Consider the following 72089-nt stretch of genomic DNA (forward strand, 5'->3'; position numbering starts at 1 on the left):
AGAGAAAGGGAGTGTGTGAGTGCGCTTATTTTAAAATCGACAAATCTTGTGAGCGTTAGTTAGCAGAAGTCACTCATATGTATAGGAATTTATGTACTTTTTTGTTTTGAGAGAGAGAGAGAGAGAGAGAGAGGCAGGCCTTTAAAAAAAAAAAAGAGAGAGACAGGGAGAGCTTATTATTTGTTTTGCTCAAATCTTGTTACACTAAGTGAGTGTAAGTCACTGGAAATAGTATGGTAAAAAGGTTGATGAATCAAGAACGGAACTAAGCAAACGAGATTTGGTAAGACTTTGAATGTAGCATGCAATGACTTCTTCACAATGAAACGGACAGAACTTCTGTGGAGAAGAGGAGGAGGACTAGGTAACAACACATATTAGTGGGAGATTTTGATGCACGAAGTAAGGGCTATATCGGTAAGATGATCTTCAAAGTTGCGCGTGTGACTAACTGGTTGACAGGAAAATAGCATGAAACAAATTTTTTAGCTGAGTGAAGGTGGTTGGGGACCACGTTAGAGTAATTCAATTCTATAGTTTCGACAAGGCCGATGTCGTGCAGCTCCGCTTCCATGATAAGAAAAAGAGCAGAGAAATGCAAGCTAAGCTTCTTTGAAGCAACAAATTAATGTTCAAAGAACGATTGCAAACCATAATGGAACTTTCAACTCAATAAATAAAAAGAGCTTGGTAGTTGAGATAAATTTTCTAGGATCAGTGGAAAAAAGAAATACACATTTCAGAGATGGGACGCAAACATTGTTCGGGGTGCATTTGCAAATGTTCCAGATCTTTATCTAAATCAGCGAGCGTCTTTCTTTCATACTGATTCTCCAAAAGATAGGCATTGTTGATTATATTTTGTATGGCTTCAACCTCTATAGCAGTGCTTGTTTGCATCAAGTCAAGTTTGTAATACACACAAAATTCATTGCAAAAAATACCGAGCTGATTGATGATCCATGCAAGTGCATATACATCGGTTGATTTGCTCCAAGGGCATGTAGATCTGGTATTCAATAGTTCAGCTGCTCACCAAGGCCTCTTGGCATGGTATTTTGGCTTATGAATATTTGTTGTTCTTCTCTCATACGGTGGTCGAAGGGCAAGACCCCAATCTATAATGCCTACTCTTGGTAATCCCTCTCTAGTGAAGTCTAGCATAATGTTCCAAGGGTGAAGGTCATTGTGAATAACTCCATTGTCATGTGCAAATGCCAAAGCTTTTATTAGTGCATGAACCAAAGAAGAAGCATGATTGATGATAAGCCTGCATTGCTGTAACTCTAGTTCAGTTGTTTTTTTTGTGTTTGTGATCACCCATTGCAAGTACAATTTCACTGATGCTTCCAAAAGGTTTCGGCACACACTACATCAAATCGCCAAGGGAAGATCCATTGAAATAAGGAAATATAAGTATCCATGGTGATTGAATTGTATGTGCAAGAGCACGCACAATACCTTAGTGATTGAGGTCAACGCTGCTCTCGATTGCAAATGATTTGAATTGTTGTTTTGCTTGACCTTTGAATTCCTTACAATAGTACACATTGTTGGACGGAAGGAAGAAATCCCTTCGATCTCGCATTCATAAGTGTCTCCATATGACCCAAATCCTAATTTCCTTCTTCATTTTATAGCCTCAAATGGGATGCCCAAGGTGACAGAGCAAAATGAGTTGAATACAATTTTCTGATTATGCAGACTAGACATCGATCCTCTCGTATCTTGAAGGGTCTCCTTCCGAAATTTCTTACTGAAGGTGTTCTGTGTGTCAATATTCCTTGCGCGAGTGGATTTTTCGTTTTCAATCTTCCGGCAGTTATACCAATGTTGTAATTTCTCCATTTGTATGTCCTCTGGTAAGTTAGCTCGCAGGTCACTAGCGCATTTTGGCATGTCTCCAACAATACTAAAAAGAAGATGTTGCACGTCACTAATATGTGCGCCCTCAAACTTTAAGGCTGTTGAGCGGACCACTTCAGAGAGCAAGGCTTGTAAGCGCCGCTCATCTCGCAAGGTTGTTGTTAGCTCGTCTAATGTGAGGGCATCCACTACACGCACTAATTGTGTGCGTAATCTCTTTTTCAATTGCACTGCTTGTTCGGGGAGCATTTTACCTACAACCATTCAAACGACATTATGATGTATTGGCGAGAGCATTTATCACTTCACAGCTCACAAGGGGAGCTAGATTTCTTGCAGCAATGACAAGTATTGTATTGAATAAATTAGTGTATATAAAAGAAGTTTGTAAATGACATCAAATAGTTGATAAACCAGTGCAATATGTATGGGCAAGATCCATGCTTCTGACCTAGGATGGGTCCTCCACGTAGAAACTAATAGAAAGTGCAATTGTTTCACATTGGATGACGTGCTAAGGGTAGCAACTAATGGGAATTGTGCTCCTACAATGGGAACTAGTAGGAAGTGGCTCGGTTAGGCGCAACGACATGGGGGGTTCAAAATGATAGTCAATGTTATAGAACGGGATCGGAGCTTTGTAGTTGACAAGTTAAACAATGGAATTCTATAACTAATTGCAATTTTACAGTTTAAAATGGGGTGTGTACAAAGGACGCAGTCAACACAGTGTGTTCGGATGGGAGATAACGACATTTGCAATCGAGAGGACGATTGCTGTCGAGGTAATCGTGCTTTTGGTGCGTGGTAAATTTTACAGTTGAAGACGGGGGATGTAAACAAATGAAAGATGACGAAATTCACAATCGATAAGATAGTTGATGTCGAAGTGATCAAGCTTTTCGAGTGTCGTATAGGTCTCTATATTTATGCCACAGTAGAACCAAGCTCAATTTTATAGTTTTAAGACGGGGGCGTGCACAAATGAGATGGTGACTATACTGTGTGAATGGGAGAGCACGACATTTGCAATCGAGAGGACGATTGATGTTGAAGTGATCAGGCTTTTGGAGAGTCATACAATCCTTCACATGTACCCAGCAAACAGAAGTAAAATTCAGTTTTCTTCTTAATATCCTAAATTGAATATACACAAAGAAATTGGTATTAGGTAATCAAGGGAAAAAAATTCAGATTTCTTCTTAATACCCTAAATTGATATGTACAGAAAAATGACCTCTAAACTTGGAACGATAAATTGATAATACTAAACAATATACTAGCAATCAATTGATCCCTGGATTTTCAACAACAACATCATAGTATTGCATAATAGATAAGCAAATTTGATCACTAAATCACCAACTAATGAAAGATTGTTAAGGAAATATGGTTTCTGAATTAAAAAGGCAATGCAGAAGTTTTGTGTTAATTGACAGCATGGAATTATTTGTTGTAGTAAACCATACAATACAGCAACATGCACGTGGACGTACACAAATGGGAGATGGCGACATTTGCAATCAATAAGACAATTGATGTCGACGTGATCAGGCTTTTGGAGTTCTCTATATTTATGCCACAACAGAAGTAAATTCAATTTTACAGTTTAAGACGAGGGCGTGCACAAATGAGATGATGCCTATAGTGTGTGAATGGGGGAGCACGACATTTGCAATCGAGAGGATGATTGATGTCGAAGTGATCAGGGTTTTGGAGATTCATACAGTCCTTCACATCTACCCAACAACAGAAATAAAATTCGGTTTTGTTCTTAAGACGCTAAACTGATATGTACAAAAAAAAAAAACTTTTCTTCTTAATACCCTAAATTGATATGTACACAAAATAAACGACCTCTAAACTTGGAACGATAAATTGATGATAGTAAACAATATACTGGAAATCAATTGATCCCTGGATTTTCAGCAACAACATCATAGTACTGCATAATAGATGAGAAACCTTCATCACTAAATCACAAACTAATGACAATGTTAAGGAAATATGGTTTCTTAATAAAAAAAAGGCAATGCAGAAGTTTTGCGTTAATTGACAACATGGAATTATTTGTCGCAGTAAACTGTACAATTCAGCATCATGCACGTCCAAAAGGCTAGTGTTTTTTGTGCAAACATCGTGCACAAAATGCTGGTGTGTTGTGGAAATAAAACCATACATAAGTATGGTGTGGAGTTGGCACAATTCTCCACATTTTTTATAATACCGTAAGGAATGTGCCTTTCCCCCGCCACTTTTATCCCCTCCAGTGTTGAAGGGGGACTTATGCTTTTCCTCTTGTGTTAAAGGGGTTAGATTTTTTAGTGAAATATTTTTTTTTTAAAATGATGATAGTTTGTCAGCTTCGCTTTCGTACATTTGATTCAAGGAACAAGCATGCATGCAGTATTTTTTAAGAAAGGACTAGCATGGCCACTAACAATATCATCGTGCATTACTTCAAAAAAGTAATTGGCAATAGTAAAATCGAAAAGCCTTAGACTAACAATATGATAATGAATTATGCAAGATGCACGCAAACTCCCTCTCTCTCTCTCTCTCTCTCTCTCTCTCTCTCTCGGAGGAAGCTAGAAAATCGAAAAGCCTTCGACTAACAATATCTTCGTGAATTACTTCAAAAAAGTAATTGGCTGCTGCTCAACAGTAGAATCGAAAAGCCTTAAACTAACAATGTCATTGTGAATTTTTTTTGTCTATATTAGCATCTTGCGATTGCAGACAGCACTCTCTCTCTCTCTCTCTCTCTCTCTCTCTCTCTCTCTCTCTCTCTCTCTCTCTCTCTCTCTCTCTCTCTCTCTCTCTCTCTCTCTCTCTCTCTCTCTCTCTCCCCCCCCCCCCCCCCCCCCCCCCCCCCCCCCGTGGCAGTCCGTTAGTGGGCAGCAAGGAATAAACAGTGCAGCAGTTCGTTTCTGCAGCAAGGTGCACGCCCTGCACGACTCTCTCTCTCTTTCTCTCTCCCCAAAAATCAAGACTATAGAAAATATAATGAAGGTAACAAATTACCTCTCCAACCTCTGCTCTGCACTTGCTCCACGTCAATTGCCTTGCTTGCTCTCTCTCTCTCTCTCTCTCTCTCTCTGAGATAGGGAATTGCTTGATCTCTCTCTGCTGGGTGCTATATAAATTGGGTGGCCGCTTCCATGCTTTTCTCTCTAAAAACGACAGGCCTCGCATCCTTTATGCTTTTCTCTCTAATAAAAACGGCACGACTCGCAAGCTTTATGCTGACCTCTCTCTCTATATATATCCTCATTAATTCTTCAAACAAATCAATGGATGCCAAGTGGCACGCCTCCTCTTGCTCCATTCCAGAAATTGGTATTACGTAATCAAGGTAAAGATTTTTCTTCCAAAGCACCATGGATGCTAGCCAAAGGAGAATCAGACAAGGTGAAGGGTATCATTGCCTCTATTCACACACCAATAGGATACATGAGGTCGCTAAAGGGAGCTTTCACAAAAACAAAGAAGGGTGGAAGCGTTCAATTGTATGGGTTGAAGTTCCATGATTGGCACAAGATGCTTCAGGTAGTCTTCATACTCCCTATTCTATCTATAGTTTGTGTGTATGACTTTCACTCACTTTCCCTTCCCCTGATTTACATTGTAGTTCATTCTACTGGTGGTGAGTATGTGTATACGTTGGGACAAGAAAGTCAAGGATGCTATTTTCAAACTAGGAGAGCTAGTAATATACACCACAAGACTTCACTCAACTACACCTTTTTATGTACAAAGTAATTTCAACTAGCACTTAGTGTATCCTTGTGTGTTTTCTTGCAGATTTGTGAGCTCCAAGGAAATTTAAATAGATGCTATCCCTGCTGCTCAAACACTTGCAACAAAAACTGTGTGTGTCATTGAAGATGCAATTTCTTGATCGGTCCTTCTTAGTCAAATTAGCCTCTTGGTTCACGTGGTGGCAGAGATCGTTATATGTGGAGTAGTGCATGCATGATGGATGTTCTTCTTAGAGAGTTTTTTTACGACTCTCAAAGATTTTGTGCGGCTACGGTCTCAACCAGAGGCATGTATGGCCGAAGGGTGGATCATTCAAGAGGCATTTGTTTACATATCAGAGTATTTGGCACAAGTTGATCCTTCAATGCCTCACATGTGGTCACACGAGGAAGATGCAAGGATGACTTCACACTTGCCAAGTGGAAAGGGGAAACTACTTAACATGGATATGAATCTATCCTGAGTCGTCAATAACTTTTGTATTCTCAATGCAAAGATTATGACCAAGTGGGTGGACTTGTGGACAATGGAAAAGGCAAGGTGTTTGCAAGAGAGAGAAGCATGGAAACAATCACAAGGAGGGGCACCGCCAGTACCTAGACACCTTACATGTTTCCCATATCTCATTAGTGCAGAGTGGATTCATGAGAGAATGACCAAGGCAAAATCACACAGAGAAGACATCACCAGCAAAGAATGAGAGTATGCACAAGGTTGCATACCAAAAGGTAGAGTACTCATATACCTGAACCATATTGTTATTTTTTTTTTTGAAATTATCTTTAATATGTATTTGATAAAATATATTTTTCTATTTTGTAGTGCCTTTCCTTTAACTCTATGTGGTCGAAGAGTCGTTACTTTTGTACGTGCCTCATTGACGAGCGTAGAACCACCATGGATTGTGCCATCATGGAAAACTTTCACACAGACAGTGATGAAGCCAGGTACTGTGGAACTATTGAAAGGATACTAAAGTTTAAGTTTAGAACCTTTCATACCTTCATCTTCAAGTGCAAGTGGTTTGCAAATGTGTCTAAACGACATGAGAATAGACTCTACATGGTGGACTCTAGTGTGCATCACACAAGGAGGTATGACAATTTAGTTTTACCGTGCAATTGTGAGTAGGTGAGTGACATGTACCTTTTTTATTCTTATTCACTTGTAGCATTAATTATACCAATGTTACTCACTTTGAGCTTCTCTTCTGTAGGTCATATATATCCCAGCAATCCAACAACCAAAACTTTGGTTCCTAATTCTTGTAACACCTTGGGGGAGAACCATTTTTTCCACTAATGAAGTAGAGACCATCTTCGACCTTCTTCCACCTCCAACTTTGTAGTGAGGTCGATGAATCAAGTTCGGTGGCAGCAAATATATCTTAGCGAGGATGATTTTCATGATGATGAAGATGATGAGATGGAGGATGACGAACTCGAAGATGATGAAGCCAATGCATCCACAAACTACAATTCCGTTTCTTTCTTTATTGATTTAGGAGCCATGGGCTTAGAATTGGATGATGCCTCATGTAGAGATCTTTTGGAAGATGATTCATAAACATTTTGCAGATATGAAGTCTTTTCGTCATGTAATCCATTCATCTCTCTCTGCCCCCTCTTCTTCATCTCGCTAGATTTGGGAACATGCTCAATTATGTTAATCAATTGATAGTGATTATTTTAGTTGTAACCAAGTATCCCCCCCCACCTCCTCTCTCTCTCTCTCTCTCTCTCTCTCTCTCTCTCTCTCTCTCTCTCTCTCTCTCTCTCTCTCTCTCTCTCTCTCTTTCTTTCTCTTCTTTTTTAAAGTTGAAAAGTTTATACAATATTCTTTAATTTTTATTGAGAGGAGGGAAACACCAAAACTTGAAGGGGGAGGGGGGGATGCTTAAGCCAAAATTTGAAAGTTTAGGCGCTAAATTTTGTAGTAAAAAGTAAATGAAGTAATAACAACGGTAATAAACGCGGTAATAAATGCAAAAACAATTGCGACAATATTTTAAACACAAAAAACGCCCCGTCCTCCTCTCTCTTCTTTCTCTACGTGAGTTTTCACCTTCTCTCTACAAAACGCGATAAAACAGCGCAGTAAACACTTGGAGATTTTCACAGTGCAGTGAGATAGAGGTAGCGTCCTTAATCTTTCAGAAAGAGTCTTGTAGGTCTCCGCTATACTCATCTACAACAAAGATCTTCCTGTGTACTTTGAGTAGCAGGGGACTTTTGGATCTTCCCTCAATTACCTTGAAAGGTGCCTTTCCCGTGTAAGTATGTACAATGTTATTGTAAGCATACTCCACTAAGGGTAAGTACTTCTCCTATTGGGACCTTTGATCTACTTCTGTTACATAGGGTTTTAGTACATCAAGAATTGTTAGGTTATCTATTTCACTTTGGCCATACGTTTGTGTGTGATAGACCAAAGAGAAGTTTACCCTTTTCCCTAAATTCTCAAAGAGACCCTTCCAGAAATTACTAGTCATTCTAGGATCTCTATCTGATAGTATGGACATTGGCAAGCCATGGTACTTAAATATTTGTGATATGAAGAGGATTTTCATTTGATGGGCTTTGATAGTCTTTTTGACAGGTATAAAATGAGCTTGTCTATTGAACTTGTCTACTATCATCCATATTCCCTTATTCCCATGGATAGACTTAGCCAATCCAAAGATAAAATCCATGGATATGCTCCCCCATGGTGAATTAGAGATTGGCAAAGGTTGAAGCAATCCATGTTGCTTCCCTCTATCAAACTTCGTCTTTTGGTATACCACACATTTAGAAACATACTCTTGTATGTATACTTTCATGGTAGGCCAATAGAAATATGTTTCAACCCCTTTTAGGGTAGACTGAATCCCTCTATGCCCCACATAAGAAGGAGCATGAGACTCATACATTACTTTCTCACGTAGTGAGCTAGTAATGCATAGTCTATTTCCATAGAGAGGATAACCATCTTGTAAAGTAAATGGTTCCTCTTTCTTCCCTAATGCAAGGGCTGAAATCACATCTCTAAAATTGGGATCAATAGCATACTCATCTATCATCGAAGATAGATCATTATGAGTTGCTATGGAAACCGCATTCACTCTTGGCCGTCTGGAGAGTGCATCGGCTACTTGATTATGCTTGCTAGTAATCTAAGCAATATGAAAATGAAATTGCAAAAGGAAATTTTCCCACCTCATTTGTTTGTTCGAGAGCTTGGTCTGGGTCTTGAAGTACTTAAGGCTTTGGTGATCCGTTTGCAGAATGAAAGGAGTCCCCAATAAATAGTGCTTTTATGAGTCTAAGGCAAGTAGAACTACAAGGAGTTCCTTTTCATATATGCCTAGAGCTTGCTCAACAGGGTCAAGCCTTCGACTTTCATAGGCTTGGCGTGCCCTTCTTGGAGAAAAACAACTCCAAGGCAATCACCACAAGCGTCACATTGGACCTCAAATGGCTTTGAGAGATCCGAAAGTGTAAGCATAGGTTAAGATATAAGCTTTTCAAAAGAATTGTTCTCCTTGGCAGACCATGTATACCTGACATTTTTCTTTGTTAGGTCATGTAATGGTCCTGCTATTAGTGAGAATTTTTCTATGAAGCATCTACAGTATGCACACATACCTATAAAGCTTCTTAGTTCATGAAGATTCCTTGGATTAGGCCTATTACCTCTAACTTTGATGGATCCATTTGGATGCCATCTTGAGAGATAATGTGACCTAAATATTGAATCTCTTGTAAGAAAAACTATCTTTTCTTTTGATTAACATAAAGTTTATTCTCTCTTAAGACCTGAAATATTACTTGGAGGTGTTGCTTGTGTTCGTCTAGTGAATTAGAGTAGATGATAATATCATCAAAGAACACTCCACTAAAGGTTCTGTGAGGCCTGAATATCTTCTCCATCAAGCCGTTGAATGTGTCCGATGCATTGGTCAAGCCAAAAGGCATGAAAATGTATTTGTAAGGACCAAACATAGTGTGAAATGTGGTCTTTACAATGTCTTGATCAAGTATCCTTATTTGATGATAGCCACTTTTTAGGTCAATCCTACTGAAGCAGGTGGACCCTTGTAGCTTATCAAGTAGGTCTTCTACCCGTGGAATAGGAAACCTATACTTGATAGTGATCCTATTTAGTGCTCTATAGTCGACACACATATGATATGTGCCGTCCTTCTTTTGCACTAATAATACAGGTGAGCAAAATGGAGATGAGCTAGGCATAACCATGCCATTCTCAACTAACTCATGCACTTGCTTCATAATCGCCTCTTGTTGAGCTTGAGAAACTCTATAAGGAGGTTTATTAGGCGGTGAACTTCCAGGATGAAGTTCAATTGCATGGTCATCATTGCCTTGTTTAAGAGGTAGTTCACAAGGGATTTCGTTAATAAAAACATCTTGAAACCCCTTGAGAAAAATGTATAACTCTAATTCCTTGAGATTGTTTATGTATTCTTTTGCTAAAGCATTAGGTTCATTTTGAGAATCTTTAACAAAAATCATGTACACGGAAATAGAGATCTTTATTGACTTATTGAAAGCTTGCGTATGTACAATGGGTATGGTGTTACCCATCTCTTTGGCATCCATGTACATGTCTTTTTTCCTGTACTTAAAGTAGATTTTCCTTTGAGGGAATTTAACATTGGCAGCCATGCGATCAAACCATGGTGCCCCTAGGATTACATCCTCGTGCTTGAGAGGAGAGATAAAGAAGTCCTCTTTGTCCACATAGCTTTGGACATGGAGCCTCAATTTCCCAATTAAGGGAGTGACTGAAGCTTCTTGCCCCTTGAAAGCACCATCTGCAGGTAGGACATATCCCATCTCATACGCTTGGATGCCTAGCTTGGTGGCCAACTCTGTGGAAATGAAATTGTGAGTAGAACCAGGGTCAAAGAGAATAAAAGCATCATATTCTCTTACCTTTCCCCAAGCATGGCATAGACGAGATCCTTTGTGGTGATCTTCCTCTTCTTGGATTTCAACCAAGGTAGCTCTAGGAGGCTCATGGTGGGTGTTCTTTTTGGGACAAGCGCAGTACGTATGCCCTCGCTTGTCGCACTTGAAACAGCGGTTATCCTTGCATTAACGCTGAAGCTGTTCAGGAGAGAGTTTGTTTTTGCCTTTGTAAACTCCTTTCTCCTTAGCTTTGTTGTTATTGGAATTGACGTTAGGAGACTTTTGGACATTGTCCTTCCCCTTAGGCTCATTGGAACCCTTGCTTTTTGTGGGGTTAAGATTTCTCTTCGCCCCTGTTTGAAAATTGATTTGAGAAGCCACCATAGTATGGTGTATAACCGCAGATATGGTGCGTGGCCTTTGGGAGTTGATACACTCCACCATTTCTTCAGTTAAGCCTACACAAAATTGTTGTTTTTGCTCTCCAAAATCCATCTTTTTGAAGACAGTGGCTTCCAAAAATTGTCTACATATTTATGAATGGATTTGTAGGGAGAGAGCTTCAAGCTTCGCCATTTGGTGAGTACTTTGTATTTGGCATAGGCGGCCAAAAACCGCTTCATAATGGAAGCTCTTAAAGATTTCCATGTTCGTGGAGCTTCATCGTTGGCTCGTAGGCTAGACCACCATTCCCTGGCGGACTTTTGAAAGTGCATGGCTACATGGTGTAGCCTAGAGGACTCCATGAAGCCCTCATCTCCAAATGCCGCATGCGTCGAATTGTTGGATAAAGGGCAAGACTTTGTCCGTAGCACCAAAGGTGCCATCGTAGGTAAGGAAAGATATGCTCTTTCCTCTCTCTTTGAACCTCTTGAGCTTGGATGACCTCTTCCACGCGGCATAGGATTTCCTACGGAGTCTTCTTTTTGATGGTTTAAAAGTTGCACCATTGCTTTCTTTAGAAGATGAAGAATTTGAGGAAGATGGGGAAGAGGGTGACCTCTTTCTCGACTTTTTCTTTCCTTGATCCTCTTTTTTTGCACCATCACTTTCATAAGAGGAAGAGGATGAAGAAGATGGAGAAGAGGGTGACCTCTTTCTCGCTTTTTTCTTCTCTTGTTTTCTATCATCCCTCTTTGAATTATGGTGTGGAGAAGTGTGCGATAGTCTTCTCCGTTTTGGAGGTGATGGAGAGCGTTTTTCCCGCCTTCTTCGTGGAGCCATCTCCACTGAGGTGGTAGGAGACTCGCTTCATTCTTGTTCCTTTGATGGGGGCTCTTGAGTTCTCCTTTGGGAAGGAGATGCGTCATCAAGAAGAAAATTTTTGAGCCCTTTGTATGGATCCTCTTCTTCTTTCCGAATTGGAGAGAGGCCTCTTTTGGAGTTCTCACAAGGAGGCTTCCTAGGTACTCTCTCATCATGGTGGGGAGCTTGGAGAATCCCATGAGCACGAAGCTACCGTTGCACTTCATTTTGGAGATATGGATTGCCCATGGCTTGTTGAAGACTAGAAACAAGGTAATTAACAAGCATAGGGGAATCATTAGTAGCCTTCTCATTAGCAAAATAAAAGCTATCAGCATTAATTTTACTGTCTTTACTTTTAGTTGTAAACTTTTTTTAGGTGTACTTTGGTAGTTCAAGCCCTAGTCGATACCCCTCTTTACCCCTTTAGAAAAGCACTCAAGCTACTATACCGGTGGCTCGAATACCATTAATTGCAAGGAATAGAAGAGAGGGTCTTTCAACACCAAAACAGCACCAGCTCCTGTCAAGCTTCTAATAGCTAAATAGTGGTTAAGCCGTAGGAAAGCCCGTAGGGTTCCTCTATTAAGACCATAGCTCTCGACGATGATGCCACGTTATCTACACAAAGGCAGGTACACTGCAAGGTTGAAAAATCCCTATTCTACTTACTCAATTGCAATTAATAATACCAACCATTTATACCTAGCTTGAGGACCTCCCTTCTTGAGCAAGAAAAGAGAAACCTTGTGCTCTGATACCAATGCAACATTTAATGGCCTAGTAACTTGTGTGTAGCGATGAACATAGTGAGCATTTCATTGGAATAGATTCCTAATGAGCGTAACAAGAGTGCTTGGGTACTTCAAAAGAGAGAGAAATTAAGCTATTGACAACAATTGAGGACCGGATTTACATGGAGCCGGCGGTCCCCCCTCCAAAAGGCTTTGTATTATAGGTTCCCCCATCAAGGGAGACATTTTACAATATGATTCTTTGTGTTCCTTCAATAACTAGCTAATGCAATGAAGATGGAAACTTCTAGCACTAAGCAAACACTTATAAAACACAACATCAATTCCCTCACGATCTCAGACCCAAGACCTCACACACCTTCGAAGATGGTGAGAGCTAGCGGGATATGAGAGTAGATTGAGAAGAAGAAGGAGTAGTCTTACTAGAAAGATGTACATCCCCTCACATAATTACTCATATTAGCATGGTAGAGGAGATGATCATGCATTGAAGCTTGGCTCTTGGTTGGATTTGCATCACAAAGCCAAGAGTTGTTGGTGTAGGCCTCCCTTCTCCAAGCTTGGAGTAGATGATAACCTTTCCATTAAAGATTGAGAAGGAGAGAGAGAGAGAGAGAGTCTTCTTGCTTCACACATGAGCTAGTGTGAGTGTGTCTGGAATAATGTCTTTGGAAAATCAACCCCCTCTCTCTCTCTTGGTCGACCCCTCTTGCTAATTCCTCTTGCTAGCTTCCCATTGGACCCCTCCAGGCTTAGCCAATAGGATTTAATAAGCATAAGTGATAGTCTTTTGACATGTGACCCCCTTTCCCTTTTTGTGAGAGCTTTAGGTAATTAAATAATGCAACTAAACTCTCATCGGACCTCTTTGTCTTCTGGCCAATAGGAATCAGGCAAGCCATGGGGCTGTTGAATGCTCATTGGACCCCTTGGGAGACTGTCCAATAGTATTATAGAGAGCTTAATTCTTGATGGTTCTTTTATTAAGGGTTTTTCAATTAATTAAACTAGATTTATTGTAGCCTAATTCTCAATGGTCCACCTCCATGGCCATCCAATAGGCTTTGAGTGCACCTTGTGGGAATCTGGGCTAGGGAGTTGACATGTGTCCCTCATTCCCTTTGTGTAAAGGGATCCTGTGAGTGAGTGAGTGTGTGTGTGTGTGTGTCTGTCTCATCCCCTACTTATAGTGCTCGCCCTCTCCTATGTAGGATTCATGAAGACTTTTTTGTACACACACAAAGCATCCAATTCCACTAAACTTGACCATTTGGACTTACCTTTGAACTTTGGAGCCTTAGCATTTTGGAAGTCTTAATGGTATGAACCCTAAGGTCTTTGGAGCCCATTGTTGCACATTTCTCTTTTGTAGATGGCCCCCCCTTTGGATCCCTATTTTCCCTCCTTTGGATCCTAATGTGGTGGCCGGTCTGCCAGCTTAACCAATATTCTAGCTTTTTCTCCCCTGGAACTTCCCCATATTAAAATGATCACTTTAACATGAGAAAATCGTTTAGGAGAACTAGATATTAGTTATTATGACATTCTCTTTTTAATTGTGCACAAATTTAAATAGTATGCATACTTAGAATCATGTTTGTGATGACGACGTCTCTCAAACACCAAGTAGAACTTGTCACTCTACTTTGGGAGAATGAAATGGACTAAAGACCAAAAATGCTTGCGGCAGCTATGTCTCCCAAGCACCAAATGGATTAGTCATTCATCTTGGAAAGATGTCGTAGGGTAAAAAGGGATCCTCTACCCGCTAAGTAAGATTGACTAATGACTAAGGCTTTATCTCTTCTACCTCATAGTCGATGACGACTATGATTTCAAGAGAGAGGTAATGTCATAAAATATAATATCTAACCAACCTAAATAATTTTCTCATATTAAACTGATCATTTAATGTGGGAGAATAAACGAGAACAAGGGTTAAGATACAAAAATGTCCTTATAGATCTATCTCAACACAAGGCCAATGGTAAAGGGGCCCAAATGAGAGACGGTCTATCAAATAGCAAGGCTAACCAATGGAGCATAAGACCTTAGGGTTAGTAGCTTCACTGAAGACCTCCAATAATTAGTGTAAAAGTCCTTTAACCTTAGGTAAATCTAGGGTTGATCTTGAGGTGGGAACTGGGCCCAAGATTAAGGTGCTTGAGGTGCTTGTCATGCTTGATGACTAAGGTGCTTAAGGTGCTTGATGATTGAGATTCTTGAGGTGCTTGATGATTGGGATGCTAGGGTTGTACTTGAGGTGGGAACCCGGCCCAAGCTTGAGGGGCTTAAGGGCCAAGCTTGTGGTGGGAACCAAGCCCAAGGTTGAGTGGATTGAGGTGTGAAAAAGGTCAATGCCAATCCCCACAAGGAGGGGGCTGTTGGATTTAGGGTTGCAGAGAAACGCACACAGCTTGGAGAAGATGAAGGAAGCTCAAGGCACACAAAAGAGAGTGTATTACTTAGTGTGCAATGGAAAGATAGATACCCCTAGAGTGATGGGCGTATATACAATGCACGGGGGAAAAAAACTCCTAAAGAGGGAAAAAATGCCCCGGCAGTCCTAGTGTGTTCACACACATCACTACCACATGTATATGGTAACAGATCCCCCCTAGAGTGATGCGGTGAACGAGAGCTGGCACATGAATTAAGGGAAATTCCATGCCCTGAGGACATGATCAGTCCACAAAGGGGAGTAAGCCCAAAGCTTTGCGGAAAGCTTCAAGCTTCTCACAAGACAATGCCTTTGTGAAAAGATCTACAAGGTTGTCATGTGTTGGCACATAAGCCAAGCTGATCTCTCCTGCTGAGAGCCTCTCCCTGACATAGTGGTAATGCACCTCAATGTGCTTTGTGAGAGCATGAAAACCTGGGTTCCTTGCAATTGCCAATGCACTCTGACTGTCAGTGTAGATAGTGTTGGCAGTGTCCTCTCCAACACCCAAATCATCCATAACGCGTCTGAGCCATACACACTCAACCATTGCTGTGAAGATTGCCCTGTACTCAGCCTCACAACTTGAAGTGGCCACAGTAGGTTGCTTCTTGCTCAACCATGATATACATGAACTTCCAAGCATGAAACAAAAACCACTTGTGGACACTCGCGTGTCAAAACAACCAGCCCAATCTGAGTCCGAAAAAGCATGTAAGTCTGGCGGCAATGATCCCCCCTTGGGATAAAACAATCCATGATGTAAAGTGCCACTAAGGTAGCGGAAAATCCTCTTGACAGCTTGCCAATGCTTAGACCCTGGGCTATGCATAAATCTGCTGATGTGTGAGACTGCAAACTGAAAATCCGACCTCGTGTTGCATACATAAATGATGCAGCCAACGGCAATTTGGTAAAGAGTGACATCAACAGGATCACCAGCATCATATAGACTCAACTTCAAACCTATTTCCATGGGAGTGGCAATAGGTTTGCAATACTCAAGTCCAAACTTACATAGCAATGTCTCTATGTAACTTTTCTGACACAAGGCAATACCACCATCACACTGCTTAAACTATATACCCAAGTAATGATGCAATAGCCCCAAATCTTTCATCTTGAAAGTAGCATTCAAATCAGCCTTAAATTCAGCAATATGTCTCTCATTTGGTCCAGTGATCAGCAAATCATCAACATAAAGAACCACAATGAGAAGTTAATCACCCTCACGCTTTACATACAATGTGCTTTCTATTGGACTATTACGAAAGCCTCATTTAACCAAATGATTGTCATATTTCTCATACCAAGCACGAGGAGATTGATGCAACCCATACAAAGTCTTCTTACATCTGCACACTTTGTCCTCTTGTCCTTTTATAACAAAACCACGAGGCTGCGTTACATAAACTTCCTCAAATATGTCACCATTCAAGAAAGCAGTAACAATGTCTGATTGATGTACATCCCAACCAAAATGAGCTGCCAATGCACATAGAAAACGTACAGTAGTCATACGACAAGTGGGAGCAAAAGTCTCTTCATAATCCATGCCTTTTTGTTGTGCATAACCCTTTGCAACAAGTCAAGCCTTATGGCGATCGATCTCACCATCCGACTTGAGTTTCAACTTGTAAACCCACTTTGTACCAATGGACTTTTTACCAGGAGGCAAATCACATAAAGTCCATGTGTCATTTTCTATAAGTGCATCATATTCTGATTGCATGGCAGCCATCCAATTTTTTGAATTCTGTGCTTCATCAAAAGACAGAGAGAGGCTCCTCAACATCATGTAGGCTAGACACAGCCAAAGCATAACAATCTGATGCATAAGATGCATGGTGAGAGCCTGAACGAGTACAACTAGAGAAAGGTGCATCCAATTTACTGTCACGCAAAGTGTGCACCAGCCATTTTGGCATACCCCTAGCCTGCTCATTTTCAGCCCTTTCCTCATCAAGTACATCATGTACATCTGCATCAGTAATAGGTTGATCTAAAAAAATTTCAGAAACCCCCATAGGCTGTACATTTGCCTCCTTGGAACTTACATTCGTATTTCCACCACTGAAAAGAGGCAACAAAGTGTCATAAATGTCGTGTGATCTTACATTACTGTTTCTAGTACATGATAGCTAGGGTTGAACAGAATCTTCCACAAACACTACATCCCGAGAAACCAAAATACGTTTTGTTTGCGAGTGATATGACTTGTAACCTTTGCTTTCAGCACTATAACCAACAAAACTACATTTGACAGCCTTATCATCCAATTTTTTGCGCTGCAATTGTGGCACGAAAGCATATTCCAAACAGCCAAAAACACGCATATGCTCAATAGAATGCTTTCTATCATGCCATGCTTCATATGGAGTAATAGACTGCAAAGCTTTCATAGGACACCTGTTTAGTACATAAGTGGCATACATGATGGCCTCAAGCTAAAAAGAATGCGGCAAAGCTTGACTTTTGACCATACATCATGCCATTTCCGTAAGTGACCTGTTTTTCCTCTCGGCAACACCATTTTGCTGAGGTGTATAAGGCACTGTACATTGGTGTTTTATCCCACGACTAGCCAAAAATGCATTAAATTCATGAGACATATACTCCCCCCCTCGATCAGAACGGAAGGTGCCCATAGTACATTTCGTGACATTTTCAGCCATAGCCAAAAATTGTTTGAAGCACATAAAAACTTCGCACTTCGCTTTAAGCGTAAATACCCATGCATGCCTGGAGTAATCATCAATGAAAGTCACAAAGTATAGGTAATTGCCCAAGGACGGAGTTTACATGGGCACACAAACATCACTATGCACTAGCTACAACCTGCATGTGGCCCGAACTGAACCATCCTTTGGAAACTTAGAACGCTGCATCTTACCCAAAATACAACCTTCACAAACATATTTGACAGTTGCTTCAAGAGGCGGCAAAGAAGCAACCATATCAGATTTTTGCAAATGCAGCAAACTGGCAAAATTCAAATGACCAAAACGTGCATGCCAAAGTTTTGCATATGAAATAGCCCTTGAATATTCAACAGCATTTGCAAAATTTTGTCCACAATTGTCATACAAAGTGAGCTTATACATCCCACGCCACAAAAGGCCAAATGCAACAATTTCATCACCGAAACTGAGATCATGAACTGTACATCTGTCATCCATAAATTTGACTACAATTCCAAGTCTAGCAAGTGCGGATACAGACAAGAGATTCTTCTTGATCCCAGGTACATAAAGTGCATCAACAAGTGTGAAAGAACTGCCATTAGCAGCAGTAAGCACAATCTTTCCAACTCCCTGAACTTGATAAGAGGCATTGTTGGCACAAGTGACTGAATTCCCATGAGGGACAGACTCGAGAGAGGTAAACAGTTCACGATGTGAGGTAATGTGCTTTGTAGCACCACTGTCGAAATACCACACATGTGAATCTGCAACAACTGACAAGCATGCATCATGGACAACAGGATTGTAAGTGTACTCTGTGCTAAAAGACCATTCTGCATCAATATCAGCATTAAAGTCTCCTTTCACAAAAGACTCAACAATGGCTGCATTTGTAGTGGAACCAGTATTTGCAGTGGAACCACCCTCTTTATTCTTATCCTCTTTGGCCTTCAACTTAGGATACGACTTGATCATGTGATCATTAGATTTACAATAATGGAAACGCATCTTTTTGTTACCCTTATCACCAGAATTTCCAGACGAATTGCTGCCAGCAGAAGCATTAGGAATAGAATTTTTTCCGCTCGCAGCTGAACCATAAGAAGTGGCCTTTCTTTGAGAAGCAATAAAAGCCTGTTCAACCGCATGCTGTCTAGTCCAGTTTTTTCTAGAAAGTGACTCTTGCAATAGCAATGTGCATAATGCATCAAACTTGACAACTTCAGGATTTCCTTGGGTCATCAGTCTCCAAGTACTAGCAAAAGTCTAGTAGGAATCTGGTAAGGCATCAAGAACAGTCTGCACAAGGGAACTATCTGAAATTACTTCTCCTGCAGAAATAAGTTGCTCATTGATATCCTTTACACTAGCAAGGAAAGTGTTCATATCATCTTCCTCATGCATAATCTTCGACTCCAGCTCTTTACGCAGCAAAGCACTTTTAGCCTCATTGCGACTTGCATAAAGACCAGCCAGAATATCCCAAGCCTGTTTTGCTGATTTTGCTGAACGGATGTGAGGAACAATGGTGCGCTTCACAGACAACGCAATCAGTGCATGAGCCTGCGCATCCTTAACATCCCAACGAGCTTGTTCTGCCGTAGGCAAAACAACGTGAACATCAGCCATCCTTGCAACAAGACCTACAACATCCTCAACATCGTCTACATCCTCAGAACCAAGACGTACATCAATGCCCTGCACAATGTTCCACACGCCCTTTGACACAAGAACATGTTGCATCATATAAGCCCACATAGGGTATTTGTCCCCATCCAACCTTTCCTCAACTGCAAACATCTTGAACACATCTGTGTTGTTGTTGTCAGCCATGGTAAATGATGCACCTGATGTGAAAAGTGCCCAAAAATAGGAGAAAAAGAATGGGAACAACACGTGCTATATAGCACATACCGTAGAATACTATAAGGCACATGTTATGCAGAAAACAGAACTAACATAAATTCTACACAAAATAACGAAATAGCCTATGCAGTACTGCCTGTAGTGGAAACGGAGGCCGAAATGAGCCCAAAACAAAAATCTGAGCAGACCAAGCTCTACGAGATTTCCCGAAATATTTGTCGACCTACGAACTCTCGTCAAAGATCATTGAAATCGGACAAAGTGAGCAGGCGTGTACTGGAGCAGCTGGCGACTAAGCTCGGGAGGACGCAACCTGCTCTGATACCAATTGTTGGATTTAGGGTTACAGAGAAACGCACACAGCTTGGAGAAGATGAGGGAAGCTCAAGACACACAACAAATAGTGTATTACTTAGTGTGCAATGGAAAGATAGATAGCCCTAGAGTGATGGACGTATATACAATGCACGGGGGAAAAAACCTCCTAAAGAGGGAAAAATGCCTTGGCGGTCCTAGTGTGTTCACACACAGGCGCAAGCCCTACATGAGGGGGGATGAGAGAGAACACACACACACACACTCACACAAGGCATGCCTAGTACAAAGAAAGAAAAAGGGACATTTGTCAAATTACTCCTCATGTTACCCTTATGGTGTGCCTAAAGCCTATTCATTGGCCACCCAACGGGTCCAATGATAATTTAGGAGATTCAATTAATTGATTTTTCATTTATCAAGTCCTCTCTCTCAAAGGGGAAAGGGGGACACTTGTCCCAAGACCACCCTTGCTGCTTGGTATGACTCCTGCTTATGATTGGTTAGGCCGCAAGCATGAGCTACAAGGGGGGGGTCGACCAAAGCTAGTAGGGGGCTTGCTTAAGGGGTATACTCTCCCATACACTCTCATTGTGCATTGTGAAAAGTGCTAGAGCTTCCTCTCTTTCTCCAAACAAGTAGAGGTTGAGAGCCTACACCAACACTCTTGGCTATGGAGTGCAAATCCAACCAAGAGCCATGCTTCAATGCTTATTACTATGCTATTATGTATTCTAGCAAGAAGAGTGATGATAAGTGAGGACTAATTCTTTCTCCTATGAAATGTTTATTCTTTCTCTTCCCTACCCTCATTCCCTGCTAGCTCTCTCCACCTTCGAAGGTGTTTGAGGTCTTGGGACTGAGGTTTGGGATAGTTAAATCTTTCTTCAAAATTTATGTTATGCTTGTGATGCATGAAGCTTTCCATCTTCATTGCATCACCTAGGTCACAAGGAAGACAAACATTATATTATAACAAGTCTTTCTTAATGGGAGAAATCATAATACAAATGCCTATTGGAGGGGGGACCGGCTCCACATAAATCCGGTCCTCAATTGTTGTCATAATCTCTAAATTCTTTTTCTTGCAAAAGTATTGTTCATGCCAAGTTAATTAATTGCTAGGTTTATGTTGCTATCATCAATTATGTTCACCCGCTATGCTCTCAAAGTAATTTCTCAAAATTATTCTCATTAATTTCTGCTACTCTCAAGTGTATTGGCCAATTCCATTACATTTTCATTTTTGCAGGGGATGGGATTCATCGACTACTGCCGTCTCTCTACGCACTGCTATCATCTCTCTGTGCGTTGCTGCTGCCTCTCAATTTGGCTCTCAAAGTTTGGTTGGTGGGCACCCTAATTTGGGGCTCCGCCACCCAATTAAGGACTGAATCCCACGAACAGAGCTGGCCCAATTATGTTTAACGAGCTTGTGCACGGGAATGACATGTGATGTTTCCAAATTGCAGTTGCTACATATACACAAGAGTTCGAAACTTATAGAATTCTTGTAAGTTCAAAAAACTCAAAAAAATTTGAGAGTACAAGAATCATCATTTGGAACACCAATGGTCGGACAAAACCATGTATAGTCCTACAACAAGCATGTGCAAACTGGGCAGATTTGGCTCATTAATTGAAGAGACTTGAATCAATCACGGATTTCTAAGACCTCAGTGATTGAAAGAAATCGTTGACAAGCAGAAGCTCCAAATCTTCATGACAATGAGATGAGGTATGCATATTTTTTTCACTTTCCTTGTCTGGTTAGTTCCAATTTGCTTGCTCATCTTCTCTGCAACTTTGTTGAAAGTTTGGAAAGACAGAGAGAGAGACTAACTTGACTAATACAAAAAGAATATACAAGAAATATCTACAAAGTGCATGGTTGAGAGGGTGATCACTTTAATCAAGAGAACATCATCAAAGCAATCACCTGCAAATGAGGAAGCACATAATAGAAAAAAAGGAGAGTTTTCGTTTCTTGAATTAGATGTATCGCCACTCTTCAATAGTGAAATAAATCCTTGTGAGTGCAAGAATATTGAGGTGAAAATAATTTTTAAAACAACCATGTGCTAGCTCTAGCACAAGCCCCATCTCTACCATCCATTTGATGAATGCCCTTTGAAGACTCACAACAATAGTACAACTTCACTCGTGTTCCCACTACCAAGTAGTGTTTTGCTATCTTGTTGTTCATATTAGTGAAGTATGGGAAAGAAACATTAATCTTGTCCAACATGTTTGAGAAATGAGCTAAAACTTTCTATCCATATAAATCCATAGCTTCTTGTGTATGCCTTGCAATAGCTTTTAAGTCATTAATGCCAGCCGCAATGCCTACCAACTGATGATCAATGTTCTGGAGTTGATGGATCATGTAGATAAGAATCTTCATGAGCTCTCGATTGATTGTTGTTGAAGCTAGATTGTTGTGCCCTTTTAAAAAAAATCCTCCCATGACTTGACTTTTGTGGTGTTGTAAATCGGGACTACTAATTTGTTGTAATTGTTACTAATGCTTCTCTCCCATTTCTTCACATGGCCTTGCAATTCTCTGGGCATAAGAAGCTCAAACACTTCATTCCTTATGTGCATGTCCCATGTATGAGGGTAGCCCAAACCTTTATCACTTGTAAAGGCACAACCGTTGTCGCTACATCTTGTATGATGTTCTCTTGCACTCTGGACTTGATGTATGTGGGGTTGAGAACATACTCAACGAGTTTGAGAGATGATTGACATTCTTCAGCCACATAGATTTTAATCTTGTTGACCATATCTTCGGCAAGCAGGCACTTCTTGCTTTCCTCAAGTGTCATCACCATAATATCCACCCATTGCCTGTCAACCCAATGGTTTGTGTCGCCTCCAACTCTAACAACAACCCAAACACTATTCTCTTCAAAACACACCCAGCCCTTTCCAAGTTTAAACCTTGGGTTCTTGCACAACTGTCTGAGGCTCACCTAAATCACATTGAACACGCCTACAAACTTTCATCAATTAGGTGCATTAACTATAGAAGCATAAAACCACACTTGAAAGTTTCTTATGTGTTGAAATATCTACAAGTCATTAGATTATACAAGATGCATGCTTTGATGTCAGCTCGCAACATTGCTCTCAACTAATCAAGAGATGAAAGAAAATCATACCTGCTCGTAGCAATGTTCATACTTGATCTTTGCATGCCATTATCCTTTCGTAGTAAATGTATCCATCGGAGCCCCAGTCAGCTCCACAGAACTCATTTTGCATAAAGCAGGCACTATGACTTATTTTGGGTGTGTTCTTGACCAAGTACCATTCCAATTGTCGTCAAACGGTATCACGTAGCCCACTTGATTCGGAGAACAGATCTTCTCTATCAAGGGCACAATACGGATCATACTAACTTTGTGTTGCCTTTGGCTTTGCTATTGTTTGTGTTTCTTTTCATTCCACGACCAATTATCATCTTTGAAAATCTATATAAAGATACCTACCAACTCTTGCACAAACCATTGCATGTCCAAAGTTGCACTATTGACCAAAATCGCGTCATTCTTGTAGTCCACACCAAAGTAGAGGGATTCCCCCATATCGTGTATGCACTCCATTGTGAACATCACAGAGGTAATCCTTGCATCTTTGTTGTCATCCTTACCTAATAGTACCTTCTCTGTGAGCTCCTCGATGGTTACGACCCTTATCTTGATTTGAATGTTGCACTCACCTAAGTGCCATAATTCATTCTTGCTTTTGTCTGATTGAATCCCTAACCCTTTTGCACAAGGAAGGTACTATGGAGACAGCAGCTTAGCACTGTGATGGATTGGCTTAGTGGTTAAGCATGCGTCGTGCGCGCGTGGGTTCAAACCCTTAGGTGTTCATTCACATTTTGGTTTGAGCACCCCCCCTGAATGGCCTTCAAAAATTTCTAAGGCATGGAATTTTATCGGTAACCGGATTGACGGGTTGCTGAGAGATACATGTGGCAGACTCTGGGGTGTTCCACATCCCCTTAGAGTCCGATATTAAGAAGAAGCCGACATTCAGAGCCTGATCATTCAGCACCTAATATAGTCGCAAGGAGCTGAGGTGGCTCTGGTATCTCTTTTGCAAGCTGGCAATGATCAACAAGTCTCCATCCCTGTCTTCCACCAACTCTTGCTCACACTCAAAGCTCTCAGGTTGGAAACTTGCACTCCCTAGAAAATTAGCAAGAGGGGATGCACTGACGTATTTCGCCTTAAGATGGGTAACTTTGCTATGTTGGAGTGCCTCTACAGACTCCCTAGACAGGCCAAGTGGCTCTATTTTAAGATACCGAACCTTGGAGCTCGCTACTCGAAGCAGCCTTGACAACCCATCAACAGTGGAGTGAAAATATTTATAGCTAGAAATTGTTAAGTATGGAGCATGATTTACCCCTTGTAATTTTCTGTGGTAAAAATGCACATTTGTAAGGCCCCCATTATGAGGAGAAGCCATCGTGCGTGAAGAAAAATAACTCGTCGGAAAATAAAATCACTTGCCGAAAACCAAAATTTTCACGGCCAATCTCGAGCAAATATTATGGCCGGAATATTGCTACTCATCGGAATAATATGGTCGGACAGCGACCGAAAAGTGGTCGGAAAATGACTGATCGGTTGGCCGGTTGGCCGGTGGCCGAAATCAAAAGCGGACTTGTCTTCTCAAGGGCAGCCACACATGGGCGGATTGGGGGTCCGATTTGGACTTATCTACACAAGGGCGGCTACATATGGTTGCCTCTCATGAGAGAGGGCAGCCCGTTTGGCCTATAGAAGGAGGCCATTTCTACACACGTTTCATGAAGTTGATGCAACAAGGTGAGTGTGAGGTGGTGGGAGTGAAGCAAGGCGGGAGCTCCATTAAGGGTATAATCCTTTTGTAAACTACTTCTTGTTTTGAAGTACTAAAGCCATTGAGTAGCTGCTTTCTCGTGGACGTATCCCACATTGGGTGAACCACGTATATTGTGTGTACTCTCTCTCTCTACTCTATAATCTCTTGTGTGTAAAATCTATCTCTTTCCATTAAGTAATCTACTCAAATATCTATTTAACTACGTCTTATTTCCTAACAAGTGGTACCAGCACAAGATTTGCTCGTAGCTAAATTATCTCAAGGAAAGGATTTCTTGAGTTGAGTGGGAGTTATGGCGGAGGAAGGGAAACTAAAGATTGAGAAGTTCAACGGCAAAAACTACCAACATTGGAAGATGCAAATTGAAGACTATCTCTACCAAAAGGATGTCTATTTTCCACTAGGCAGTCTTGTAAAGAAGCCTGCAACGATGGTAGATGAAGCATGGATTGTCGTTGATCGGAAGGCACTAGGAACAATCCGGTTAAGCTTGGCGTCAACGGTGGCCTTCAATGTTTCGGAGATGAATGCCATGGAGGACTTGATGAAGTCACTTGGAAACTTGTATGAGAAACCATCGGCATCCAATAAGTTATTTCTTATGAAGCACTTGTTCAATCTAAAGATGGCAAAGATTGATTTAGTTGGAGAACACCTAAATGAATTTAACACAAACATAAGTCAACTTCGATCAGTAAAAATCAATTTTGATGACGAAGTGCGAGCTCTCCTTATACTATCATCTCTACCGGATAGTTGGGACAGCCTTGTGATTGATGGTTGTAAGTAATTCTATCTCTGGCACAAACACTCTTAAGTTTGATGATGTTGTGGGTGTTCTCCTAAGCGAGGAAATGCAAAGGAGAAGCACAGGAGAATCATAAAGTGTTGCACTATCAGTGGACACAAGAGGAAGGCCTAAGGAGAGGTTTAGAAACCAAAAGTGTCGTGATCGCTCAAGGTGGAGCAAGTCACGCACAAACTTAGTTCTTGAATGTTGGAACTGCGGCAAGAAGGGCCACGTCAAGAAAGATTTCTGGTCCAAGAAGAAGAAGGAGACAGAGTCTCAAGACAACAAGCCAACATTGGAGGCCAATGTGGCAGGTAAAGTAGATTTAGATGCTCTAATTCTCTCATTAGACAATGTGTCTAATTCCTGGATAGTAGATTCCGCGGCTTCATTCCATGTGACACCACACAAGCAACATTTCCAAGATTACACCAAAGGTAATTTTGGGTACGTATACTTGGGAGATTGTCGGCAAAGGTACAGTTTCTGTCAAAACTGCTAACAAAAATGAATGGAAGCTTAAAGATGTTAGGCATGTTCCTTCTCTTCGCAAAAATTTAGAGGCATGGATAGGTGGTGGCTGGTGGCCGAATTCAATGGCCGGTGATCGAATTCAGAAGCGGACTTGTCTTCTCAAGGGCGGCCACACATGGGCGGATTGGAGGGTCCGATTTGGACCTATCTACACAAGGATGGCTACACATGGTTGCCTCCCATAAGAGAGGGCATCCCTTTTGGCCTATAAAAGGAGTCCATTTCTACACACATTTCATAGTGTAAAGTTGATGCAACAAGGTGAGTGTGAGGTGAGAGTGAAGCAAGGCGAGAGCTCTATTAAGGGTATATTCCCTTTGTAAACTACTTCTTGTTTTGAAGTACTAAAACCATTGAGTGATTGTTTTCCCGTGGACGTAGCCCACATTGCGTGAACCACGTATATCATGTGTACTCTCTCTCTCTCTCTCTACTCTATAATCTGTTGTGTGTGAAAACTATCTCTCTCCATTAAGTACTCTATTCAAATATCTATTTAGCTACATCTTATTTCCTAATAGCAATTACAAGGGCTTCCAGCTTGCAGGTCACGGGGCTTCCCATTACTTCCCTTGGAATGAACTCACAATTATAAAGACGAAGCATGCGCAGGCGGCTCTTCTCATTTCTCAAAGCATGATCTTCGAACACGTGGGATTGTCTTTGGTATTCAGATATCTGAGCTCGAGCACCAGATCTTGCAATTTGGGCGCATCAGAGCAGCGTTGAGCCTCTCCAGCTCCACATCAGAGTGGAAATTGACGTGCAAAATCTCCAAGTTGCAGCCAGAACTCTCAATTACCCTACTCAACCTCTCCTCCACTTGCGCTCAGACATTCACCATCTAAATGCAGCATCCGCAAGTGGGATTTCGACAGGGCTGTAAACAGATCTCTCAGCTCATCTTCAAGGACTCAAGTTTGGACCATGCACAGTATCCGCAATCCAGTACAACGTCTAGATCATGACATTGAGAGTGCCCTTTCAAAAAAATTGGTGTGTGGTTGTATAAAAGAAAAACCCAGGATCATAGTCATCCTCAATCAGTCGAAGCTCCTTGGCCAGCACTAGAGAGGAAAGCAGCAACTCCAGCGCTTGTGCCATGGCCAAGTTGTGGCAAGCATCAAGGGTTGGTAGGATGTGTGCCATTATAGTTTTAGCCATCGTGTGAGTGATGCCACTTTGCAAATGCCATTGCCACAGTCACAGCTACAAATTGGTGCACAAACCTACTCTTCTTAGCTTCTTTACCACTCCTCTCACCTTCTTCATGGCAGGGTACTCTCTCGAGGATGAGGGTACTTTGTTGAGGACGAGGGTACTTTGTCAAGCGACAGAGGACAGGGGTCACACAAAAGCTGAGCTACAGAAGTGGTGCAGCTGTAGAAGATCCGCAAGCATGCGAGGCTATAGAGATTTTTTTAAAACTTAATATGCATGGCTTTGACATCTGAGAATCACTGTGGTTGTGGTCTACAACAGTTCACAGTTCTCATCGCTCCTGTACGCCCGTGTTCGACTCTCCAACCCATTTTAGAGGCGACCCTCTATTGAGGGTTATGAAGGTAAGGTTGGATTCTGAGGAATCTTGGGACGAGTGAATAAATAGAAGAACCTGCCAGTAGTAGGCACAACGGCCCACATTCCAAGATATCTTGGGGGCTCGTAACTCCCTTGTAACTACCATGCAACTGCATATAACAGATCTCTCGGTACCTAATACAAGCACCCTATTCTCGCATACTCGCCCAAGCCTTTGCCTGTTCTCTCTCTCTCTCTCTCTCTATCTCTATCTCTATCTATCTATCTATCTCTCTCTCACTCACTCTTAGTGAGTCCTCCTTCTTCTCACATGGTATCATTGCAGCAGGCAATCCGGGCTACCCTGTGGGAAACCCCACCATGCAGCCTCCTGCACATACCTTGCTATGGCAAAGAGCCTCATTGTTGCATATAACAGATCTCTCGGTACCTAATACAAGCACCCTATTCTCGCATACTCGCCCATGCCTTTGCCTGTTCTCTCTCTCTCTCTCTCTCCTCTCTCTCTCTCTCTCTCTCTCTCTCTCTCTCTCTCTATCTATCTATCTATCTATCTCTCTCTACCATGCAACTGCATATAACAGATCTCTCGGTACCTAATACAAGCACCCTATTCTCGCATACTCGCCCATGCCTTTGCCTGTTCTCTCTCTCTCTATCTCTCTATCTCTATCTCTATCTATCTATCTATCTCTCTCTCACTCACTCTTAGTGAGTCCTCCTTCTTCTCACATGGTATCATTGCAGCAGGCAATCCTGGCTACCCTGTGCGAAACCCCACCATGCAGCCTCCTGCGCATACCTTGCTATGGCAAAGAGCCTCATTGTTGCGGCACAATAAGTTAATAAATTAAGCCGCCCTACTTTAGTCTCCCAGGAACCTCCTTCGACATTGAGTTTCCCCTTGTAACTGATGGGCAACCACCACTCTGATGTACAATTTAAACTACCCTTGGCAAGCATAATATGAATCTCATTCTTGCCTCTTTCTCATGAGTCGCTCCTTGTGTGCATGCCTGTCTCTCAACATGGTATCACTATAAGCACGCCCAACACCCACCACCCTTCTCTTACACTGCGCAAGCTGTACTTGCATGTGCGTGCTAGTTAATCCGAACAACAAGCATATCTCAGCAAGCGCAACCCCTGCCTCCCTCATTCCCTCCACAGTGAGGAGCTATCACCTAGATAAGTTTATAGGCCCCAATTACATCACATGGGCCACCCGGGTAACCTTGCTGCTCAAACGAGCAGATCTCTGGGATATTGTTAGCGGAGCTACTCCCAAGCCCGATGCAAATTATAGTGTTGATTGGACAGCCAAGGATTTGCAATCCCAGGTTGAACTCATGTTGCACCTCGCTGATCGTCACATCCAAATGGTCAGGCGCTACCAATCTACAACCGAGATTTCCTACCTGCTGCCTACCATCACCAGGATCTCATCACTCGTGTCACGACGCTCAAGAAACTTCTTCTTGATGTGCTTGCTGAACAGCAGGATACCTCCAAGTTTCTTGATGATTGGCGCACATTCTTGGACAATGCCCTCCTTTCTAGCCTTCAATTAGGTGACAGCCTTCAAGCCATGCTACTCCTTGCTGCATTGTCGTCATCTTGGCACCCATTCATCACTACTCAAGCTTCAGTAATAGGCCTCACTGTTGAAACCCTCATCTCTCGCATCTTTCAAGGAGATGCCATGCCAGGCAGTTTGAGTGTAACCACCACAGAATTTGTGCAGCGTCAATCAAACTTCAGAAGAAATCCCTTTCGTCAATTCAACAATTCCAGAAACACAACTAACCCCTTTGCTGTCAAAATCTGTAGCCATTGTGGCCGCCATGGCCCTCTTGTTCATGAATGCCAAACCAAGCAACGCGAACAACAATGGAATGACCGTCATCCTTGACCACAACTACAGAACATTGAAGTCCCTGCCCTCAGCTAGTATGAAATGGAAACCCTCCAACTTTTTACTTCACAAATTAACTCTGTTGGTTTTCTGGCTTCTTCAGTTGCTACAACAGAATGGCTGCTTGACACTGGAGCAACTCACCACATGACGCCACATAGTCATCTTCTTTGTGACTACAAGGACCTTGCATGCTAGGTTCAAGTCTACCTTGGAGACAATCACAGCCTCAATGCAGTGGGGATTGGCAATCTCCATGTCACCTTACCCAGTGGAACTCCTATCATCATTCGCAACATCTACCATATACTTGGCCTCAGCCACAACATCCTTTCAGTAACTGAAGCCACAGCTACATGGTCTTCCATTGAGTTTTTCCATAACTCCTGTGTCATCCACTTCAAACTCCCCAATGGAAAATTTGAAATCCTCCAGCTCCCTCAAAAGAATCGCTTGCATCTGATTCCAATCACCCAATCTGGCCATGATGTTGTGGTAGCTTTGACTTCAGTTGTCTCCCTACACCTAACGAAAGCAGCATCTACTCTCATGTGGCACTACAAGCTTGGACATAACAATGGACCCACACTCCGCCACATAGACAAGAATAGCCTTTGCTCAGGCCTACCACCAAAACTGTCGATCAACTATTGATCTCTGTGAATTAGGCTGCTTCTTGGGTAAAGATGGTCACAAGTCCTTCCCCCAATCTCAGACGCGATCTTCTTAGCTGAGTCAATTGGTCCATAGTGATTTATGTGGACCCATGGAGACAACCTCACTTACAGGTTTAGTGTACTTTATAACATTTATTGATGACTTCAGCAGGTACACAACAGTATATTTCTTGAAGCAAAAGTCACAGGTTCTTTCGAGTTTCAAGGAGTATTGCAGCTTAGTAGTGCGTGAGCGTGATCTACATGTACAAACACTTCGCTCAGTCAATGGAGGGGAGTATGTTACCAATGCATTTAAAAAGTTTTGCATGGATGAAGGCATACAAGAGCAATATACAATACCCTACACGCCTCAGCAAAATGGGGTCTTTGAGCGGAAGAACCGCACCCTGGTTGTAGCTTCCCGTGCCATGCTACTCACAGCGGGACTATCGAAAGCGTACTGGGAGTAAACTATTGCCACTGCTGCCTACCTTCAAAATCGCATCTCACATGTAGTGGATCTCCATTTCACCCCATACTACCACTGGTTTGGTAAAATTCCAAATTTACAGCACCTTCGAGTCTTCAGGTGTTCAGCATCACGCTCTTGCCCAGCGTCACAAACTTGATCCTACCAGCACAAGGATGGTGTTTGTGGGCTATGGTGACCGCTTTCGTGTTAAAGCCTACAGGTTGTTCTCTCAGCAAAAGAAATTTCAATTTTCCCACTGTCTACTTTGATGAATCTGCCATGATTAGTCCCCAACAGGGAGATGCACTACCTCTCATGCTTACACTTCCCTCAGAACCCATCCCCTCAACACCTTCAAGATCAATTGTTCCACGGACTGAATGGAGGAAGCAGATGTTTGGAATCCAATGACATAGTCCCCTGTCCCTCCCATACCACCGGCGCCCTCTTCTCCGATTCCAATTGGCACTCCTCTGCCTCAAAGTGCCCCTCCTTGGTCTCTTGGGAGCAAAACCAATTTGTTCCTATTTCCTAAATCTTCAAACCTCTTGTTCCCTGGTCATAATACCCTAGCTAATGTCACAAGGCACATGCTGATGCCTTCTCCACCTCTCCAACTTCCTCCTCATGTGGTAGACAACCCCGCTTTCTAGGTACCTTTGGCAAATGATACAACTACACCAACTGCCTCTACTCCAAGGATTTCACGTCCTCCATCCAACAGCATGGACTTAAGCCAATTTGTACGAGTGGAAGTTCCAGGGATTTAATATTTATGTAGTTACCAAAAAAATTGTGTGATCACAAGGTCTTGTTGACATATTTACATAATCACAGTTAATATGATCACAAACAATCCGGTTCAGAGCAACCTAGAAACCCACAAAAAGCCCGCCGGACTTTTCCGTTTTTCCGCTGGGCTTATGATTTCCCGTCCGGACCCACCGGGCTTTTTCATTTTCCCTACGGGCCCGGTGGGAAAACCCTAAAGCCCGACGGGCTGCAGCTTAGTATCATAGAGGGCCCTAATCGGGCACGTTGGGTGTTTTTTTTTAGCCCCACACACACACACACACACACACACACACACACACATATATAATATATATATATATAGAGAGAGAGAGAGAGAGAGAGAGAGATGACCATCTTTGTAGGTATATAATATATATATATATATATATATATATATATATAAATATATATATATATATATATATATATATATAGAGAGAGAGAGAGAGAGAGAGAGATAGAATGATATCTATGTATACGTCGAGAGGAAGAGGGGTCAGAGTGTGTTGTGTGTGTGTGGGTGTGTGTGAGAGAGAGAGAGAGAGAGAGAGAGAGAGAGACATCAATCTATCTTTGTTTGGAGCTACCTAGTGTCGCCACAATTATATGACTACTTGCACGCAAAAACCAGACATCATTTGATATACTTACAACCACAAATTATAGCTCGTAGATGCTTAGCACACATGCTCCGGTTTGCAAGGATGGCTTGGCATTGTTTGTAGCTCTCTCCAATCTAATTGTGATGGTGCAGTTGATTATAATGACTACTTGCACGCAAAAAACAGACATCATTTGATATACTTACAACCACAAATTATAGCTCGTAGATGCTTAGCACACATGCTCCGGTTTGCAAGGAATGCTTGGCATTGTTGTGTAGCTCTCTCCAATCTAATTGTGATGGTGCAGTTGAATCTCCAATGCGATGAGGAGGCAAGAAGTAGCGTTAGGATGAAGCTCACACTCTCTCTCTTTCTCTCTCGATCACACACGGTCAATGACAACTTAAAACTTTGATTATGATTAAGTTCTCTTTACAAAATGACCTAGGTACTTTATATACTAAGGCTACCATAGGTAAAATCAAAATTGAGTTCAAGGGGTCAAATGGCTTTGTATTTACAATCTGGAAGTGCCATTGCACCCCGGCTTCTACAACTAGAATAACTACTCATTATAAATGATGTTTTTAACCATAATCCGTATCATATCATAACTATCTAAAAATAAGATTTTGGTATGGAAATTGAGTTATATTGTGTTGTTGACCCATGGGTCAACACTCCCCCCCTCCGAGTTCATGTCCTCTCTGACATGACCTCATTGTCAATGTCAGTGCAGTCTTTGTTGTTGTTTTTCTTTCTTGTGATTTATGTCCTTCACATCCAAACCCCAAGTTGCAACATCTGTTGTTGTCATTATAGGGCTATTGCTAGATCTAAATTAAAAAAGAAGCCAATCTCATTCAGCTTGACTGTTATCATCATGGATAGATAAAGCTACAAATTCATCCATTGGAAGTTGTCTAGTAACTTGATCACAACCTCTTTTTGTTTCCATAAATATGATCACTTTACTTCCATCCATCGTTCGCTTCAGTAAATCTAGCAATTTTGATTATTTCTCATTCTCAAAAACAACTTCTACAATCTTTTTTATTTGAGATTCAAAACCATGTTTGCTAGGGGCTTTTTAATTCTTTGCCTTCTTCGTATCACTTGTGCCGACATTTTTTTCCATTGCTTTCAATTTAATAATGTAGACATAAGAACTAAATGTCCAGTTAAAATAAATAAATAAAATTTTCAATATATATTAAAAAAACAATCACTAAGGAAGCAATCAAATCTACACAATATGAGATTTGCAATGCACTCTAGTCAATTCCACAAATCGATCACATATGTTCTGAGAGAACATACACATTGCAATGCACTATCTACATGGCTTTATGGATACAAAAATAGTATGAAATTGTCAATGCAATTATAAAAATAATGATTAGTTATATATCCTCAGTGATCTGAAAACAATAAAACACAACTATTTTCACATGCTACAAAGAATCATCAACATTTACATTGAAATGATGATAATTATTTGCAAAACACACATGAAAGAAATAATTTCGATGATTGACCATCTCATGCACTAACAATCTTTTAATTATAATACATAATTCACTCCCTATATAAAGCAATGCATAAAACAAAGCAATGAAATCTTCAATACAATTACACAATTAAGGACTCCTTGTACCCAATCAAGGATTGTAGCCCCCTTATCCATCCAATTCAATATATAAAAGCTAATTTCACCCAATTAAGGATTATAGCTCTCATATTGTGCAGTGGAAATGTATATCAATTCAAATCTATGATGGTGAAAAATGCAAGACATCAAAGATCTTTATATACTCAATACAATAGTACAGGGCATCCGACCCTTGACTATCAACTCGTTATTTAAATATACTCATCTTTTAAAACCAACTACAACCCTTTTATGGACCAATGGCTTCGTCACAATGAGCATGACTCTCCAAATTCTCAATTGTTTTGGTTTAGTACCTTTATGTTCGGTCAAGGGTTTAAATATTTTTAGAAGTGGTTACCGAATTAAGAATCACGTTCGGCCCAAACAAAGGACCTGTGACTCTGTAACCTTAGGTCAATTCACAAGGAAATGACTATACCCGACGCTCAGATATACTCCCCAAGGATTTGAATGCCAAAGTAAGAAGAGGTTTACTATATGCTTTTTCATTTTCCCGGCGGGCCCGCCGGAAAAACCCTATAGCCCGGACGGGCCCGCCGGAAAATGAAAAAACACGGCGGGCCTACCGACTCTATTGGTTTTTGCAAGTCACCATCAGGATCACGTTAACAATTAACGTGATCATGTGATTTTCTTTTGTAAATACCAGAGTTATTAACGTAATCACACGATTGTGATTACGTCAATGAAATCCTTGAGTGGAACTCATTCACCAGCACCCCTTGCGCGGCGCAGACCCAATCTCTCGACCTTCCAAGTCTTCGAAGGTTCGATCCCTCAAGGAGACCTATGAAAAGGCAAACCATGCTTTGTTGTTGGATTCCACAGTTCAGCCCACTCAAACCCTTGGTGATTCCATTTGTGGAGCAACCTCTGGTAACATCAATATAGTTGAAGTCCTGTATCTCCAGGTGCTCCATGCTTCCTCAGAAGATCTTGACGCGCTTATTCTGCTTGTTGAATCCATTGATGAAATATCTTTGGATCATGAGGCTTTGTCTGGACTTGAGACCCCATCTTGGTAGCAAGCAATGGAGTGAGAGTACCAATCACATATGGATTATGACACATGGCAACTGGTTCCTCCCCTACCCAGCAGAAAGTTGACGACCTGCAAGTGGTTACTACGCAAGAAGCTTAATGCTGATGGTTCAGGCTCACGCTACAAAGCTCGTCTTGTGGCACGAGAATTTACACAAGTCCTCGCATGGATTTCACACTGAAACCTTCTCTGTTGTGCTTCGCATTACCTTTTTTCGAGTTCTGATTGCCATAGCTGCTCTATTTGGTTTCCATCTCCATCAAATGGATGTACGCACTGCCTTTTTAAAATGGTGATCTATAGGAGGAAATCTACATGGAACAGCCTGATCACTACATCTCAGTGCAACACCCGAATCATGTGTGCAGGCTACTCAAGGCCCTTTATAGACTGAAGCAATCCCCCAGGCAATGGTACCAGCGGCTCCATTAGTGCATGGTCACTCTTGGATATACACGTTTTCAATCTGATGCCAATGTGTATAGCCGTCATGCTGCTGGTGTGTTACTTTCTCTTGCCATCTATGTGGATGATATTTTGATGCTCTCTAACTCTCAGTCTGCCCTTGAGATAGCCAAACGAGAACTCCACTCTTCCTTCTCCATGACTGGCATGGGCCCCCTTCATTACTGCCTTGGGATTCAAGTAATGCAGGATCCTTCAAGTGGCTTCATCTGGATCAGCCAAGAGTCTTACATCCATTCCCTCCTCAAGAAGTTCAACATGTCTCCATGCAAAGGAGTGGAGACCCCTCTCCCAACTTCACTCAAGCTGAAGCAATCTGAATTACCCTTCCTCATTAGCTGCTAATACCAAGTCTTTTCCAGACTCAGACATGCTTGGCGGAGTGCGATACCTAGTAACTTGTACTAGGTCTGACATTTGTTTTGCTGCAAATCTTTTGTCACTCTACATGAAGGCTCCTGGGTTGATTCACATCCAATATCTGAAGCGTCCCATGCGCTATCTGCAGCATACGAAGGATTACGACATCTCCTATTATGTTTTTCAACCTCTGCATACGCCCTTCCTTGTGGGCTATTCTAATGCAGATTGGGGGGGTGATCTAGATACTCTTCAATCCACATCAGGGTATACTTTTCTTTTAACTGGTGGTGCAATCTCTTGGCAAAGTAAGAAACAGGAAAGAGTTACTTTTGTCATCAACAGAAGCTCAATATGTAGCAATAACACTTGCCTTGAAAGAAGGCATCTGGCTCAAACACTTCCTGATGGAGACTACCCTCTTCCCCATCAGCCTCTTGTACTTCATCGTGACAACATGTCCGACATAATGCTTGCAAAGAATCTTAAACACTCAGGGAGCTCATTCAAGAAGGCAGTATCGAGCTCTCCCATGTTCATACAGAACAACGCTGCGCAGATTTTCTAACCAAGTCAATCCCAAAGGGTAAACATCGTCAGATTTTCTAACCAATTCAATCCCAAAGGCTAAACATCGTGAAAGCTGTCAGCAGCTTGGCTTAAAACCACTGTAATGGGAGTTATCAACTTAGCGGGTTGTGTGGTGCAATAAGTTAATAAATTAAGCCGCCCTACTTTAGTTTCCCAAGAACCTCCCTGGACATTCAGTTTCCCCTTGTAACTGATGGGCAACCACCACTCTGATGCACGATTTAAACTGCCCTAATTGGCAAGCGTAATATGAATCTCATTCTTGCCTCTCTCACGAGTCGGTCTGTGTGTGCATGCATGTTTCTCAACAATTGACGCTTCTCCTCGCTGGCTTGCGGCGAGCCCGCCAAGCCTATGCATCCCTCTGTTGTTGTACTAGCCCAGGAGGGCGTCCACTATCAAGAGTGTACATCAGAGATTCTTACATGTTACACACACACAGATTAGGGAGAGAAGAGAGAGTACGCAGAGATGTAGACGAAGGGGTGTGTGTCCACTTCTTGTTATATTCGTGGGTTACAAGAGGTTATAAGTAGGCTTGTGTATGGGGATTTGAAAAGGTATTCGTGCCTCTTGGTTTCTCGAGGCATGACAGCTGGAATTATGTTTATTTAACCCAACATCCCCCCTCAGCTGAATGCCGAGAGAAGATTGTGTATACGTTTATTGAGAATGGGCCTAGATACATGTGCATCAGATAGTGCCTATGTGAAGTGGTTTATGTGCGTTCTTTTTTTGTGGTCGCAAATGCAACCGGTGCAAGACATAATTTGAAATTTGTACAATGGAGATTAAAGCTCATTATCCCGGATCAAACAGGAGTGGAGGGATAAAAAGCAGCTATTGGCAAGGTTTTATCTTGAAATTTGTCTCCAGAATTTCGAACGCACAAGGCTTCACGAGCGAGTGTTGAGATTGAATCATTTCAGCAAGACTTCCCCCCTTTCGACCTTGACACGAGCGTCGTATCTGCATCATCCGCATCAATAGGAGAAAACAGTCCACCAATGCAAGTTCCATCAGGAAATTGAAGGTCAAGCTCAAGACTGATGGGATGCTGAAGAAAAGTGAATCGCCATCATTGGGAGGATCAGGAGGTTTTCGGGACAGAAGTCTTCCACTTCGGCAAGAGGTTGAGATTTGTTGATGAGGACATGAGCAACAAAATGCACACTTGGGAACAGCATGATAAGCATCACTAACATCCAAGTTGTAAGGGTGAGGCACACGTTTGATTATATCCATCAAGGTTGGGGAAGGGTTCATTGCATCAGTGTCTTGATTATCTACTGAGACTCTCAAACGGGAACCATGAAGGCCATCATTGAGAAGAACATGAGCAATAAGTAAAAGAAGGGGCTTGCTGGCTGTAGCAGAATCTTCAATGCCATCAGCACAAAAGGCTACATCAGCATCAGTAGGTGTGGGTTCATTTTCAGAAGCACTGCTTCGCTGATCAGTAAGAGCATGGGTTGTTGCTTCAAGGTTTACATGTGTGGGAGCCTCGAACATATCAAAGAGGCCTTGATTTTCTATGAGGACTGCTGGCTGCTGAAGATCAGTGTATATTTGCAGATTCTTTTCATCATCGTGAGCAGGTCCAAGCTGGAGTGCTCTTGTACAGGTTGTAATCTTAAAGTCCATGTGAATACAATTGGCTCGCTGAGTCTGCTCCTCTGGAGGTTGTTGAAGTTCATTTGCTACAATAAAACATACTGTATCGATTCTTGGGAGGATCAGACCCAAGATTTCGTGAAGACGGAAACCAACCAGCTGGCCATCGTCTATGTAAAAATATTCAAAATCGGATGCGTCTTGAGCCATCATAAAGGCAGCAAAATTGAGGTGAGGCAGTCCCAGTTTTGATTTAGTAAAATGCTCAGAATAGGCTTCGAGGGTGCCGACTGGCAACCTATGCATTGGAGGAAGAACCTCTCCAGAAAACACCTTATGCACAGCTGCGGCTTCATCTGTTTCTTCGGCCATGGAGAGATCGGCTGTCAGGAAGTCCATATCAGCATCTGAAACATTGACTTCTCCAAGAAAAAACGCAGCATTATCATGGTCCTCTTCATCAAGGACAACATTTTCATTAGCAATGCTCTCTTGGTTTGCTTCAGAAGCGCATGCGTGAGTAGCAGCAAGGGGCCGGACTGAGGTTTCATCCACACAGGGGTCAGCGGCGATGTCAGAGTCTTCAGGGTCGTGCAGAGCAGCAAGAAAGGTTGCAATTAGGGTAGCCTCCTCAGCACATAGTGGGAAGGCTTCAGTATGTTCTGGCGCAGCAGGAGAAGGGACTTTGTGGGTTTCATGACCAACCTCAGGGGCTGATCTGACTTGCGCCAAGAGATGGGGTGTGTGGCATGGCAGGTCAGCGGCATCTTCATCAGCAGCAGAAATACTCAGGCAGGGCGGTTTTGCAGGGGCTGCGAGAAAGAACACAACAAGGGCGGCTTCATCTGCTTCAGGGCCTGCATTGGGTGGAGCAGTTAGGGTTTCTTCACGCAGGCAGCAGGGGTATTGTAAAGTACCATCAGAAGAAAGAGGCAGGATCGGCTTCTTTTGGCGAATGATACCATGTTGTTGTACTAGCCCAGGAGGGCGTCCACTATCAAGAGTGTACATCAGAGATTCTTACATGTTACACACACACAGATTAGGGAGAGAAGAGAGAGTACGCAGAGATGTAGACGAAGGGGTGTGTGTCCACTTCTTGTTATATTCGTGGGTTACAAGAGCTTATAAGTAGGCTTGTGTATGGGGATTTGAAAAGGTATTCGTGCCTCTTGGTTTCTCGAGGCATGACAGCTGGAATTATGTTTATTTAACCCAACACCCTCGCCTAGCTCGCGACTACTTCAGGCCTTTCCTCGTGGTCACTGCTCATGACCGCAAGCCTGGAGAAGAAGAGGCTGCTGCAAATGCTCTAGACAGGCCAGCCACGCACCGGCCAACAGCCACCCATCCTGCTGACTTCCACGCTGCAGACGGAGGTGTCGTCGCACCAGTGAATGACGTCCCTGCAACCCAATCGGCCGTTTGCCAACACTACTGCAGAAAAGGTGGCTTGCACTCCTGCTGGAGAAGAAGACGCTGCTCATACTTCTGCTGCACACGACGTTGCAACTCCTGCCGCAGATGTCGCCAACTGCAACACTGCAGCCCTATTTGCAGACAATGCTACTGCAACCCTAGTTGTAGCAGATGTGGCCGCGACCCCTGCAGAAGCCTACCCTACTGCAGCATCCGATGCTACTACTGCCGTTGGTGCTACCACCCCTGCCGAAGTACCTCCCATGATGCATTCCCTGCAGCCAAACATCGTGATGCTTTCAATTCAGTTGTGACTGACGCCAACCTTGCGGCCAAGACAGACGTCCACCTAGCTGCAGACGGAGTTGGTGCTTCACCACCTGCTGTTGGTACCGCCTCCAAGCTTGAGGCCCTCCACTCAATCGGCGCCAACAAGGAGAGTGATTTCCAGCTTGGCGAGCCCTTGTATCCTCAAACAGTGCAGCCCCTTGCTGCCTTCAACTCCCTGGTTTTAGCTAGCAAAGCTTGGCGGCCTCTTGAAGCCAGACATTCAACATGCAATGCCGCACCTCCGATTGTTGGCGCCACTACTAAGGCCCTTCTTGGCAACCTGACTACTCCTCATGTGGTTCAATCCACCAAGGCATGGCATGTTTCAAGCGCTGCCCAGCCCTGCACCTGTTCCCAATCTTGCTAATATTGGTGTAGCAGCCAACTACATGCCTCAAGTTGCCTGAGCCATGCACATGCTGTTGAAGGTCGTCTGAGGCAGGTCCAATCTCAAGTTGTTGAACTTGATCATGAGGCACAATCGTCTGCAGCAATTTCTTGCGAGAATACAGCCTGGCCATCTTTCCAAATATGCAATTCTGCATCATACAACGTCCCTCGTCAGCAAATGGGTCCTGCAGGTTGCCCAAATATGAAGCAAGCTCACAAGTCCTGCCAAAAGCGCAGACCCGCTATGGCGGTAGGTGACCCACCTCGCCAAGGCTAATGCATCAAGCGAGTTAGCTACCCTTCCAAGGATTTGACCAAATCCACACTCTTGCCTCTGTTTGAAACTACCTTGAATACCTCTTCAAACCAAATTTTGAAATTGGATCTACTTGATGCTTACATGGCTGTAGCCCTTCCTCCTGAGCATCAGTCCCATCTTTTACCCATTGGCAGGCCGTTGTGCCTACCAGGATGGATGACGTGGATTATTACTCCCACACGCCTCTGTAAGACACATCCATATAGAGGCATGCATGTGCGTAGTGTATGCTTTGGTTTGTACAATCATGCTCATGCAAACCTACATGAAATGAATTCATGACAAGGCTGGAACTTGAATCAGCCTGGGTCAATGGTTGCCTTCATTAGTAGTGATGTCTTCACCTGAGAACTTCGCTCTACACAAGCTTTGAAAGGCTTTATCTGGTCTGCAACATGTATGCTTTCAAGAGCTTGAATACCACATGTTCGCCCCCTCAAGCGAAATGAAAGCATACATGTTGCGGACCAGATAAAGCCTTTCAAAGCTCGTGTAGAGAGAACATCTGAGCTGAAGAAATCACTACTAATGAAGGCAACCATCAACCCCGGTTGCTTCAATTTCCAGACTTGTCATGAATTCATTTCATGTAGGTTTGCATGAGCATGATTGTACAAACCCAAAGCATACACTACGCACATGCATGCCTCTCTCTGTATGGACAATGTGGCGTGTGGGAATAATAATCCACATCATCGATCCTACTTAGCATCCTAGTAGGCACAATGGCCCGGATCCCAAGATATCTTGCGGGCTCGTAGCTCCCTTGTAACTACCATGCAACTGTATATAACAGATCTCTCGGTACCTAATACAATCAGCCCATTCTCGCATACTTGCCCACGTCTCTACATGCTCTCTCTCTCTCTCTCTCTCTCTCTCTCTCTCTCTCTCTCTCTCAGTGAGTCCTCCTCTTCTCACAGGAATAAGGGAATCAACAACGTTTCTCCGAGAATCTTCAACTAGTTTGATGAATGAGTCCACTAGTCCAACATCCACTAGTCCACTCCACTAGTCTCTCTCTCTCTCTCTCTCTCTCTCTCTCTCTCTCTCTCTCTATATATATATATATATATATATATATATATATATATATATATATATATATATATATATATATATATATATATATATATATATATATATATATATATATATTCCAAATTAACAGGATAAGAAGATATCAATGAAAGACCTCCCTTCATTCCATATTAACATAATAAGACATCAATGAAAGAGCTCCATTTAGTCCGAAGTAACTTGGTATGACATCCGGAGCTTCCTTCAATTCAAAGAAAAGTAGCTTCCGAAGGAAAGCTTTCTTGCCAGCTTCCTTCAATCCAAAGGATACTAAATAGCTCAGCTCCCTTCAATTTAAGGTGAGGTAGCTTCCTACCCTAGGGTAGTTCTCTTCCGTCCAAGGAGAACTCTCTCTCTCTCTCTCTCTCTCTCTCTCTCTCTTACAACCTATGAGGCTCTCACCCCTCAACACTACAGTGGCACATGCATATTCAAATAGGATAAAGGGTGGAGGTGAAAATGTTGAGGTGCTTGCTTTATGGGCCATGCGATCAGAGCGGCCCAAATTTACAAAAGTGCGCGCTATGAATTTACCTACTGGCCCAAATTTACTAGCCAACCCATATTTACATGTGTGGCATTGAAATGCCACATACTTCAGTGAACGTATGCGGGCGTGGTGGCTAGAGCACATGCATCGCATGGGGGAAGTTGTGCGTTCGATGCTGAAGGTGCAGACCCAAATTTACCTACTGGCCTGAATTTACGTACTGCCCCAAACTTACTAGCAAGCCCGAATTTACTTTTCACTCTAAATTTACATGATCGCCTGAGTTTACAATAATGCATATCTGACGGCCCGAATTGTTGAGCTTATATGTGAAGCTACTCAATATATGGCTTCTCTATATATGGCACCCAGGTCCCCTCTATATATACATCATCTCATGTGTGTATTCTACACACTTTGGGGTTCTATTTTTGTGCTCTCTCTATCTCTCTCAACATGGTATCAGAGTAGTACGTTTTTGTTTTCAATTTTTCTCCTAATCCAAAACGATTTTGCAGAAACTACTCTCACCATTCACCGGAATTGATGTGGTCTACAGCTTTGCAGAAGGAAGTTTTTTCAAATTCTGCACCGATTTTGAGTTATCGTTTGCAAACTGCGTACATACCTGAAAAGAAACTTTCACTTTCTGTTTTTTTTTTTTTTTTTGCTAATTGAAAACGATTTTGCAGAAACTACCCATCATGAGAACTAGAATCAATGTGGTCTACAACTTTGCAGAAGGAAGTTTTGTCAAATTCTACACCGATTTTGAGTTATCGTTCGCGGATTGCGTACATACCTGAAAAGCAAGTCTCGTTTTATGTTTTTGATTTTTCTGCTAGTTGAAAACGATTTTGCAGATACTATCCGCTATATGGATTGGAATCGATGTGGTCTACAACTTTGCAGAAGAAAGTTTATTCAAATTTTGCACGGATTTTGAGTTATCATTTGCGGACTGCGTACATGCCTAAAAAGCAACTTCGCTTTTTGTTTTTGATTTTTCTCCTGATTGAAAATGATTTTGCAGAAACTAGGCATTGGAATCGATGAAAAACTATTCGTTTGAGCCATCAAAATCGATGTGGTCTATAACTTTGCAGAAGAAAGTTTCTCTAAATTCTGCACTGATTTTGGGTTATCGTTTCAGATTGTGAATATGTTTGAAAAGAAAAATTTTACTTTTTGCTTTTGATTTTTTTCATAATTGAAAACTTCTCAATTATATTTTTTCTTCATCAATCATATATTTGTTACTGACGTAACTTTGCTGCAGAAGCCATTTACATATCGTTCCGATTAAGTCGAGCCGTTGATGCTCGTCCAAATTCTATCGGGCTACTCTTGGTACATGATCTTTTGTTATATGATATACTCGTTCATTGATTCTTGTATAATTATTCTTTTAGAGATATAGTTTACGTCGTTTTATTGATAATTTCTCGTTGATACCATAGTGATTTTGATGGTACAATGATGATGTTTTGTTAGTACTTTGGTCATGGTGATTTTCGTTGATACCATGATGATATTTCATTGATACCATGGTTATTCTCGGTGATGCCATGATGATATTTCGTTGATACCATGATGATGTTTCGTTGATACCATGGTTATTCTCGGTGATACCATGATATTGTTTCGTTGATACCATGGTTTTTCTCAGTGATATCATGATGTTGTTTCGTTGATACCATGGTTATTCTCGGTGATACCATGATGTTGTTTCGTTGATACCATGGTTATTCTCGGTGATGCCATGATGTTTTTTCGTTGATACAATGATTATTCTCGGTGATATCATGATGCTTTTTGTTGATACCATGATGATTTATTCATTTTTATTGATACAATGATGATGTTTTGTTAATACTTTGATGATATTCATTGATCACGACGTTGATAAATGTTGTTTTATGTAGTATATACACATATCATTTGCATCACGTAATCACACATCTTGTACTTTTACGTTCATACTTTATGTACCATATGTTGTCGTGCGTATATGTCGTCAAAAGAGTGGCGTCGCGAACCATCTCTTATGGCATTGTGAACGTAATTATTTCACTAACAATGCTAATAATTTTCATGACTATGTTTTTTTTTTTTGAGTCTATGATCTATGTAGGATTGATCAAAGAATTGATTTTATGAAGACAAACTTGGTGACAATAAAAGATTTATGAAGATATGTTTGGTGATACCATATTGATGACAACATGAAGACATGTTTGGTGATGCGATATTGATGACAAGCTACACAGCAGATTCACGAAGACACTTTTGATTACAAGCTAATCGATAGCCTTTGCACCTCTTTATTGAACCTTTGCAGGATAGGAGTAATGTAACTCCTCATAAAACATTCATGGTAAAAGGAGTGATGTAGCTCCTCATCAAATTTTCATTGTAAAAGGAGTGATGTAGCTCCTCGTGAACATTTGTATATTCAATGATTTTTATAATATAACGGTGGGTGTATATAGAGTTGTGGATTTTTCCCTTGATCCCCCAAGGGTTTTTTCATCCACAGTTAGGGACCCTTATTTGAGCGGGGATGTTGAGCTTATATGTGAAGCTACTCAATATATGGCTTCTCTATATATGGAACCCAGGTCCCCTCTATATATACATAATCTCATGTGTGTATTATACACACTTTGGGGTTCTACTTTTGTGCTCTCTCTATCTCTCTCAACACGAATGACCCCCAACATCGATTCCATTTGAAAAGGCCCGTGCCAAATAGTGTGGAGACTCTCACCCAACAGACCATCTCTCTCTCTCTCTCTCTCTCTCTCTCTCTCTCTCTCTCTCTCTCTCTCTCTCTCTCTCTCTCTCTCTGTGTGTGTGTGTGTGTGTGTGTGTGTGTGTGTGTGTGTGTGTGTGCGTGATGCAGAGTGTAGACTGTAGAGTCTAGAGTATAGACTCTCCTCCACGAGTCCCGCCAGCTTGGTCCTCGTACTAGATGGGATCTAAAGAGTATAGGACCTAGGCTTAAAATAGCTATGCAATGAATAGACTTTTGTTTTTGAAGAGGTAGAACTGTATTAAGAGAAAAATTAAAAGAAAATTACAAAGAACCCTCAAAAAGGGGGAGGGTTGGGCCCAAACTGGTCCACATTACAGGGAATCTCTCATACGTAGCCTAGGAGCTGCATAGAATTTAGGGATACATGATGTCCACTATTTCCAATGAATAACACTTTGGAGATTAGTGACAAATTGAGAATCAAGAGGGGCATGTCTTATACATTTTCATAGCTTATGGGCTATGACACTCATGTCATGTTTGAGCAATTTGAAGGGGAAGGTAGAAGCTTGACCAAAGACCTTTGCATTCCGTCCGCCATATATACCACAAGACACTTCCCCTCTACATATTCCATAAAGGTACATCAAGACCTCTACAAATCTCTAGCAAAGATCTTTGAAATTGAGGGGATTCAAATTGACTTGAGCAGTCACCTGTTGTACATATGTAAGGACAATTTTATTTTTTTCACATTTAAAAAATAAATGTGTCCAATCTTCTATACATTTTCCAGATCTGCAGCAAGTCTTGCCATTGCTAACTCCTACTCTTGCTTCTTTTTCTCCACTCCATATCCTCTGGTGAATGAGAAGCCACAAGAGGGTGCTATGCATGTTGGCAGTTGATACGCTTAGATACATTTAAATCTATAAGTCCATTGTTTATTGCTCCAAGATAGTTTCCATTTCTTGTTAAGTTTCTTCTTGAGCTCCTCTTCTATTCCTCCCTGGTCTTTATATTGGTTGTATACTTTTGAGGCTAAGAGTCCCAATTGACCAGCAAGGAAGTTTATCTTTGAGGGCATGTGTTTGGATATTTTTTCCAATCTGGCCAAGCACCATGTGGCATCCCTATGAGAGATATTGTAATCTTCTTCCAAAACAGTGGCTTCTTTTGGTTAACCTCCTATGATTAGATCCCTCCATCTTTTAAGTCCAGCTTTGAAACACATGTGAGCTCTCCAAGACATGCCTTCTTTGAGTAGATCTGCAAAATGACCAAACCAAAGAGAATCATCCCAAAAACATGAAATATTATCCAAGAATTTTTTCTTGGGGGTCCAACTAGCTTTGATTGAGTTCCATGCCTTCCACACATTGAGCATCATCTTTGAGCCTATAGGAATAACTAAGATAGGTGAGATTAGAATATCTCTTAATTCTAATTCTAAATCTCCTCTCAGAGGAAGGGCCTCAAAGATATCAAAAAGTATTCTTTAACAACTTTCATGTTTTCTTTATGGCTTCAATCCATAGAGCCATGTTTCTTTTTGAGGTAAGGGATGAAGTCCTTAACCTTTTTCCTTTTAAGGAGAAAAACATTTTTTTATCTGGTCTATCTAGCTTTCTAGCTCAAAATTCCGTCGTTCATAGGATAGAGGTCTTAGCAAAAAGGAGATCCTCCTCCCTAAGTCTTGTTTTCAGTTCAATGAGGGTAGGGTTAGGAGGACTAGAAGGGTCCACCAAAGCCTCAAGCTCATATTTTGCCTTATGTATCATCATTCTTTTGTTTACTTAAATATCTCTAGCCTTCCTCTTGTAGTCAGTCATTAATCTTTAAACATATTTGACTACAACATCCCAAGCTTTGAAGGAGGAATCAATAGAATTGAAAGATTTAACAAATGTGTCCATGAACTTCTCTTTTATAACTTGAATGCGAAAGAGGGACTAGGTGAGGCCAACCAAGACTTAAACATACATTCTTCTTTTGTAACTCAAAAAGAATAGGAGAATAACCTGACAGTAACATAGATGCATTTTTGCTACAATTAACAAGCCAAAATTTTGATAACAACCCTGAGTTCATGTAAACCCCGTCAAGGCAGGTTTGACCTTTAACACTCAGCATATTATTTATTGCTCCAAGTGAAACCAGTGTTTGTGGAAATTTCAAGCAACTGTAGCTTATTTGCTATCTGATCCCAAGATCTTTTCTCTGATCCAGAAATTATTTGACCCAATTGATTCCATCTATCTGAATTATCCTCGACCATGTTGAATTCTCCTACGACAACACAAGGGTTAGAGAGCAAAGACATCTCTTTCCATATTTGAGTCCTTTCAAAGAAATACTTAGGAGCATATACAGAAACTACTTTGTAATTGAATGGGTTGTCCAAAGTTACTGCAACCCAATATCCTTTAGTGGTCAACTGTACTTTACTCACGAAATGGCTGTATTTTATTGAGATATCAATAGCATCCCCACCTCTACCTGCATTGTGATTAGTAGTAAGCCATTCGTAATTTGAGCCCAGTCTTTGCAAGTTAGAGTGAAGTGAGTTGCCTTCTATTTTAATTTCCTGCAGGCATATAAAATAAGGTTTGACATTAGAATCAACCAACCAATTCTTTATGGCTTGTGCTCTGGAGGGGTCATCCATCCCTTTACAGTTCAGTGTGATCTCTTTAGCAAATGGACACTTCAATTTTTACTAGATTTAGAAGTTTTTTCCATAGAGACTAAGATCCTTGCTAGATCCTTTGAAGGCTCCTTTTTTACTGAGAGGGTAAGAGGGAGTAAGGAATTAGGAAAAGTGAAACTGGCCAAAACGGAAGACTTCTTCCAACAAACCCACGAGAACTTGTTTGTAAATTTGGAAGGAAATGTTTGGGATAAGGCTGCTTGACTTAGGAAAGAATGATTGGTCATCCTTAAGACAGTTTTCTCAAGACACCTCTGATTTCTTGGAATATTTTCACTTCAAGTGATGAGTAATGATGACAGGTTAGCCAGTGATGAGTCTGTTTTCCCCATGTACGTGGAGTCTGTACCTCCTATATATGTACGTTTGTGGATACTACTTAGGATATCGTTTTTATCATAGGAGAACCTCCCAGTTGTATGGGCAACTGGTACTGGCGTATGGGCGTCTCGAACTTTTGGGTGATGGGTTTCCACCCTGTTTATAAATAAGGAAGGGTATTGTTTGTTCACCCATGTATAGGTGTGCTTCAGACAAGTGGACACTACAAGAGGTCACTTAAATTCCGGCGCCACATTATCGGCATCACTGGCGGGCATCAGTATATGTGTGTGTATGCATGGAGGGACATAAAGTTTTAAAATTTTTGATTTTCAAATTTTCGACGCTTGTTCTGGCGCACATGGACTTTCCGATGCTTGCTCTGTTGGGGGTACCATCGTTGCAATAGCTCCAATGACCAACAAAATTATCAATCCGAAGGGATGAGCTACCTGGATAGGGCATGGAAACACTCACACGGTAAGTGAGCTAATCATGGCAACACAAATGGTTAACTCTAGGAGATGAGCTTCTCAGTCTATGGAGGAGCGAAGCCGCAATGAAGAGCAATCTTCATATCCACTTCTCTTCACCTCTAATCAACCCAATCACACACACTACAATTGCAATACGCACACAACACTAATCCTATCATGCAACACACTCCAATCAAACCTACATGCACACACAAGCAAAAGAGGGCAATCACACAAGATTAGAGAGGGATTAACTACTAATTTGTTAAGATCTAGTTAATATAAGCATCATAGGAAATCATAAGAAGTAAGAGAGAGGCATAGTGAGAGAGAACGAATCATTGATTAGTGTAAATCAAGTCTCATGATCGAGGAGAAGCTCAAGGACTCCATAGCCACATGTAACTGTTTGAACACTATGTGAGCAAAGAATGAGAGTATGCACAAGGTTGCATAGCAAAGGTAGAGTACTCGTATACCTGAACCATATTGTAATTTTTTTTTGAAATTATCTTCAATATGTATTTGATAAAAGATATTTTTCTAGTTTGTAGTGCCTTTCCTTTAACTCTATGTCGTCAAAGGGTCGTCACTTTCGTACGCGCCACATTGACGAGCGCAGAACCACCATAGATTGTGCCATCATGGATAACTTTGACACAGACGGTGATGAAGCCAGGTAATACAGAACTATTGAAAGGATACTAAAGGTTAAGTTTAAAACCTTTCATACCTTCATCTTCAAGTGCAAGTGGTTTGCAAATGTGTCTAGACGACATGAGAATAGCCTCTACATGGTGGACTCTAGTGTGCATCACACAGGGAGGTATGACAATTTAGTTTTACCGTGCAATTGTGAGCAGGTGAGTGACATGTACCTTTTTTATTCTAATTCACTTGTAGCATTAATTATAACAATGTTACTCACTTTGAGCTCCTCTTTTATAGGTCATATATATCCCAACAATCCACCAACCAAAACTTTGGTTTGTAATTCCTGTAGTACCTTGTGGGAGAACCATTTTTTCCACAAATGAAGTGGAGACCATCTTCGACCCTCTTCCACCTCCAAATTTGGATGAGGTGGAAACAGAGGAGAGGGAGGTCAATGAATCAAGTTCGGCGGCAGCAAGTCTTAGCGAGGATGATTGTCATGATGATAAAGATGATGAGATGGAGGATGGTGAACTCGAAGATGATGAAGCCAATGCATCCACAAACGACAATTCCGTTTCTCTCTCTATTGATTTAGGAGCCATGGGCTTAGAATTGGATAATGCCTCATGTAGAGATCTTTTGGAAGATGATTCATAAACTTTTTGCAGTTATGAAGTTTTTTGGTCATGTATTCCGTTCATCTCTCTTTGCCCCCTCTTCCTGATATCGCTAGATTTGGGAACATGCTCAATTATGCTAATCAATTGACAGTGATATTTTAGTTGTAACCAAGTATCCCCCCCCCCCCCCCTCTCTCTCTCTCTCTCTCTCTCTCTCTCTCTCTCTCTCTCTCTCTCTCGCTCTTTCCTCGATTACCTTGAAAGGTGCTTTTCCAGTGGAAGTATGTATAGTTTTATTGTAAGCATACTCCACTAAGGGTAAGTACTTCTCCCATGGGGACCTTTGATCTACTTCCGTTACATAGGCTTTTAGTAGATCAAGAATTGTTAGGTTATCTATTTCACTTTGGCCATCCATTTGCGTGTGATAGGCCAAAGAGAAGTTTAGCCTTGTCCCTAAATTCTCAAGAGACCCTTCCAAAAAATACTGGTCATTCTAGGATCTCTATCCGACACTATGGATATTGGCAAGCCATGGCACTTGAAGACTTGTGATATGAAGAGGATTTCCATTTGATGGGGTTTGATAGTCTTTTTGACAGGTATAAAATGAGCTTGTCTATTGACCCTGTATACTATCGTCCATATTCCCTTATTCCCATGGATAGACTTAGGCAATCCAAAGATAAAATCCATGGATATGCTCTCCCATGGTGAAATGGGGATTGGCAAAGGTTGAAGAAATCCAGGTTTCTTCCCTCTATCAAACTTCGTCTTTTGGTATACCACACATTTAGAAACATAATCTTGTATGTTTTCTTTCATGGCCAATAGAAATATGTTTCAATCCCTTTTAGGGTAGACTGAATCCCTCTAAGCCCCACATAAGGAGGAGCATGAGATTCATACATTACTTTCTCAAGTAGTGAATTAGTAATGCATAGTCTATTTCCATAAAGAAGATAACCAGCTTGTAAAGTAAATGGTTCCTCTTTCTTCCCTAATGCAAGGGCTGAAATCACATCTCTAATATTGGGATCAATAGCATAATCATCTATCATAGAAGATAGATCATTGTGAGTTGCTATGGAAACCGCATTCACTCTCGGCCGTCTTGAGAGTGCATTCGCTACTTGATTATGCTTGCCAGCAATGTGAGAAATATGAAAATGAAATTGCGAAAGAAAATTTGCCTACCTCATTTGTTTGTCCGGGAGCTTGGTTTGCGTCATGAAGTACTTAAGGCTCTGGTGATCCGTCTGCAGAATGAAAGGAGTTCCCAATAAATAGTGCTTTTATGATTCTAAGGCATGTAGAGCTACGAGGAGTTCCTTTTCATATACGCGTAGAGATTGCTCAGCAGAGTCAAGCCTTTGAATTTCATAGGCTATGGCATGCCCTTCTTTGAGCAAAACAGCTCCAAGGCAATCACCACAAGCGTCACATTGGACCTCAAATGGATTTGAAAGAGCCGGCAATGTAAGCATAGGTTGAGAGATAAGATTTTCTTTAAGCTTTTCGAAAGAATTATTATCCTTGGCAGACCATGTATACCTAACGTTTTTCTTTGTTAGGTCATGTAACCGGGTCCTGCTATTAGTGAGAACTTTTCTATAAAGCATCTATAGTATTCACAAATACCTATAAAGCTTCTTAGTTCATGAAGATTCCTTGGATTAGGACATCCTTTTATTACCTCTAACTTTGATGGATCCATTTGGATGCCATCTTGAGAGATAATTCAACCTAAATATTGAATCTCTTGTAAGAAAAATTCACTTTTCTTTTGATTAACATAAAGTTTATTCTATCTTAAGACTTGAAATATTACCTGGAGGTATTGCTTGTGTTCTTCTAGTGAATTAGAGTAGATGATAATATCATCAAAGAACACTCCAGTAAAGGTTCATGAGGTTTGAATAGCTTCTCCATCAAGCAGTTGGATCTGGTTGGTGCATTAGTCAAGCCTAAAGGCATGACAATCTATTTGTAAAGACCAAACATAATGCGAAATGTGGTCTTTACAATGTATTGATCAACTATCCTTATTTGATGATAGCCACTTTTTAGGTCAATCCTACTGAAGTAGGTGGACCCTTGTAGCTTATCAAATAGGTCTTCTACTCGTGGAACGGGAAACCTATTCTTGATAGTGGTCCTTTTTAGTGCTCTATAGTTGACACACATATGATATGTGTCGTCCTTCTTTTGCACTAATAATACAAGTGAGAAAAATGGAGATGAGCTAGGCCTAACCATGCCCTTCTCAACTAACTCATGCACTTGCCGAATAATATCCTCTTGTTGAGCTTGGGAAACTCTATAAGGAGGTTTATTAGGCGGTGAACTTCTTGGAAGAAGTCCAATTGTATGGTCATCAATGCCTCATTTAGGAGGTAGTTAAATAAAAACATCTTGAAAACCCTTGAGAAAATTGGATAACTCTACTTCCTTGTGATTGTTTATATATTATTTTGCTAAATCATTAGGTTCATTTTGAGAATCTTTAACAAAAATCATGTACACGGAAATAGAGCTCTTTATTGACTTATTGAAATCTTGCGTATGTACAATGGGTATGGTGTTACCGATCTCTTTGGAATCTATGTATATATCTTTTTTCCTGTACTTAAAGTAGATTTTCCTTTCAGGGAACTTAACATTGGCAGCCATGCGATCAAACCATGGTGCCCCTAGGATCACATCCTCGTGCTTGAGAGGAGAGATAAAGAATTCCTCTTTGTCCACAAAGCTTTGGATATGGAGTCTCAATTTCTCCATTAAGGGATTGACTGAAGCTTCTTGCCCCTTGAAAGCACCATCTGCAGGTAGGACATCTCCCATCTCATAGGCTTGGATGCCTAGCTTGGTGGCCAACTCTATGGATATGAAATTGTGAGTAGAACCAGGGTCAAAGATAGTAAAAGAATCATGTTCTCTTACCTTTCCCCAAGCATGGCATAGAGGAGATCCTTCATGGTGATCTTCATCTTCTTGGATTTCGACCAAGGTAGCTCTAGGAGGCTCATGGTGGGTGTTCTTTTGGGGACAAGCGTGGTATGTATGCCCTTGCTTGACGCACTTGAAACAACGGTTGTCCTTGCATTAACGCTCAAGATCTTTAGGAGAGAGTTTGTTTTTGCCTTTGTAAGCTCCTTTATCCTTAGCTTTGTTGTTATTGAATTTCCCTTAGGAGACTTTTGGACATTGTCCTTCCCCTTAGGCTCATTGGAACCCTTGTTTTTCGTGGGCTTAAGATTTCTCTTAGCCCCGGTTTGGAAATTGATTCGAGAAGCCACCATAGTATGGTGTATAACCGCAGATATGGTGCATGGCCTTTGAGAGTTGACACCATTTCTTCAATTAAGCCTGCACAAAATTGTTGTTTTTTCTCTCCAAAATCCATCTTTTTGAAGACAATGTCTTTGAGATGTAAATCCCAAAACTTGTCTACATATTTATGAATGGATTTGTAGGGAGAGAGCTTCAAGCTTCGCCATTCGGTGAGTACTATGTCTTTTGCATCGGTGGCCAAAAACTGCTTCATAATGGAAGCTCTTAAAGCTTTCAATGTTCCTGGAGCTTCATCGTTGGCCTGTAGGCTAGGCCACCATTGCCTGGTGGACTTTTGAAAGTGCATGGCTACATGGTGTAGCTTAGAGGACTCCATGAAACCCTCATCTCCAAACGCTGCATCGAATTGTTGGATAAAGGCCAAGACTTTGCCGTAGCACCAAAGGTGCCATCGTAGGTAAGGAAAGAGATGCTCTTTGTTCCCTCTTTTAACTTCTTGAGCTTGGATGACCTCTTCCACGCGGCATAGGATTTCGTACAGCCTCTTCTTTTTTATGGTTCAAAAGTTTCACCATAGCTTTCTTCAGAAGATGAAGAATTTGAAGAAGATGGAGAAGAGGGTGACCTCTTTCTCGCCTTTTTCTTCTCTTGTTTTCTATCATCCCTCTTTGAATTATGGTGTGGAGAAGTGTGTGATGGTCTTCTCTGTTTCGGAGGTGATGCAGACCGTTTTGCCCGCCGTCTTTGTGGAGCCATCTCCGCGGAGGTGGCAAGAGACTCACTTCATTCTCGTTCCTTCAGTGGGGGCTCTTGAGTTCTCCTTTGGGAAGGAGATGTGTCATCATGAAGCAAATTTTTGATCCCTTCGTATGGATCCTCTTATTCTTTCTGAATTGGAGAGAGGCCTCTTTTGGAAGTCTTACAAGGAGGCTTCCTAGGTACTCTCTCGTCATGGTGGGGAGCTTGGAGAATCCCATGAGCACGAAGTTGTCGTTGCACTTCACTTTGATGGGATGGATTACCCATGGCTTGTTGAAGCCTAGAAACAAGGTAGTTAACAATCATAGGGGCATCATTAGTAGCCTGCTCAATAGCAAAATCAAAGCTATCAACATTTATTTCACTCTCTTTACTGTTGTCAGCTATTCTATCAACTTTTAGGTGTAAACGTTTTTTAAGGTTGTAACAGGACTTGATTTTGAAGTGTTTTAGCAATAAATTTTTTTTTCTAGAAAGTTTTGGTCGGTTTAAAGTTGGTCCACTGTGTAGAAGGATTTGTGGATTGTTTTCGTCCAATAAATTTTTTTGATCCGAAAGGCACTTTCTGGGTCATTTTTGAAGGTGTTAACGTGGGATTTTGGAAAAGTGATGTATGAAGCGATTGAGCATGTGTTATAAGGAACAACTTTGGTTCTCTGAGTCTTTAGAGATTTTGATGTTTTGATGCTCGTTGAGGGCCAAAGATTAAGAAAAAAGTGAGACTTTCTGTTTTTGCATCGTTTTAGTAGAAAATGATGTTTTGCAGGTTGATTTTTAGCAAATCAGAGCAGGCTATGGAAATTTTCCATCACATAGCTGTCAAAGAGCGCAACGAGAGCAACAAGATTGTGTGAGACGGACTTGGGCTCTTTTGGCTCCGTTTGGGAGTTATGTTCAGTTGAAGACAACTGAAAAAAAAAGTTTCAAAAATCTAACCTTTACGGATCGCTTTGCGATCATGTTCTTATCTTATTCTCGCAGGTATACTTGGTGCCAAAATCGAGTCGACTGAACGCCTAAAAAAAGAAAAGCGGCTATTTTGAGAAGTCGCATGCTTTTCGAGGAAAAGACGGGTAAAGGAACGACGGGTAGTGCGTTTGGGGATCATTCACAAATCTCCTCTTCTGCGAGTGCGAGTGAGACGCTGCATGCAAGCGGACTGAAGCTCGAGGGTGGTCGAGAGGTTCGAGCTCCATACAACGGAGTGCGCCCATATTCAACTGCTCTTCTGTTGTATCAAAACTCTACAAAAATTCATCAATACAAAGATCTCTTTCTCTATCTTTTGTTGTCTATCTCTATTATTTTGTTCCTGTGACAAAGGTGTACTTTGGCACTTCAAGCCCTAGTCGCTACTCCTCTTTAACCCTTTAGAAAAGCACTCAATCTACTGTACCGGTGGCTCGAATACCATTAATTGCAAGAAATAGAAGAGAGGTTCTTTCAACACCAAAACAGCACCGGCTTCTGTCAAGCTTCTAATAGCTCAATAGTGGTTAAGCTGTAGGCAAGCCCCATAGGACTCCACTATTAAGACCATAGCTCTTGACGATGATGCCTCGTTATCTGCACAAAGGCAGGCGCACTGCAAGGCTAAAAAATCCCTATTCTACTTACTCAATTGCAATTAATAATACCAACCATTTATAGCTAGCTTGAGGACCTCCCTTCTTGAGCAAGAAAAGATGAACCTTGTGCTCTAATACCAATGTAACATTTAATGGCCTAGTAACTTGTGTGTAGCGTAAAATAGCATGAACATAGTGAGCATTCATTAGAATAGATTCCTAATGAGTATAACAAGAGTGCTCGGGTACTTTGAAAGAGAGATAAATTAAGCTATTGACAACAATTGAAGACCGGATTTACATGGAGCCAGTCCCCCCTCCAAAAGGCTTTGTACTATGGTTTCTCCCATCAAGAGAGACATTTTACAATACAATTCTTTGTGTTCCTTCAATAACTAGTTAATGCAATGAAGATGGAAGCTTCAAGCACTAAGCAAACTCTTATAAAACACAACATCAATTCCCTCATGGTCTCAGACCCAAGACCTCACACACCTTCGAAGATGGTGAGAGCTAGCGGGGTATGAGAGTACATTGAGAGGAAGAAGGACTAGTCTTACAAGAAATATATACATCTCCTCACATAATCACTCATATTAGCATGCATAGCTTAGTAATTAGCATGGTAGAGGAAATGAGCATGCATGGAATCTTGGCTCTTGGTTGGATTTGCATCACAGAGCCAAGAGTTGTTGGTGTAGGCCTCCCTTCTCCAAGCTTGGAGTAGATGATAAGCTTTCCATTAAAGCTTGAGAAGGAGAGAGAGAGAGAGAGAGAGAGAGAGAGAGAGAGAGAGAGAGAGAGAGAGAGAGAGAGAGTCCTCTTTCTGCACACATGAGCTAGTGTGAGTGTGTGTGGAATAATGCCTTTGGAAAATCAGCCCCCTCTCTCTCTTGGTCGACCCCTCTTGCTAATTTCTCTTGATGGCTTCCCATTGGACTCCTCCAGGCTTAGCCAATAGGATTTAAGAAGCATAAGTGATAGTCTTCTGACATGTGTCCCCCTTTCCCCTTTTGTGAAGCTTTAGGTAATTAAATAATGCAACTAAACTCTCATTGGACCTCTTTGTCTTCTGGCGAATCGGAATCAGGCAAGCCATGAGGCTGGCTGCTTAATGCTCATTGGACCCCTTATGAGACTGTCCAATAGTCTTCTAGAGAGCTTAATTCTTATTGGTTCTTTTATTAAGTGTTAATTAAACTAGATTTACTCTAGCCTAATTGGTCCACCTCCATGGCCATTCAATAGGATTTGAGTGCACCTTGTGGGCATTTGGGCTAGGGAGCTGACATGTGTGCCTCATTCCCTTTGTGTAAAGGGATCTTGTGTGTGTGTGTGTGTGTGTGTGTGTGTGTTTTTTTCTTTTATCCCCTACTTACAGGGCTTACCCCCTCCTATTTAGGAGTCATGAAGAATTTTTTGTACACACACAAAGCACCGAATTCCACTAAACTTGACCATTTGGACTTACCTTTGAATTTTGGAACCTTAGCATTGTGAAAGTCTTAATGGGCTGAACCCTAAGGTCTTTGGAGCCCATTGTTGCACATTGCTCTTTTGTAGATGGCCCACCCTTTGGATACCTATTTTCCCTCCTTTGGATCCCTAATGTGTCCGGTCTGCTAGCTTAACCAATATTCTAGCTTTTTCTCCCCTAGCACTTTCCCATATTAAATGTTCAGTTTAACATGAGAAAATTGTTTAGGAGAATTACATATTAGTTATTATGACATTACCTCTCTCTTGAAATCATAGTCGTCCTCGACTATAGGGTAGAGAAGATAAAGCCTATTCATTAGTCCTTTTTCTAGCGGGTAGAGGATCCCTATGTTATCCTGCAACACTGTTCCAGAATGAATGACTAATCCATTTGGCTCTTGAGAGCCTAAGACTGCCACAAGCATGTCTGCACATTAGTCCTATCAATCTTCCATAGTAGCGTGACAAGCTCTACTTGGTGTTTGGGAGATGTCGTCTCCACAAACTAGATTCTAAGCATGCATACTACTTCACATTTGTGCAAAATAAAGAAAGAGAGAGTCTTATAAGACAAAAACTTTGTTCATTTTAAACATTTATACATTTGCTTACTCCAGGGAAGCATTGTAAGCATTGACAAGGTTTAGGTTATCCTTTAATTGTATGCCTTGCATCCATCTAGCATCTTCAAAAGGATAATTTTTAAACTGATATCATCGGATAATCTTACCTCCTCTTAATACCTTGTCTTCATGTCAGAGAATGGACTCGGGTTGCAACACCTCTTCTTGGTCCTCGAGCTTCGATGGGTCTTCAATAGCTGGTTCTTGAGGTGGCTCTCCTTTGTAAGTCTTTGGTGGCTCACATGAAAACATTGTGTATGAGCCAATGGCTGGGCAACTTGAGTTGATAGGCCATCTCATTGATTAGCCTCAGAATCTAGAAGGGACCATAGTACCTTTTTGCTAACTTAACTTAGCATAGTACTTTTGGTTTCCCGTAGGATTCTTGCCCGTCGTATGCCTTAATCGAACCTTGGGAAAATTATGTAAGACCCAATCATTTTCTTAAAAGGCTTGGAATCTTCTGTTTTTATCAGAAGCAGCCTTTTGCCTTTGATGTGACACTATAAAAGGAGTTATCTATAACCACTAGACTTGCCACGTAAAAACAAAGGAAAAAGGAGAGAATTGCCGGAGCGGCAATAACCGCGGCTATGGACGCGGTAGTGGTTTCTCAGCAATAAGTGTCATAATAATCAATATCTAATTCTCCTAAATGATTTTCTCATAGTAAACTGATCATTTAATGTGGGGAAGTGCCAAGGGAGAAAAAGCTAGAATATTGGTTAAGTTAGCAGACCGGCCACAGTAGGGATCCAAAGGAGGGAAAATAGGGATCCAAAGGGGGGGCCATCTGCAAAAGAGCCATGTGAAACAACGGGCTAAAAAGACCCTAAGGTTCAGCCCATTAAGACTTCCAAAATGCTAAGGTTCCAAAATTCAAAGGTTGTGTCCAAAGGTCAACCTTAGGGAAAATTGGATGCTTAGTGTGTGCCCAAAAAGTCTTTCTACATCCCTACATGGGAGGGGGCGAGCCCCAAAGCTAGGGGATGAGAGAGAAAGCCATACACACACACACAGGCTCCCTTTACACAAAGGGAATGAGGGACACATGTCAGCTCCCTAGGCCAGATGCCCACAAGGTATGCCCAATTCCTATTGGAAGACCCTTGAAGTGGACCAATGAGAATTAGGCTAGAGTAAATCTAGTTTAATTAATTTAAAAACATTTAATAAAAGAAACCAATAAGAATTAAGTGTCCTAGAAGACTATTGGGCAGTCTCCCAAGGGGTCCAATGAGCATTCAGGAGCCCCATGGCTTGCCTGATTCCTATTGGCCAGGAGGCAAAGGGGTCCAATGAGAGTTTAGTTTAATTATTTAATTATCTAAAGCTCTCACAAAAGGGGAAAGGGGGACACATGTCAGAAGGCTATCACTTATGCTGCTTAATCCCTATTGGCTTGACCTGGGGAGGTCCAATGAGGCAAAAGCCAGACTAACTTAGCAGCTAGGGCTCGCCCAAGAGAGAGAGGGGGCTGATTTTTGCTTGGCATTGACACACACACTCTCACACTTGACCATGTGTGAAGGGAAAATACTCTATCTCCTCCCAAGCTTTAATGGAGAGCTCATCACCTACTCCAAGCTTGTGAGATAGAAGCCTACATCAACACTCTCTTGGCATGTGGATGCAAATCCAACCAAGAGCCAAGCTTCAATGCATGCTCATCTTCTCTACCAAGCTAATTACTAAGCTAAGCTATGCTAATATGAGTGATTATGTGAGGAGATGTACTTCTTTCTCGTAAGATACTTCTTTTTCCTCTCAATCTACTCTCATACCCTGCTAGCTCTCACCATCTTCGAAGGTGTGTGAGGTCTTGGGTCTGAGAACGGGGATAATTCAAGTTGTGTTTGATTAAGTGTTTTGCTTGGTGTATGAAGCTTCCATCTTCATTGCACTAGCTCGTCTTGAAGGAACACAAAGAATTGTATTGTACAATGTCTCTCTTGATGGGAGAAACCATAGTACAAAGCCTTTTGGAGGGGGGACCGGCTCCATGCAAATCCGGTCCTCAACTGTTGTCAATAGCTTAATTGCTCTCTCTTTTGAAAGTATTGTCGATGCTATCTAACTAGGTGTTATGCTTTTTGTTGCTCTCTCCACCCAAGCACTCTTGTAATTCTCATTAGGAATCAACTCTAATGAAATGCTCACTATGTTCATGCTAATTTCCGCTACACATAAGATTTTAGGCCATTAAATGTTACATTGGTATCAGAGCTCAAGGTTTCTCTTTTCTTGCTCAAGAAGGGAGGTCCTCAAGCTAGCTACAAATGGTTGGTATTATTAATTGCCTGTGAGTAAGTAGAATAGGGATTTTTCAGCCTTGCAGTGCGCCTGCCTTTGTGCAGTTAACTGGGCATCACCGTCGAGAGCTATGGTCTTAATAGTGGAGTCCTACGGGGCTTGCCTACGGCTTAACCACTATTGAGCTATTAAAAGCTTGACAGGAGCCGGTGCTGTTCTGGTGTCGAAAGACCCTCTCTTCTATTCCTTGCAATTAATGGTATTCGAGCCGCGGGTACAGTAGCTTGAGTGCTTTTTCTAAAGGGGTAAAGAGGAGTAGCAACTAGGGCTTGAAGTGCCAAAGTACACCTAAAAGTTGTTAGAATGGCTGACAATATTAAAGAGAGTGAAATTAATGTTGATAACTTTGATTTTGCTCATGAGCAAGCTACTAATGATGCTTCAATGCTTGTTAATTATCTTGTTTCTAGGCTTCAACAAGCCATGGGCAATCCATCTCTCCAAAGTGAAGTGCAACGGCAGCTCCGTGCTCACGGGATTCTCCAAGCTCATCACCATGACGAGAGAACACCTAGGAAGCCTCCTTGTGAGACTACCAAAAGAGGTCTCTCTCCGATTCGGGAAGAAGAAGAGAATCCATATGAAGGGCTCAAGAACTTACTTCTTGATGATGCATCTCCTTCCCAAAGGAGAACTCAAGAGCCTCCACCGAAGGAACGAGAAAGAAGCGAGTCTCCCGCCACCTCGGCGGAGATGGCTCCACGAAGACGGCGGGCTAAACGCTCTCCATCACCACCAAAGCGGAGAAGACCATCACACTCTTCTCCACGCCATAATTCAAAGAGGGATGATAAAAAGCAAGAGAAGAAAAAGGCGAGAAAGAGGACACCCTCTTCTCCATCTTCTTTATCCTCTTCCTCTTATGAAAGCTATGGTGAAGACGATAAAGATCAAGACAAGAAAAAGGCGAGAATGAGGTCACCCTCTTCTCCACCTTCTTCAAATTCTTCATCTTCTGAAGAAAGTGATGGTGCAACTTTTGAACCATCAAAAGAAGAGGCCATAGGAAATCCTATGCCGCATGGAAGAGGTCGTCCAAGCTGAAGAAATTCAAAGAGGGAGGGAAGAGCATCTCTTTCCTTACCTATGATGGCACCTTCGGTGCTACAGACAAAGTTTTGGCCTTTATCCAGCAATTCGATGCGGCGTTTGGAGATGAGGGCTTCACGGAGTCCTCTAAGCTACGCCATGTAGCTATGCACTTTCAAAAGTCCGCCAGACAATGGTGGTCTAGCCTACGAGCCAACGGTGAAGCTCCACGAACATGGAAGGCTTTAAGAGCTTCCATTATGAAGCAGTTTTTGGCCACCGATGCCAAAGACAAAGTACTCACCGAATGGCGAAGCTTAAAGCTCTCTCCCAATGAATCCATCCACAAATATGTAGACAAGTTTTGGGACCTACAACTCAAAGCCACTGTCTTCAAAAAGTTGGATTTTGGAGAGCAAAAGCAACAATTTTGTGCGGGCTTAACCGAAGAAATGGCGGAGTATGTCAACTCCCAAAGGCCACGTACCATATCGGCGGTAATACACCATACTATGGTGGCCTCGCGAATCAATTTCCAAACGGGGGGTAAAAGAAATAATAAGCCCCCGGAAAACAAAGGTTCCAATGAGCCTAAGGGGAAGGACAATGTCCAAAAGTCTCCTAAGGGCAATTCCAACAAAGCTAAAGAGAAGGGAGTTTACAAAGGAAAGAATAAACTCTCTCCTGAAGAGCTTGAGCGTTATCGTAAAGATAACCGGTGTTTCAAGTGCGGCGAACAAGGGCATGCGTACCGCGCTTGTCCCCAAAAGAACAACCGCCAAGATCCTCCTAGAGCTTCTTTGGTTGAAATCCAAGAGGAGGAGATTCACCAAACTCACCACAAAGGATCTCCTCTATGCCATGCTTGGGGAAAGGTAAGAGAACATGATGCTTTTATTCTCTTTGACCCTGGTTCTACTCACAATTTCATATCTATGGAGTTAGCCACCAAGCTAGGCATACAATCCTACGAGATGGGAGATATCCTACCCGCAGACAGTGCCTTCAAGGGGCAAGAAGCTTCAGTCACTCCCTTAATCGGGAAATTGAGGCTTCATGTCCAAGGCTATGTGGACAAAGAGGATTTCTTTATCTCTCCTCTCAAGCATGAGGATGTAATCCTAGGGGCACCATGGTTTGACCGTCTGGCTGCCCATGTTAAATTTCCTGAAAGGAGAATCTCCTTTAAGTTCAGGGAAAAGGACATGTATAGAGATGCTAGGGAGATGGGTAACACCATCCCCATTGTACATACACCAGCTTTCAACAAGTCAATAAAGAGCTCTATTTCCGTGTACATGATTTTTGTTAAAGATTCTCAAAATGAACCTAATGCTTTAGCAAAAGAAAATAAAAGCAACCAAAAGGAATTAGAGTTATCCAATTTTCTCAAGGGGTTTCAAGATGTCTTTATTGACGACATCCCTTCTGAGCTACCTCCTAAACGAGGTAATGACGACCATGCAATTGAACTTCTTCCAGGAAGTTCACCGCCTAACAAACCTCCTTATAGAGTTTCTCAAGCTCAACAAGAGGAGATTATGCGGCAAGTGCATGAGTTAATTGAGAAGGGCATGGTTAGGCCTAGCTCATCTCCATTTTGCTCACCTGTGCTATTAGTGCAAAAGAAAGACGGCACATATCGTATGTGTGTCGACTATAGAGCACTAAATAGGATCACTATCAAGAATAGGTTTCCCGTTCCACGGGTAGAAGACCTATTTGATAAGCTACAAGGATCGACCTACTTCAGTAGGATTGACCTAAAAAGTGGCTATCATCAAATAAGGATAGTTGATCAAGACATTGTAAAGACCGCATTTCGTACTACATTTGGTCTTTACGAATACATTGTCATGCCTTTTGGCTTGACTAATGCACCAGCCACATTTAACCGCTTGATGGAGAAGCTGTTCAGACCTCATCGAACCTTCACTGGAGTGTTCTTTGATGATATTATCATCTACTCTAATTCATTAGAGGAACATAAGCAACACCTCCAGGTAATATTTCAAGTTTTAAGAGAGAATAAACTTTATGTTAATCGAAAGAAAAGTGATTTTTTCTTGCAAGAGATTCAATATTTAGGTCACATTATCTCTCAAGATGGAATCCAAATGGATCCATCCAAGTTAGAGGTAATAAAAGGATGGCCTAAACCCAGGAATCTTCATGAACTAAGAAGCTTTATAGGTATGTGTGCATACTATAGACGCTTCATAGAAAAGTTCTCACAAATTGCGGGACCATTACATGACCTAACAAAGAAAAATGTTAGGTATACGTGGTCTGCTAAGGAGAACAATGCTTTCGAAAAGCTTAAAGAAAAGCTTATCTCTCAACCTGTGCTTACACTACCGGATCTCTCAAAACCATTTGAGGTCCAATGTGATGCTTGTGGTGATTGCCTTGGGGCTGTTTTGCTCCAAGAAGGGCACGCCATAGGCTATGAAAGTCGAAGGCTCGACCCTGTTGAGCAAGCTCTAGGCATATACGAAAAAGAACTCCTTGCAGTTCTACATGCCTTAGACTCATGGAAGCACTATTTATTGGGGACTCCTTTCATTCTGCGAACGGATCACCAAAGTCTTAAGTACTTCATGACGCAGACCAAGCTCTCCGACAAACAAATGAGGTGGGCAAATTTCCTTTCGCAATTTCATTTTCATATTGCTCACATTGCTGGCAAGCATAATCAAGTAGCCGATGCACTCTCAAGACGACCGAGAGTGAATGCGGTTTCCATAGCAACTCACAATGATCTATCTTTAATGATAGATGAGTATGCTATTGATCCCGATTTTAGAGATGTGATTTCAGCCCTTGCCTTAGGGAAGAAAGAAGAACCATTTACTTTACAAGATGGTTATCTTCTCTATGGCAATAGACTATGCGTTACTAACTCACTACGTGAGAAAGTAATGTATGAATCTCATGCTCCCCCATATGCGGGGCATAGAGGGATTCAGTCTACCCTAAAGGGAATTGAAACATATTTCTATTGGCCTACCATGAAAGTGAACATACATGAGTATGTTTCCAAATGTGTGGTATGTCAAAAGACAAAATTTGATAGAGGGAAGCAACTTGGATTGCTTCAACCCTTGCCAATCCCTAATTCACCATGGGAGAGCATATCCATGGATTTTATCTTTGGATTGCCTAAGTCTATCCATGGGAATACGGGAATATGGACGATAGTAGACAGGTTCAGTAAACAAGCTCATTTTATACCTGTCAAAAAGACTATCAAAGCCCATCAAATGGCAACCCTCTTCATTTCACAAATTTTCAAGTACCATGGCTTGCCAATGTCCATAGTGTCGGATAGAGATCCTAGAATGACCAGTAATTTCTGGAAGGGTCTCTTTGAGAATTTAGGAACAAGGCTAAACTTCTCTTCGGCCTATCATCCACAAACTGATGGCCAAAGTGAAATAGCTAACCTAACTATTCTCGATCTACTAAAAGCCTATGTAACGGAAGTAGATCAAAGATCCCAATGGGAGAAGTACTTACCCTTAGTAGAGTATGCTTACAATAACACTGTACATACTTCTACAGGAAAAGCACCTTTCGAGGTAATTGAGGGAAGATCAAAAAGTCCCTTGCTACTTAAGGTACATGGGAAGATCTTCGCTGCAGATGAGTATAGCCGAGACCTACAAGAATCTTTCCAAAAAATTAAGGATGCTATCTCTATCTCACAGCAAAGGCAAAAGGCTGCTGCTGACAAGCACAGAAGAGCCCAAGCCTTTAAAGAAAACGATTGGGTCTTGTTAAAGTTTCCCAAGGCTCGATTAAGGCACACGACGGGCAAGAATCCTACGGGCCACCAAAAGTACTATGCTAAACTAGCAAAAAGGTACTATGGTCCCTTCCAGATTCTTAGGCCAATCAATGAGATGGCCTATCAACTTAAGTTGCCCAATCATTGGCTCATACACAATGCTTTTCATGTGAGCCTCTTAAAGCCTTACAAAGGAGAGCCACCTCAAGAACCAACTATTGAAGACCCACCGGAGATCGAGGACCACGAGGAGGTGCTGCAGCCCGAGTCCATTCTTCGACATGAAGACAAGGTATTAAGAGGCGGTAAGACTATCCGACGATATCTTATTAAGTTTAAGAATTATCCTTTTGAAGATGCTAGATGGATGCAAGGCATACAATTAAAGGATAACCTAAACCTTGTCAATGCTTACAATGCTTCCCAAGAGTAAGCAAATGTACAAAATGTTAAAAATGAACAAAAAATTTTGTCTTATAAGACTCTCTTTTTCTTTATTTGTGCACAAAAATGAAGTAGTATGCATGCTTAGATCAAGTTTGCGGAGACGACGTCTCCCGAACACCAAGTAGAGCTTGTCACTCTACTATGGAAGACTGATAGGACTAATGTGCAGACATGCTTGCGGCAGCCTTAGGCTCTCAAGCGCCAAATGGACTAGTCATCCATTATGGAATGATGTCGTAGGGTAACATAGGGATCCTCTACCCGCTAAGAAAAGGACTCATGCATATGCTTTATCTTCTCTACACCATAGTCGAGGACGACTATGATTTCAAGAGAGAGGTAATGTCATAATAATCAATATCTAATTCTCCTAAATGATTTTCTCATATTAAACTGATCATTTAATGTGGGGAAGTGCCAAGGGAGAAAAAGCTAGAATATTGGTTAAGTTAGCAGACCGGCCACAGTAGGGATCCAAAGGAGGGAAAATAGGGATCCAAAGGGGGGGCCATCTGCAAAAGAGCCATGTGAAACAACGGGCTAAAAAGACCCTAAGGTTCAGCCCATTAAGACTTCCAAAATGCTAAGGTTCCAAAATTCAAAGGTTGTGTCCAAAGGTCAACCTTAGGGAAAATTGGATGCTTAGTGTGTGCCCAAAAAGTCTTTCTACATCCCTACATGGGAGGGGGCGAGCCCCAAAGCTAGGGGATGAGAGAGAAAGCCACACACACACACACAGGCTCCCTTTACACAAAGGGAATGAGGGACACATGTCAGCTCCCTAGGCCAGATGCCCACAAGGTATGCCCAATTCCTATTGGAAGACCCTTGAAGTGGACCAATGAGAATTAGGCTAGAGTAAATCTAGTTTAATTAATTTAAAAACATTTAATAAAAGAAACCAATAAGAATTAAGTGTCCTAGAAGACTATTGGGCAGTCTCCCAAGGGGTCCAATGAGCATTCAGGAGCCCCATGGCTTGCCTGATTCCTATTGGCCAGGAGGCAAAGGGGTCCAATGAGAGTTTAGTTTAATTATTTAATTATCTAAAGCTCTCACAAAAGGGGAAAGGGGGACACATGTCAGAAGGCTATCACTTATGCTGCTTAATCCCTATTGGCTTGACCTGGGGAGGTCCAATGAGGCAAAAGCCAGACTAACTTAGCAGCTAGGGCTCGCCCAAGAGAGAGAGGGGGCTGATTTTTGCTTGGCATTGACACACACACTCTCACACTTGACCATGTGTGAAGGGAAAATACTCTATCTCCTCCCAAGCTTTAATGGAGAGCTCATCACCTACTCCAAGCTTGTGAGATAGAAGCCTACATCAACACTCTCTTGGCATGTGGATGCAAATCCAACCAAGAGCCAAGCTTCAATGCATGCTCATCTTCTCTACCAAGCTAATTACTAAGCTAAGCTATGCTAATATGAGTGATTATGTGAGGAGATGTACTTCTTTCTCGTAAGATACTTCTTTTTCCTCTCAATCTACTCTCATACCCTGCTAGCTCTCACCATCTTCGAAGGTGTGTGAGGTCTTGGGTCTGAGAACGGGGATAATTCAAGTTTTGTTTGATTAAGTGTTTTGCTTGGTGTATGAAGCTTCCATCTTCATTGCACTAGCTCGTCTTGAAGGAACACAAAGAATTGTATTGTACAATGTCTCTCTTGATGGGAGAAACCATAATACAAAGCCTTTTGGAGGGGGGACCGGCTCCATGCAAATCCGGTCCTCAACTGTTGTCAATAGCTTAATTGCTCTCTCTTTTGAAAGTATTGTCGATGCTATCTAACTAGGTGTTATGCTTTTTGTTGCTCTCTCCACCCAAGCACTCTTGTAATTCTCATTAGGAATCAACTCTAATGAAATGCTCACTATGTTCATGCTAATTTCCGCTACACATAAGATTTTAGGCCATTAAATGTTACAATAAGCGTAGTAATAGCTGCGGCAATATACCCGCTGCTATTATGCGACAGTTGCCGCTTCTATTACCAACTCATTTGGGCCACCCGAAATTGGGTGGCCCAAATGAGCACCTTTATTTTCTACCTGCATAAAACAATAAAACATCAATTGTTTTTTGGAAGAGTATAAAAAAAAAACCCAAAGAATTAAAATTGAATTTACTTTACCTTGACAATTTAATATGCAGAAGATCAACTATTTAAAAAAGTTAGAGTAAAAAGTAAATAGTTGTATATACATTGTGTCACATTGGGACTTTACGAAAGAATCCTCTTCTATCTCGTCGTCGTCCACAGGCACGAACGTTTGATCACCTTGACTCTACATAAACCCAAACCAAATTAAACAATTATCAACAGTTCAAATCAATTGATACAGAATTACTTGTTTAAAGTTACCGGTTGTAGTGATCCAACCGCTTTGTCAAACTGCTCAAGAGAGATGTGGTTGTTTTTGAACAACCATCGCCAAGTATCAAATTCTGTATGTCACTCCCGATACTTGACCATCTCTCTAGTTGATCGAGAAAGAGTGATATTTTCCTAAGTTAGGTAATTAAATAATTCTAAATGGTCAAGTATCGGGAGCTGTAGGTAATTAAATAATGCAACTAAACTCTCATTGGACCTCTTTCTCTTCTGGCCAATAGAAATCAGGCAAGCCATGGGGATGTTGAATGCTCATTGGACCCCTTTGAACATTGTCCAATAGTATTCTAAAGAGATTAATTCTTATTGGTTCTTTTATTAAGTGTTTTAAAATTAATTAAACTAGATTTATTGTATACTAAGTCTCAATGGTCCACCTCCATGGCCATCCAATAGGATTTGAGTGCACCTTGTGGGCATCTGGGCTAGGGAGCTGACATGTGTCCCTCATTCCCTTTGTGTAAAGGGAGCCTGTGAGTGTGTGTATGTGTGTGTTTGTGTGTGTGTGTGTGTGTGTGTGTGTGTGTGTGTGTGTGTGTGTGTGTGTGTGTGTGTGTGTTTCTCTCTCATCCCCTACTTATAGGGCTCGCCCCCTCCTATGTAGGAGTCATGAAGACTTTTTTGTACACACACAAAGCATCCAATTCCACTAAACTTGACCATTTGGACTTACCTTTGAATTTTGGAACCATAGCATTTTGGAAGTCTTTATGGTCTGAACCCTAAGGTCTTTGGAGTCCATTTTTGCACATTGCTCTTTGGCAGATGGCCCCCCCTTTGGATCCCTAGTGTGGTGGCGGGTCTGCTAGCTTAACCAATATTCTAGGTTTTTCTACCCTAGCACTTCCCTATATTAAATGACTAGTTTAACATCATTTAGGAGAATTATATATTAGTTATTATGACATTCTCTTTTTAATTGTGCACAAATTTAAATAGTATGCATGCTTAGAATCATGTTTGTGATGGCGACGTCTCTCAAACACCAAGTAGAATTTGTCACTCTACTTTGGGAGAATGAGATGGACTGAAGAGCAGACGTGATTGTGGCAGCTATGTCTCCCAAGCACCAAATGGATTAGTCATCCATCTTGGAAAGATGTCGTAGGGTAAAAAGGGATCCTCTACCCGCTAAGTAAGATTGACTAATGACTAAGGCTTTATCTCTTCTACCTCATAGTCGATGACAACTATGATTTCAAGAGAGAGATAATGTCATAAAATCTAATATCTAACCAACCCATATGATTTTCTCATATTAAACTGATCATTTAATTTGGGAGAATAAACGGGAACAAGGGTTAAGATATAGACATGTGTGTATAGATCTATCTCAACACGGGGCCAATGGTAAAGGGGGCCAAATGAGAGATGGTCTATCAAATAGCAAGGCTAACCAATGGAGCATAATACCTTAGGGTTAGTAGCTTCATTGAAGACCTCCAATAATTAATGTAAACGTCCTTTGACCTTAGGTAAATCTAGGGTTGAGCTTGAGGTGGGAACCCGGCCCAAGCTTAAGGTGCTTGTCCTGCTTGATGACTAAGGTGCTTGAGGTGCTTGATTATTGAGGTGCTTGAGGTGCTTGATGACTGGGATGCTTGAGGTGCTTGTCATGCTTGAGATGCTAGGGTTGTACTTGAGATGGGAACCCAGCCCAAGATTGAGGGGCTTAAGGGCCAAGCTTGTGGTGGGAACCAAGCCCAAGGTTGAGTGGATTGAGGTGTGCAAAATGTCAATGCCAGTCCCCACAAGGAGGAGGCAATCCCTACATGGGGGGAATGAGAGAGAACACACACACACACACACACACACACACACACACTCACACAAGGCATGCCTAGTACAAAGAAAGCAAAAGGGACATTTGTCAAATTCCCCCTCATGTTACCCTCATGGTGTGGCTGAAGCCTATTGGTTGGCCATCCAAGGGGTCCAATAATAATTTAGGAGATTTAATTAATTGATTTTGTATTTATCAATTCCTCTCTCTCAAAGGGGAAAGGGGGACACTTGTCCCAAGACTACCCTTGTTGCTTGGTATGACTCCTGTTTATGATTGGCTAGGCATGGAGGGGTCCAATGAGCTTCAAGCATGAGCTACAAGGAGGGGTCGACCAAAGCTAGTAGGGGGCTTGCTTAGGGGGTATACTCTCCCACACACACTCTCCTTGTTCATTGTGAAAATTTCAAGACCTTCCTCTCCTTCTCCAAGCAAGTAGAGGTTGAGAGCCTACACCAACACTCTTGGCTATGGAGTGCAAATCCAACCAAGAGCCATGCTTCAATGCTTAAGCTTTCCATCTTCTCCATCTTCATTACTATGCTATTATGTATGCTAGCAAGAAGAGTGATGATAAGTGAGGAGCTTATTCTTTCTCCTATCAAATGTTCCTTCTTCCTCTTCCCTACCCTCATTCCCTGCTAGATCTCTCCACCTTCGAAGGTGTTTGAGGTCTTAAAATTGAGGCTTGGGATAGTTAAAGATTTCTTCAAAGCTTATGTTATGATTGTGATGCATGAAGCTTTCCATCTTCATTGCATCACCTAGGTCACAAGGAAGACAAACATTGTATTGTAACAAGTCTTTCTTAAGGGTAGAAATCATAATACAAATGCCTATTGGAGGGGGGACCGGCTCCACACAAATCGGGTCCTCAATTGTTGTCATAATCTCTAAATTCTTTTTCTTGCAAAAGTATTGTTTATGCCAAGTTAACTAATTGATATTTTTATGTTGCTATCATCAATTATGTTCACCCACTATGCTCTCAAAGTAATTTCTCAAAATTATTCTCATTAATTTCCGCTACTCTCAAGTGTATAGGCCAATTTTATTACATTTTCATTTCTGCAGGGATAGGATTCATTCTCTACTGCCATCTCTCTGCGCACTCTTGTCGTCTCTCTATGCACTGCTTCTGCCTCTCAATTTCGCCCTCAAAGTTTGGTTGTTGGGCACCCTAATTTGGGGCACCCCCACCCAATTAAGGACTGAAGCCCGCGGCCAGAGATGGCCCAATTACGTTTAACAAGCTTGTGCACGGGAATGACATGCGATGTTTCCAAATTGCAGTTGCTACATGTACACAAGAGGTCGAAACTTATAGAATTCCTGTAAGTTCAGAAAACTCAAAATTTTTTGAGAGAATACGCATCATCATTTGAAACACCAATGGTCGGACAAAACCATGTATAGTCCTACAACAAGCATGTGCAAATTGGGCAGATTTGGCTCATTAATTGAAGAGATTTGAGTCAATCACGGATTTCTAAGACCTCAGTGATTGGAAGCAATCGCCGACAAGCAGAAGCTCCAAATCTTCACGAAAATGAGATAAGGTATGCATATTGCTTTCACTTTCCTTGTACGGTTAGTTCCAATTTGCTTGCTCATCTTCTCTGCAACTCTGTTGAAAGTTTGGAAAGAGAGACAGAGAGAGAGAGAGAGAGAGAGAGAGAGAGAGAGAGAGAGTAACTTGACTAATACAAATAGAATATACAAGAAATATCTACAAAGTGCATGGTTGAGAGGGTGATCACTTTAATTAAGCGAACATCATCAAAGCGATCACCTACAAATGAGGAAGCACATAATAGAAGAAAAAGGAGAGTCGTCGTTCCTTGAATTAGATGTATCGCCAATCTTCAATAGTGAAATAAATCCCTGTGAGTGCAAGAATTATGACGTGAAAATACTTTGTAAAACAACCATGTGCTAGCTCTAGCACAAGCCCCGTCTCTACCATATTCCATTTGATAAATGCCCTTTGAAGACTCACAACAATAGTACAACTTCACTCGTGTTGCCACTACCAAGTAGTGTTTTGCTATCTTGTTGTTCATATTAGTGAACTATGGGAAACGAGGGCAAGAAACATTAATCTTGTCCAACATCTTTGAGCAATGAACTAAAACTTTCTATCCATATAAATCCATAGCTTCTTGTGTATGCCTTGCAATAGCTTTTAAGTCATTAATGCTAGTCGCAATGCCTACCAACTGTTGATCAATGTTCTGGAGTTGATGGATCATGTAGATAAGAATCTTCATGAGCTTTGGATTGATTGTTGTTGAAGCTAGATTGTTGTGCCCTTGAAAAAAATCCTTCCATGACTCTACTTTTGTGGCGTTGTAAATCGGGACTACTGATTTGTTGTAATTGTTCCTAATGCTTCTCTCCCAGTTCTTCACATGGCCTTGCAATTCTCCGAGCATAAGAAGCTCAGACACTTCATTCCTTATGTGCATGTCCCATGTATGAGTGTAGCACAAACCTTTCTCACTTCTAATGGCACAACCGTTGTCGCTACATCTTGTATGATGTTCTCTTGCACTCTGGACTTGATGTATGTGGGGTTGAGAACACGCTCAACCCCACATACCTTTCTCACTTCTAATGGCACAACCGTTGTCGCTACATCTTGTATGATGTTCTCTTGCACTCTGGACTTGATGTATGTGGGGTTGAGAACACGCTCAACGAGTTTGAGAGATGATTGACATTCTTCAGCCACATAGATTTTAAACTTGTTGACCATCTCTTCGGCAAGCAAGCACTTCTTGCTTTCCTCAAGTGTCATCACCATAATATCCACCCATTGCCTGTCAACCCAATGGTTTGTGTCGCCTCCAGCTCTAACAACAACCCAAACACTATTCTCTTCGAAACACACCCAACCCTTTCCAAGTTTAAAGCTTGGGTTCTTGCACAACTGTCTGAGGCTCACCTAAATCACGTTCAACATGCCTACAAACTTTCATCAATTAGGTGCATTAACTATAGAAGCATAAAAACACACTTGAAAGTTTCTTATGTTTTGAAATCTCTACAAGTCATTAGATTATACAAGACGCATGCTTTGATGTCAGCTCGCAATATTGCTCTCAACTAATCAAGAGATGAAAGAAAATCATACCTGCTAGTAGCAATGTGCATACTTGATCTTTGCATGCCATTCTCCTTCCCTAGCAAATGTATCCATCGGAACCCCAATCAGTTCCACAAAACTCATTTTGCATAAAGCAGGC

The 72089-nt window shown here is 41.6% G+C and overlaps 1 protein-coding gene and 4 pseudogenes across 1 annotated transcript; 1 reads left to right on the forward strand and 4 right to left on the reverse strand.

Moving 5' to 3' along the window:
- Positions 1–21911: 21911 nt before the first annotated feature.
- LOC147450344 (uncharacterized) lies at positions 21912–22674 on the reverse strand (annotated as a pseudogene).
- A 1090-nt stretch (positions 22675–23764) lies between these two features.
- On the reverse strand, positions 23765–27996 carry LOC147450345 (uncharacterized; annotated as a pseudogene).
- An 8640-nt stretch (positions 27997–36636) lies between these two features.
- On the reverse strand, positions 36637–39032 carry LOC147450346 (uncharacterized). The gene has a single exon (XM_086519589.1). It carries the CDS (start codon positions 38795–38797, stop codon positions 37013–37015), a length of 1785 nt encoding a protein of 594 aa, XP_086375715.1. The 5' UTR covers positions 38798–39032; the 3' UTR covers positions 36637–37012.
- Positions 38811–40202, forward strand: LOC147450347 (uncharacterized; annotated as a pseudogene).
- Positions 40203–70706: 30504 nt separating this feature from the next.
- Positions 70707–71641, reverse strand: LOC147450348 (uncharacterized; annotated as a pseudogene).
- Between the last annotated feature and the right edge of the window lie 448 nt (positions 71642–72089).

The sequence above is a fragment of the Adiantum capillus-veneris genome, chromosome 9 (genome assembly GCF_014529385.1).
Source record: "Adiantum capillus-veneris isolate H3 chromosome 9, ASM1452938v2, whole genome shotgun sequence".
In the NCBI taxonomy this organism is placed as follows: domain Eukaryota; kingdom Viridiplantae; phylum Streptophyta; class Polypodiopsida; order Polypodiales; family Pteridaceae; genus Adiantum; species Adiantum capillus-veneris.

Coding starts and splice junctions, on each gene's coding strand:
- LOC147450346 (XM_086519589.1), bottom strand. CDS start 38,797: ATGTACACTCTTGATAGTGGACGCCCTCCTGGGCTAGTACAACAACAT.